The sequence below is a fragment of the Electrona antarctica genome (genome assembly GCF_951216825.1).
Source record: "Electrona antarctica genome assembly, chromosome: 5".
Lineage (NCBI taxonomy): Eukaryota > Metazoa > Chordata > Actinopteri > Myctophiformes > Myctophidae > Electrona > Electrona antarctica.
The window spans coordinates 42,222,311-42,294,399 of NC_136810.1; the positions used below are offsets into that span (position 1 = coordinate 42,222,311).

At 43.1% G+C, this 72,089-nt stretch overlaps 3 protein-coding genes across 5 annotated transcripts in view; 1 reads left to right on the forward strand and 2 right to left on the reverse strand.

The window, feature by feature from the left end:
- Window positions 1-16,863: 16,863 nt before the first annotated feature.
- Window positions 16,864-27,064, forward strand: psma1 (proteasome 20S subunit alpha 1). Its single transcript, XM_079502184.1, has 10 exons — window positions 16,864-17,018; window positions 20,301-20,345; window positions 20,469-20,570; window positions 21,414-21,517; window positions 21,769-21,857; window positions 22,369-22,439; window positions 23,058-23,187; window positions 24,642-24,721; window positions 25,761-25,865; window positions 26,782-27,064. Exons 1-10 carry the CDS (start codon window positions 17,016-17,018, stop codon window positions 26,848-26,850), a joined length of 798 nt encoding a protein of 265 aa, XP_079358310.1. The 5' UTR covers window positions 16,864-17,015; the 3' UTR covers window positions 26,851-27,064.
- Window positions 27,065-42,777: 15,713 nt separating this feature from the next.
- LOC306922865 (LIM domain only protein 3-like) lies at window positions 42,778-54,971 on the reverse strand (the record flags this gene model as incomplete). The annotated part of the gene is made up of 4 exons (XM_079500743.1): window positions 42,778-42,883; window positions 48,133-48,258; window positions 53,670-53,886; window positions 54,950-54,971. 4 exons carry the CDS (start codon window positions 54,969-54,971, stop codon window positions 42,778-42,780), a joined length of 471 nt encoding a protein of 156 aa, XP_079356869.1.
- A 14,096-nt stretch (window positions 54,972-69,067) lies between these two features.
- Window positions 69,068-72,089, reverse strand: part of rerglb (RERG/RAS-like b) — an 11,363-nt gene continuing 8,341 nt past the window's right edge. For all 3 annotated transcript variants that reach the window (XM_079501374.1, XM_079501376.1, XM_079501375.1), the window contains exon 5: window positions 69,068-70,089. In XM_079501374.1, the coding sequence (XP_079357500.1) occupies window positions 69,798-70,089 (292 nt within the window). In that variant the 3' untranslated portion in view covers window positions 69,068-69,797. The remainder of the gene's footprint in view (window positions 70,090-72,089) is intronic.

The window sequence follows — 72,089 nt, forward strand, 5'->3', positions numbered from 1 at the left end:
ATTAAGTATGTGGTGATCCACCTGTTGGACACACCCACCAGTTCATTAAGTATATGTGGTGATCCACCTGTTGGACACACCCACCAGTTCATTAAGTATGTGATGATCCACCTGTTGGACACACCCACCAGTTCATTAAGTATGTGGTGATCCACCTGTTGGACACACCCACCAGTTCATTAAGTATGTGGTGATCCACCTGTTGGACACACCCACCAGTTCATTAAGTATGTGGTGATCCACCTGTTGGACACACCCACCAGTTCATTAAGTATGTGGTGATCCACCTGTTGGACACACCCACCAGTTCATTAAGTATGTGGTGATCCACCTGAACTGAAGCTGTTATAGACCAATTATTTGTTTACAAACATTGAGACTGTTTCATGTAATCAATTCCCAACAGATCTGTTTTGGGGAGCGCTGGTTTCAGTTCATTCAACCTCCTGTTGTTGTCTAGTGAGGTGCACCTTAGGAGACATTTATACTTCATTGCGCAACAGTATTGCACGCAGAGAACAACTGATATACAAGCTCACATTGCGTCACGGACGTGACTCTGAGCATCGAGGTCTGCGTGCACGACACCATCGACCATCGACCACGACGAAGCATAAATTATACTTGATGGGCTGCAGGTCCGCGTGCAGCCGTGCACAAATAGGCTCTGCTGCCATGATCATGAGCGCACCTCCCGTTCTTGTGACAGCGAATATAGGTGTGGTTTTGAGGACAACTGCTTTGAATTGCTATTATTGTTCACACACAACAGAAACCAATGGATTATATATTTCAAGAGTGAGAGATCACAATAAAAATCCTAATCATTCTTCCTCTACACTGTGAGAAAAACAGCATCTGAAAGTTTGATGGTGCATTTTTACACGTGAATGCAGTTAGAACTTTTCCATTGATGAGAGACAATCCGCGCGCAATCCGCGCATGCTGGTACTTATCAGTGTGAAGTCTTCTGATAAGGCGTCTATTAGTTAAATACATTTGTTTTGCCCCTTTAATTACATGTTAGTCTCATGTAGCCAGACAACTATTCCACAAACTCCGAATGCTATGGAACTACACCACATGTAATTCTTAAAAATAGCCGTACACTATTGTTCATGGCGCCTTTCCTCTGATCTTGCACATTCTATAGTCGCTCAGGAAAAGAGCATAAGTGCATACATTGTAAATAGGTTGTAGATCGCTCACATACACATGCAATAGTATGTGAGCTTATACGAACACACTATTCACAGTCTCCCCCTCATGACAACAGAAGGCAAGGAGCTGAAAGTGTAGCCACTCAATTTGGGGGATAGGCAGTGGCATACTGTAAATCATGTAGGCGGGGGTTCAGAGTGTGACGTCTGCACCCGGACACATGGTGGATGGATGGGGCACCGTTTAACAACATATTCTTTACTGTATGTTTATGGAATACCGCTATGTGTTTTATGTATCACTATGCAAGTTGAAAGGTCACAAATAATATATATATTTTTTTAGGTTCCTTGTCCCCATTATTATTTAATGAACCATGTGAGGTGACATGTCACATGTAAGGGGCTTGCTGCCTTTGCTGTTGTTGGTCACTTCTTGGTCCTGAAACATTAGGGAGATTACATTTAACCACTGAAACGGAGAGCCATCAATCAGCATTGCAGCATGGGGGGGGGGGGGGGGGGGGCAGTTGGATTAAAAGCTCTGACATCATTGTCTGAATGGGCCCATGCGGGCTCTGTTGTACTGTAGCTACTCCACTTTCATTCAAGAAAAAAAGGAGAGACTGAATAAAGAGACCTTTCAGAAATCGATGAGCAGACACTTACAAATGGTGTGGCTGGAGCCGGGAGCAACACTAAGGAGAGTTTGTGCTTCCGAAAAGTGCCTGGTGGATAGCCTATTTGTCATGATTACACAAGACTGAATGAATCAACCTGACTGCTAAACATTATAAAGGAATTGGATTTGAACTGTGCAATGGTTTGAAATGATATTCAATTCTAAGAGTAAAGAAGAGTTATTGTACTGACTGATTTGTGGCTTCAGCATACAATTAAGTTTAGAATACACATGGTTTCCAAATGTTATAATTTATATATATACCAGTAAGACGCCTGAGGGCGAGTATTAAGCGACCTCACCCTCTAGGGATGTCCCAATTACGTTTTTGCCCCCGATCCGTTTCCGATTATTTGAAAATGACGTGATCGGCCCTGATTTTTTATCGCATGATCGGATCGGGACAACCCTAGTCGTTATTCATATATCAGCCTAGTAGTATTTGTAGTTCCAAAGACTGGTGCTCATACTGCAATGATTCTGCTGGTGGTGCTTCAGTGATTGGTATTGGGTGTGTCATCATCACCTTTGTTACTGTGATACACACATGTTATTTATTACACCAATGCCGCCGCCATGTTTATACTTAAATTACCCCCCCAGAGTGCATTGCATCTGAACACAAGTTACTCAGATGAGAGACCTATCAGAAGCTGGGCAGAGGGAAGCATTTCCCCTCTAAACTGCCTTAAAAGAAACTTGGCTCTAGTGTTTGGAGTCTGTTCAGATTCAATCACACTTGATCAACTTGGACCATACCCGGTGGTATTTATAGAAAGTTAAACGGTATGCGGTTATGAAACCTGGCCAATGGCCAAGAGCTAGCCATAATTTCTGCCTCTGCAGCAAAGATGAGTTTTCTTTTCTTTTTCTTTCTTTCTTTCTTTCTTGTCGGTGCAAGGTGCAGTTCAAGACACTCATGTTCCGCTGAGTGAAATAATACAGTTAATAACATAAAACCTTAATGAAAGAACGTACAGAACAAAAACAAACACGTAATAATAATAAAAAGAACAAAAACAAAAAACTGTGTCTGTCCGTCCGTCCGTCTGTCTGTCTGTCTGTCTGTCTTTCTTTGGTCAGTATGTACAGTACACTGTACAGTATTCCATGCTGCCAGAGAAAAGATCACCCGGAAAAGCCATAATCTTCAAATCACGGACCATCAATATCCTGACCCCCGAAGCCCCTTCTCATGTTATGAGCCCACCATTGACGTAATTGAGTCTTTCAGTTAATGGGTCGATTGGCAATGCGTGGTGATGAAAGTAATACACCGTGCTCTGACGTGCCCATTGCATTCTCTCCATGCTGAATGGTTTTATCTAATCAGTCCAACGCAGTTTAAAAAATGCCTCTAAATTGCAAAATCCATTATTGTGACATGATGGATCCTAAGGCACATTAAAATGCTTTAATGAATAGATTATAGCCCAAGCAGAGACAGGTGTCCACAGGACAACATTTGATCATTTGCCCAGACGAAACATCTCCATCCTGAGTGGGCGTCATGGTCCTAAAGTGCCAAATCGCACAGGTTCCAAACCACTACATTGATCTAATCTTGCCAGCCAGGCAGTGTTGTCAAGTAACTAAAGTAATATTTTCCAGTAACTAGTAACGTAACTAGTTACTTTAATTTCATTTTGAGTAATACTATTACATTTACTTTTTTCCAAATGTAACTAGTTACTATTTTCACAAGCCTTGGTGGTACTTTGGGCTTGAGTGTTTATTTATAATTGTAGACTGGGTTAATTCAAATGCACTATAAAGAACACTTTTCAGAGTTAAATAAACACTGCAGAAAAGGGGGAGAAATAACTGCTAATGTTGAAAATGCAAAGTAAGACTTTTGGGGACAAAAGATGGAATTACTGAGGGCGAGGACAAAAAGTAATAAGTAAAGTAATAAGTAACTAGTTACTTTTGGCATGGAGTAATAAGTAGAGTACTTATTACTTTTTTTAAAGTAATAAGTAATAATATTACTGTTTTAGGGTGCACTCACACGGTTAATGCAATTCTCTGTGCTCGTTGGGTGTTGTGTCATGGCCGCCCAGCGGCCCAATGCATTTCCAATGGAGGTCACATGGTTTGACCCAACATTGTGTTGTGTGAGGGGGAGGGGCGCAGTCGTGCGCCCCTCCCCCTCACACAACACAATGTTGGGTCAAACCATGTGACCTCCATTGGCAATGCATTGGGCGGCCATGACACAACACAACATGCATCCAACGAGCACCCAACGAGCACAGAATTGCATGAAAGGTGTGAGCTCAGCCTAAGGGTGCACTCACACGGTTCATGCAATTCTCTGTGCTCGTTGGGTGTTGTGTCATGGCCGCCCAGCGGCCCAATGCATTTCCAATGGAGGTCACATGGTTTGACCCAACATTGTGTTGTGTGAGGGGGAGGGGCGCAGTCGTCCGCCCCTCCCCCTCACACAACACAATGTTGGGTCAAACCATGTGACCTCCATTGGAAAAGCATTGGGCGGCCATGACACTACCCAACGAGCACCCAACGAGCACCAGAATTGCATGAAAGGTGTGAGCTCAGCCTAAGGCTGAGCTCACACCTTTCATGCAATTCTCTGCTCGTTGGATGCTCGTTGGATGCTCGTTGGGTAGTGTCATGGCCGCCCAATGTATTACCAATGGGAGTCACGTGCTTTGACCCAACATTGTGTTGTGTGAGGGGGAGGGGGGGCAGTCAACACACAGCCGAAAGCCATACAACCATATATCTATGCATACAACAGCTTGTAGGCGCAACATCCACCCAACGTCCACCCAACACAGAGGGTGGGGTTAACCACCAACCAATAGGAGAGAAGGGCTGTTTTGTATCCCAATGGGCGGAGTTTAGTTGTAGTCTCCTGAGCCCCGCAGAAAAGTCCGACTGGAGAGTGACAGAGCTTTTGAGAAATGATGATGTCACCGCTTATTAGCGCATATCATTTTTACTATAATTAGGTGAGAAATGCAGCTTGTGCCTGCATGGAAACTACACAGATATCTATCCAAGTGTTCATGTTTATATATCACTGTTAACAACTTTAAAACGTATTATGTTGCATCAACTGCAGTGAGCAAAGGCTCTGCTCTGCTGCATCCAATAATAAATATATCAGCCTACTAGTCCAGTGCGGACTATTTCATTTGCATTGGTGCCGAGTGCTAAGCACAACCGATTGTTTTAATTCAAAGTGGTATATATTCTGTGAAATGTTTATCGTCATTCCGTGTATCTACAAGCTCCAAGTGTTGCGTCCACATGCAGCGCGTTCCAAGCAGAGGTCCTCAAGTATAGGTAAAACACTGCCAGTCCTCAGCGCAATGGCCCGTTGCGCAAAAAAGTTGAGATTTTACTTGTGTGATATTCAGATAATCTTCAACCGATTGTTATAATTCGAAGTGGTATATATTCTGTGAAGTTTATATTTTCATTGGGTGTACAAGTCATGTTTTTAATATGCCTTTATCAAATGATATAGAGAGATGGGTAGTGCCCAAGTCCTGTTAGCCATGCAGCCTATATGATCTGTGGTGCAGGCCTATACACTCTAATTTGTATTGGAGTGCGAAGCTTGAACAATAGGTTAATTGCGGACCGCTACGGATAAACTGTGGATATTAACCTACCAATAAGGACCCAGGCCAAATGCCATTGCGCAGTAGCCTACACCAACAAGTCTATGCGTCACATGCGTGGTGTGTGCATAGCCGCATGTGAAACTATATCGTGCTGTATTTTGCTCTCCATTTCATGGTCATGGTCATGCGAGGAGAGAGAGAGAGAGAGGGTGCAGAGAGAGAGAGAGGTGTGAATGGAATCGCATCGTGCGTATATGGCACATCTCTCTCATGTTTAGGTAATTAAGGGCGCACCATTGAATGCATGTCACTGTGCCTACATGCTGACAATGTGCGCGCGTGAACTTGTATTAGCCAGCCTACACATTATAACGTGACATTTATTATACAGCTCGAAAATATAGCCACTCTACAAGCTCACAACTTGTTACTTCTATAGGTCTGACTCTGCTATTAATTTATGTGCAGGACTTGCCAAGTCGCCAGAGCAATGGTAAAGTGTCTATCATTTTTAAATTGAGAAAAGTCGAGAGTCGGGATTTTGCACATAGTGTGACATGCTGACAGACAATGAAAGAAACATGTTCCACTTCCACTCACAATTTAGGTGGCTTTTAAAATGCGGTACTTATTCCTTCATTAAAAAATATGATTGGCACCTCATAAGTGTAAATATAAAAGCAAGTATAATATAGCCTACAATATTGAAACCTGCTACTGCAGTGATTTTATCCTGTGTTCAATGCGTTTCTGCGTTTGGGTGTGGACATGATGATGATGATGAAATGACGCACGGCTGTCTCCAGTCATTTCAACAATCAGTACCAGATTTAAAGGCACTGATTCTGTGTGTTGGCTTGTTCAGAAGAGGATGACGTCTTTCGAAGAAAGTTTGATTCATTTAGCAAGCCAGTGCCCCATTCTGTATGTAAAAAGCCATCCGTTTTATTATGACAGTGTACAACTCCACATATCGCCGTATTGGTCACCGAAAACTACACGCAGATAAACGTGGGTCTGTTGTTTTCCGCATTCCGCTCTAGCGCACCGCCCACTTCCCGCAAAACCTTGTGGGAAATGGATGCATCTAGGGAGGGACGGCCATGACACTACCCAACGAGCATCCAACGAGCATCCAACGAGCAGAGAATTGCATGAAAGGTGTGAGCTCAGCCTAAGAGTAACTTTGACAACACTGCAGCCAGCCAGGTTGCCAGGTGATTGAAATTAATTCTGGTTATAGCTGGCTGAAATGGTGCCTCGTAGAAAAAGTAATTGCTATTGTGTCCCTCTATCCTTAAGAGATAAACTGAAGGGGCTAAATGTCCAAATAGGTGAAATCCTCTGTGCAAAGTTTATCCCAACTTTCTGAGTGGCCACAACTCAAAACAACAACCTCAAAATGCAAATTTGATCTTTATAGACCCCCGAAGTCCTGAGGTCACTCGCTCATCCCCTCGATCGATTTCCCTGCTTCACGGAAGTCATTTCTCTATGGAGAATAACATGGGGTGATCTTAATATCGTCTACTATAAGCATTGTGGTCCAAAAATATACAAGCTGTCTCGGCGTTATTGTCAGGGAGGTGTCTCTGTATCGTTTGCGACAGTCAGTCACTCATATATGATACAGTCTGTTTCTAGCGAAAATGTAAATTCAGTAGCAATAACAATAGCGTTTTCTCTCAGTCAGTTGATTCTTCATATCCATATGAGTGAAGCGGCCTGGATGATTTGTTTATTTTTCAAACACAGTTCTTATATGAGGCAATCTAAAATCCCCCTATGTGGATTACAATAAAAAGTACATGAACCCGTGGATTTGCGCCCTACCGATATTGACGTCAGACTTCGGTGCTCTATTGGAAGGATAAGCTCCTTGAGATGAATCGTCTTGTTTTAGAGGGGGTCCTTAACTCAAATATACAGAAAATACAAACACAAAACACAAACACAAAAATGTAATTTCATTAATTTAATGGAAAGATGGCCGCTGTGTGATATGGTCTATTATGGAGGCTCGTCAGATGAGCATACTATGGAGGATGAGCTGAAAACTTTCTGAAATATTCACTTAAGACCATAGCTGAGAAAAAACAGTAATGATTCCCTGTTTAATATCTCGTGGATTTACAGTGACAACTTCTCTCTCTGGGGTTGAGTGAATGTGGACTGACGACTGGGATCAACTCCTCCTGTGCCTCAGCTCACCTTATTCAATTAAAAGTGGTTCAGGATTCATTACACTTTAGTCCAGTAATAATGTAATTTGACCTCAATCTAATTGCAAAAAAACAATGTGATGATGTCAGCACATTTGAGCAAGTTGCTATGGCAAAATCTAGCCCAATGAGTGTTTTTGTGCAAAACTAATGCTTGGAATGGCTTCAGCACCATGAAAACCCCCTAGTTTGATATGTCACATGCTACTTAAAGCATAAGGAAATTTAAAAAATATTGCCTTATAATACTGTACAGGCCATCTTCAACACTTTCCCCTCAGACAATTCAAGGCAACTTTTTTTCTGTTATTCAGGATATATTGAAGATGCAAAATCAGCTGAGTTTGTTTTTTTTGCAATTAGATTGAGGTTGACCCTGTATTTTCCATAGATTTCCTGTACCACTTTAGGGCTAACCCTTGATGGCATTAAACAAACATTAAAAATGCCATTGACAATGAAGGGAAATTTACGTCATCTTGTCCCTAACACAAACATTAAATGCAATTTACTATAAAGAGAGTCTAATGTTTGTTTTGTCCGTGTTTGTTTTACATCACCATTACATCACCTAATCATAGCAACATGAGTTAGACTTTAATATATTAGCGCCCTCACTTCACATGGGTGTGATTTTTTTTCAGATTATGCAGAATGTGTACATTTCAAACAAAACCACAAGTCAATGCAAAAACTGTTACTTTGTGGAGCTCACAACGTGCCGCGAAGCCGTGTTGTGAGCTTGTAGATCGTAGATTTGTATTTGATTTCTTCATGAAATTACTGAAAATAAATCATTGAATGTTGTTTTTAATTCATGGAAAGGTTTTGCTTTTGTGTTTTGAAAATGTTTTGAAATAGGCCTAATCATAACTAAAATCCAAATGTAGGAAACAAAAAATAAGGGGACCCATAACAATGTGTCCACGACCCGCAAACTGTTTGGGAAACAATGCTGTAGATCACTGGTATATTTTACATTTTCAAAATACATTTGTACAGGCAGGCACTTGTGCCTCTACAAAACCTTATTTTAATAAATACATGGACTATGTATGAAATGTTCTTAGCATTGATCCCGAAAGCAACATGTAGCCTAATCTTTCTGTCTTTCTTTCTTTCTGTAGGCTATTATCTTCCTAATCTGTATACTGTCTTGTGCTAATTGTGCAGCACAAGGGCTCAGATTTAAGACAACATCCACTATAATGTCTATTACACCATACATCACTGTCTCCAAAAACATCTGATCAGGGACTATGCCAAAATGGAAGGCTCATAAAGGTGAGTCAAGATTCTCTCAACTGTGCTCTCTTCCAAACGGTTGGAATTAGTCTTGCTTTCACAGTGTATAACCAGAGCAATCATTAAATACTTTTTTTTGTTTGTGGAATCCAATTGGGTAACATTTATTGTAGTATGTCTAACTAACAGGGAGGGATCAATCATGGAATTACAGACAGACGGATGGACGGAGGCCTGCCGGAGACAAAAAGAGTGCAATGGCAAATGAACGAATGCAATTACTGTTTAAGCATTTGCCTGAGCACTAAAATAATGACTGGATGTCTCTGTTTAGCACAGACTTGGCATCACCGTGCTGCAGTCTGACACCGGCAATAACAAATGAACTAATGGTGCTAATGCACTGGTTTTAGTGCATGCCTCTTATCTGAAGGATTAAAACCTTTTGGGGTTATTGTGCTATTTACAGTGTAGCACTGAAGAGAAGGGGCCAGCCCGGCCCAAAACAGTATGCTAGTGGTGATGGCTAATTTAAGTTGTCGACTCACACCTGACCTAAGTTAAACTAATTTGACTGTAACAAAGATCCTCGTCAATCCAAGTCTCGCCAATGGTATGAAAGGGTACACACTTCTGGTCTCTAGTAGGCGCAGTCAGCCCACACCAATGCCATTTATTGCCAGATCCCAGTAGCATCCACTGCCGACTCATAGACCATGCTCATGGTGTACGATCGTGTTGCTAATACAGTGATCTCGAACAAAGCTCATTTCCTTCTGGTTTTGGCCGTCTGAAAAATACAATTTTAAAGTGTGTGAATGTTCTGAAGATATAGATTGTGAAATATGGGAATGAATATTTACTTCTGTTACCAGGGGCAAACAAATTGACCATGAACCATAATCTATGCTCAAGGTCACTTCTCCCACTGCCATAGACTCACAACCTGCTGCTGTTCTCCTAATACGGTGGGTGGCACCCACGTATAACACAGATACCCATGTATAACACAGATACCCACGTATAACACAGATACCCACGTATAACACAGATACCCACGTATAACACAGATACCCACGTATAACACAGATACCCACGTATAACACAGATACCCACATATAACACAGATACCCACGTATAACACAGATGCACGTATAACACAGATACCCACGTATAACACAGATACCCACGTATAACACAGATACCCACGTATAACACAGATACCCACGTATAACACAGATACCACGTATAACACAGATACCCACGTATAACACAGATACCCATGTATAACACAGATACCCACCAACGTATAACACAGATACCGCCGTACTGAGTCTCTCTTCATCTGCCATTGCTGACACCGAGCTGGGCGAGACAACACATATTATTGTGCTTCAAGCTAATCTATGCACACAAACACAGACACGCACGCGCGCACACACACACACACACACGCACGCACACACACACAGGGAGGGACTGCTCTTGTTTGGATCTAATTTCTGGTGGCAACTAGTGATTATAATATACAGTATAATAAGGCATTTGTCCGCTCACAGCTGGCAACAACAAACAAATGCTGCCTCCCTTCGAAGTGGTCAGAAAATGTATTCATATACGTCATTCTGAATAAAATAAATAATCTTATTACATGTTGTGATTATTTAATTCATGTGGGGAAAAACATTATTGGTACGGGACCAGAGGGGGGCGCGGGTGGTGAACTCGAAGAATACGAGCACACCTTCTTCAATCTGACTGATTGTTCAATCGTACTGTAACATAGTAGGCAGGCTAGTATATTGTTTTTATTTTTATAGCATCGCTGAAGCACTCTCAAGCTTTTCACTTTATCTCTCTTCTCTTAATTGCACTCAAAGGGCTGCTTGCTCTGGCATTTCATGTATGAATGTAGTCAGTGAAGCCGTAAACCCACTTTTTAAAATGTTATTGAAGGGGAGGGGTTCAGATAGGCTGCCAATAGATGGCCCCCGTTCATTCGGTGTTCAGCTAGAGACCTTTGAACTGCTGCGTGATAGGATGACTGCCAGCTTAATTTAATGCATCTTTGGCACATCCATGATCATTGGCAGAGAGAGGGGCTGCCACGTCCTGCCCATTAGCCCTGTCGGTTTCCAGGCTAAAAACACATCACTGACCTATTTAAAGCAATGCAGGGGCGAGGAGTTGGTGTATATTGCATGTAAATATTAAACTGATTTGTCAAAATATCACAGATGTCTCTGGGCCTAATGTCTTCCTTGTGCTAAGAGACATATCTGTGATATTGGAGCTATGGAGCAGCTATGGAGCAGTGCTCCATAGCCTAATGCAAGTACAAGTAGTAATGAAGTCAACTCCACCAATAAGGAATGCAACGCTAGCAGGCGCAATCTATAGTTCTTAAAAGTGATGTCACAAGTCAAGACCATATAGGCGCCGCAGAAGGGGACATTTGGGTCTGAATGTCCCCCACACTAATTGGGGAATGACTGGGCTATTTATTTATTTTTCCCGACCGGTGCTGGTGGTCTCTCTCTCTAGCACCGATCCCATTTTGTTGTGCAATCGTCGTTGTGTATTGGCTGCTGCTGCATGCTTGCCTCTCGCCGCAATGACCATTCTGGCTATTCTGGCAGTTACTGGCCTACGTGCAGTAACTGCAGTTGCTCTCTAGTCTCAACTCTCGATCTCGAATATTGTCCCCCCACTTTTTACGTCCCGAAGGCGCCACTGCACAAGACACTCTATTATACTTTTTTATTTTTTATTATTTTTCAATCACAGGGTACAGACAAAAATCTACATTACAGATAACTTGAAGAAGAAAGGAAGAGCAAGCACTCAGTTCAGAGTAATTCCACGTTCAAGTACAGTTCATATAATAGTCTGCTCAGTTTACAATTAGACAGTGCCTCCAGTGTGCGCCTCCCACTTATCCCATTTCAACAAATAGTTGTCTACTTTGTTAAGAAGTCTGAAAGACCACGTTCAAGTTGACTAAACCAAACATTCACAGAGGGGGCAGAGGGAGCCCTCCACTCACACATAAGACGTTTACGACCCAGCATTAACGCTGTTTGAGCCCATTCAGCATCATAAGGTGTCAGGTCTTCAAGAGAACTGGGATCCCCTAGTATGCACAAACTTGGGGAGAATGGGATCTCATATCCCAAGACACGCTCAATGTGATCACGAATTTCCCCCCAATAATCGCGCATTAAAGGGCAGTCCCACAGCATGTGCATGAGAGTGCCCTCCTCCTCACTTCCAGCATGTGGAGCAGTCTCGCAATTTTGCTTTATATAACTTGGAAGGGGTCCAATAGACCCTATTTAGGATCTTGAATTGGATAAGTCTGGTTTTAAGTTCTCTGGATATTTTTCAAAAAAATCTTAAAAGCAGAGTCCACTCCCCCTCTGTGTAAAAGACACCCAGATCAACCTCCCATATCTGTCTGAGAGCAGAGGCGTTTTTTTATTAGAGTGCTCTAAAATAAATGTGTAATAATGAGAGGCTTCATGTCCCTTTCCTAAAATCTCCAGTATTACGTCAGAATATCAGCCCTCGGAGGAGGAGTAGAAGGTGACCCAAATGTTTGTACCAATAAATGTTTCATTTGCAGGTATTTCCAGCACTGCACTGAGGAAGGTCAAATGTTGTTCTTAAGCTATTATTATACTTTATGAATGTAACGCCTAAAACACACCCATGAATAATGACGTGCCTCCCTCGCCGAGCGCCTGGTGCTACTGCATTTTAGCTTTAACATATCTGGACTCAGCCCCACGGCACAAGTCAAGAACATGTGACATGGCAGTAATTAAGTTTTGCTGATCTCAGACTGCAGTGTAGGCCTATACTGACACTGCCACAATAGAACTTTAACTTGTACATAGTGGTAATCAGTTCCCCAACAAAAAGAAGCTCAAGCAAACATACACACATATGGTAATCCGGCAGCCGCAGGGTGGTGGAGTGGGAAATTTGGTGTATAGTCTATTTTATTGGCCTAAAATATTGTCTATATACATTCATGAATCCACTTGCGGACCGGCTGTCAGAATTTGTTTTATAGGGGTTTATATGTGGCCATATACCATTAACATCTTATATAAGGCAAGATTTTCAAATTTTCATTATGCTTTAAGTAGCATGTCAAACTAGGGGGTTTTCATGATTCTGAATCCATTCCAAGTATTATTTTGCACAAAAACACTCCTTGGGCTTAAAACGGCCATAGCCACTTGCCCAAATGTGCTGACCATCACATTTGGGATAACGGCTAATGCTCCGTTAGGGCCCACCACGCTCTTCCCTCGAACACCACAGCTTCCTCAACGTGCGTGCAGCTAGTTGTCCGCACGGTCTAGCTTGGACCGAGAGACACAGAGTGACTCAGGCCGCTTTTCCATTTGAAAAATTAAACCGGGGGCCGTTTGGCAGAGTTAAATGAGGCACCGGGGTGAAACGTGCTGAGCTCAGCAACAGCTCCCTATACCATCTCAATCACAAAGGCAAGAGGCGGAGGAGGAGGCCTGGCATGCTGATGTAATGGTCACACACACGCCGTGCGTGCGCCGGCCGCTGCCTTGGCAGAAGAGGCAAGCTCGTCAGCACGGCCCTATTAATTCATCTCCTCCCGGATCAAGGGTACATCAGATATCATTAACAGAGCGAGAGAGGGAAAAAGGGATGGCTAGCCACGCACGGGCCAAGCCTTTTCAACCTAAAAACCAGACATGAAGTCATACGGACTGGGCCATTAATGGCTATTTTCTGTGACTGCATAGCAATTTATCTATAGGCTACTGTAAAATCCTTTATTTAACTCAGTGAGTGTACAAATGGAACCAAATGGAGGTCCATTTTTTTGTTCTATTTGTACACTCGGATTTCACTGAAGGACAGATCCCATTTGACGAAAGGAATTAATTTGTAATCCTAGCATTCACCTGTTACTTTCCATTCACCTACATAACTATAACGCACATACCGTTACAATAGGAATGAACACACAAATGTTTATTTGTTAGCTTAACATTTACAATTACAATTTAGGCATTTAGCAGACGCTCTTAATCCAGAGCGATTTACATTAACCCATTTAGGCCTGAGGCCGATTCTAAAACGGACTTCTAAAGCCTGACCTAAGTTTTCTGAAAAACTTCAAATATTGATATAGCAGCATCAAAGTTTTTATTATTTGAAATACTGTACATACTGTACAGAACCCCAAAATGGGTTCCCGGCCTAAGGGGGTAAAACACCAAAAGGGGTTCCAGCCCAGAATTGGTGGCAATACATCACATACATAAAAAGTAGTTTTCATGAAACATGCGTAAGCTAAGAACATATTGGAATATCTATATAATGAAACTATACATGTATACTGTACTATAAAGTGCTGTCTACATAAAATGCTATTCTAGTGCTGTCCACATAAAATGCTATAAGTCTGTATAAAATGTTATCTAAGTCTACATAAAGTACTATCTAAGTTACATAGGTTGAGGCTTTGCATATGCCTGTAAGGTCATCGGGGCTAGGGCAGGTGCTATGGACCATGATGGAGTCTAGGGCGGAAGATTGGGAGTGAGGCTGCGGTTCTGATTGTGATGTGTGCATTCCATAGTTTTGGAGCCAGAAGGGAGAAGAGTTAGGGACGTGTGGAGCGTTGCCCCGGTGTTTTTAGAAGGTACTTCCAGCTTCCCTGCATTGGCTGATCTGAGTGTGCGGGAGGGTTTGTATAGGGTTCGATTATACTTGCAAGATATGGGGGAGCCATACCTTTGGTTGCTTTGAATGCCAGAATCAGAGTTTTGTATTATGTGCGGGCAGCGACTGGGAGCCAATGGAGGGAGCGGAGAAGGGGGGAGACATGTGAGAATTTTGGCTGGTGGAAGACCAAGCGAGCTGCGGCATTTTGGATCAGTTGGAGAGGCTTAAGTGCACATGCCGGTAGGCCAGTAAGGAGGGAGTTGCAATAGTCAAGTTTTGACTCCTGGGTGAGGAACGGTCTAATTCGTCGTATGTTATAGAGTGCAAACCTACAGGATCGAGTGACAGCTGTGATGTGTGTTTTGAATGAGAGCTGGCTGTCCAGGACAACACCAAGGTTCCTGGCTGTTGGGCGTTGTCTACGGAAATACAGTAGTTAGCTCCCGCATAGGGCAGGACTTAGCTGGGAAGAAGAGAGTCTTATAGGAGATTAGTTAAATATTTCCATAGTGGATTTTGGGATATCATTTATTTTATCATTTCAATTTTATGTTCATTTTTATTGGTTCCATTAAATCACTTTATTGAGCAGAATTTGACAAAGGCCCCTTTCGCAGCAATACACTATACCCTGCATGCAATGTCTGATAACATTTTCAAAAATTCTCCAATGCTGCCTGTTCTTTCTTGAGGGGTGGCCTATAGGCCTACATTTTAATTAGGCTAGTTAGAAAAGTTCTTCAAGACTGTCGTATACAGTAGGTAACCTTTCCAATTGCCCACTGCTATTATACCCAGAAAATGTGTGAATCATCAACTTTTCAATGTCTTTCAACAAATTGAACAAATTAATTAATTTGAATCACTTCAATCCTTGGGTCTACAAGCTCACAACGCGTCGCAGTAGATCGGCTATTTTCAGCAAGCGTAAAATCAGATACCAATCCCATCCAGTCATGAGAGACTGTTTGTATTTGTGTACTGCATGTTTTGTGTATTTGTGTACAGTATGCTTTTCTGTATTTTGTATGTTTATGGGTCCCTCTTGAAAATGAGATGACGCATCTCAAGGGGCTCCTTCAATAAAAATCTGAAATAACTCGTATACACTATACAGTATAGCAGGATAAACAAGTGGAAGCAGAAGTTATGAAATACAGAGAGCAGGAAACTTGGGAAAAAAATGGAATTGGGCGTTTTGAATACTGTAAAATGAGTTAATATATCCTGATTGAATGAATGAAAACTTTATTAAGATGTGTAGAATAAGCACAGGAAAGTACAGAATGTACAAGGGCTGCTAAGAGGATTCATGTCAATTTATTGGTCCTTGACATGAAAATGTTTGGGAACCACTGGCCTATAGGCTACGTGTTTTACATCCCTGACTGCGTGTGTGTGCGTGAAATCAGTTTTTGTTTTGTTATTTCAAGTTCAATGATAATGTGTTTATCACTGCGTCGAACAAGTTTGTTTGTGTTGACAATTAACCCCAAAGCACACCCATTACTGACTTTCAATTAGCTGCTGCCACCTAGTGCCCATGCAGTGGTGTGTGTGTGTGTGTGTGTGTGTGTGTGTGTGTGTGTGTGTGTGTGTGTGTGTGTGTGTGTGTGTGTGTGTGTTACTTAAGCTCTTAATAGCTTCATTGGTTACAAATACACATTTATAAAACCACAGAGTCAGACACATTTACCACTTTTAAAATGTTTCTAATAGCAGCTATATAGCTGATTGATTCAATCATTCAATTTGATTGATTGATTGATTGATTGAAAATTGTATTCACAGTTTGTAGACTAGAATAGGTACATTTCAACGAAACTTAAAGTAGCCTACAGGTCAATACAAAATCTGCTACGAGGATAACAACCAGAAAAACCACTAGACTTGTTTACATCACTCAGGGTCCTCCTATACATACCAGTGGTCCGGGGACCGTCCAGGCGTCCAACAGTGGTCCTTGGGGTGGTGGACCCTTAGAGTATAGGTAGGGTGGTCCCCAGCTAAATGATGGAGAGTTGGTAACCAAAATGGACCCTACTATAGATATTTAACTCTTGAGAGCGTAAAAAGAAACCAAATGGACCCGTCCAATGTCCATTTGGTTTCTTTTTACGCTCTCAAGAGTTAGATTATTGTTAAACATCTGGATTACTTAATTTACAAGAAGTCTACACAATTAGAGAATGCAGAAGAATTGTTATTTTGATGATCAACGTTGGAAAAGGGCTGATCAATCAGCTGTTTGACATCGATCGGAGATCTGCTGCTCTTCCAATCCTGGCTGTGACGCAGAACTCAGGAAAATAAATCAAACCGGAGTCACAGCTCAGAGCCTCGGGCTGCTTCAGAAGCTCTTGTTGGTTATAGAAACAAACTAAACATGGTAAGATTGAATGAAACATTTTACACAATTTTTCTTATATGATATTACCGGAAGGGCTTCTCGGTCTCATGATGAGTCGCATCATCATGTAATGTTTCTATAATGTTTATTATAAAGCATAAAGAGCTCACACTAAAGCTAACGAGTTAGCCATGAACTGTTCACTGCACTGTGAGTAAGCAAAACGTCCACAGCCTCCATTCATTCTGCGCTCAGTGAGGCTGCAGAAATAATTTAATTTTTTTTTTTAATGTAACCGTTCCAACATTAAACAAATAAAAATATATTTCTGAATTAATGAAGGTCGTCGTTTTTATTGTTGATGATCTTGCACGTTGTCATTTTATCTAGCTAACGAAAGCTAACGTGCTAAATTAGCTCAACTATTTGCCCTTTTAATTATTATTTCGCTACCGCTTTTTACAATAATTTGTCCAGCAGCAAGCCTGCCTACAATAAAAGAGTATCTAATGTTAGCGTTTGAAATGAGAATAGGGCTAGGGTTTCTTTAGCCCCAGTATATTCCCTCAGCACTACGCTCATTCGGAGCTACAGCATGAGCGTAGGGAGAGGGCACATAAACCACATATGGGGCTAGGGTTTCTTTATATGATGATTTACTGGGTTTTTTTTGTATATTGTAGTCTAATGTAAACTCTCGTAGATGTATTTATCGTCGATAAATACATCTACTTGAGTCTAGGCTAATAGAAGTGTATGAGGGAGAACATCCCACTCCAGGGAGAACATCCCACTCCACTGACACATGCCTTCTCTATTTGAGCGACCACATCAAACAAGAGGTGGACGCTGGCAAATACTGCGGCATGGTCATGCTGGACCTCCAAAAGGCTTTTGACACCGTGAACCACTCCATACTGGTTAACAAGCTAAAAGCAATTGGTTTCGATAGCACATCAGTGAGCTGGATGCAATCCTACCTGGAGGGGAGAGAACAGATGGTGGAAGTGAACGGAACACTGTCCCCCCCCCCTCCCAGTGAGCTGTGGCGTTCCACAAGGAAGCATACTAGGGCCTCTACTGTTCCTAATATATGTAAACGACATGACTTCAGCTTGTGACTGCAACTTGTTCCTGTTCGCAGATGACTCAGCACTGCTGGTCTCGGACAGGGACAAACTGCAGGTTGAAAATGCCCTCAGCTCTGAACTCGGTAGAATCTGCACCTGGCTCGCTGATAACAAACTATCTTTACACCTGGGAAAAACTGAATCCATTCTCTTTGGCTCTATTAGTAATCTCAGCAAGGCAAATGGCTTCTTGGTTAGAGTGGGTGACAATGTTATCACACGTAAAGATGAAATTACCTACCTAGGTTCCATCCTGGAGGCTAATCTTTCCGGTGATAAAATGGCCACCAACGTAATCAAAAAAGTCAACCATAGAACAAGATTCCTCTACAGGATCTCCTCACTGGTCAACAAAAACACCTTGAAGACCTTAACAGGAGCCCTTGTACAGGGTTTCTTTGACTATGCATGCACCTCCTGGTACCACAGCACCTCAAAGGCCCTTAAAACCAGGCTCCAGACTTCCCAAAACAAACTGGTCAGGCTCCTACTTGATCTAGCCCCCCGAACCCACCTCACCCCTGCCCACTTCGACAGGCTGGAATGGCTTAGGGTCGACGACAGAGTACAGCATCTTGCAATGGGTCTGGTCCACAAGATTCGATACACCACCAAGATACCCATGTACCTGTCTAGATACTTCCTTAATGTTAACGAAGTCCACACCCACAACACCAGAGGGAGTGCAACGAACCATGTACAACCCAGATTCGGCACAAACAAGGGACTAAATTCTTTTCGCTCCTATGCCACCAAAATGTGGAACGCCCTACCAACTGTCATTAAGACATGCGAATCCCTTGACTCCTTCAAAACCGCTCTCAAAGGGCACCTACGGATGGCTGCAATTCGAAACTGGCCCCCGTAAAATCTGAATCCCCCCCCACCACCCCCCCCCTTTTTCCCCTCACTGTATATATTTCTTTTCCCTTTTTACCTCCTTTATGATGAATTCCTGTTCTGTCTATAGAAGTGTCTATTTGTACGTCTCTAAATGTTTTGATGATTTGAACATGGTGGACCCTATTGGAAACAAGTGTAATGCTTAATTGGGTCGTCCACTCGCAGTTAACAGCCTTTGTATTGAGTTTGTGCTTGAAATGTACTGTAATTCTGCAAACTGTTAATAAATTCTTCAATCAATCAATCAATCAATGATGAATTGAAAATGGTGGACCCTGTTGTAAACAAGTGTTGCTTTATCATGGTTCGTCCACAAGTAACAGTTTTTGTATTAACTTGTGCTTTCGTTTGAAATGTGCCCATTCTGCATACTGTGAAATATATATACAGGTGTATATATATATATTTGTTTTTTCAATCAATCAATCAACATTACCCCTTACATGATTTTTTTGGGGGGCCACATGACAGTGAAGTGACAATTTAAAGACTTAAGACCATTTTCTTAATACAAATAAAGATCATTATTGCATCAGAAGTAATCAACAAACTATACTATAAAAATGTCAAACATTGGCCAAGGTATCATATAATATCAGAATGGTTAAAGTCCTATTTGTTGCATACATTGCTGTATGCAAAATTTGGTCTCCGCATTTGACCCATCTCTTGGAGCGGTTAGCCGAAGCCGTGCCGCACTCGGGAATCATTTGTAGTTGATCTCATCTAACCCCCCCAATCCAACCCTTGATGCTGAGTGTCAAGCAGGGAGGCATTGGGTCCCATTTTTACAAAGAGGCAAAATTTGTGAAAATAGCCGATCTACAAGCTCACAACCTCTCGCAACAATATTTGTGTGGAACCGAGTCAAACAAAATGTACAACTCCTACCCAAGTGCTTATCAGGGTGTGTGTTGGGGGGTTCGCACTCGCAGCCTGAAAAGGTTGAGAGCCACTGCATTACCATGATGAATGATGACACGGATTCCTGGTGCCATGGAGAAGTTGCAAACAAAGCTTGCACCTGCTTTGCTGTCCCAGCTGGCTTCCTTATTATTTATTTATTTGGTAATCTAATGCCTGAGTGTAGAAAAGCCCATGTCACAGAATGTCTTTAATCTCTTGTGGAGCTCAGCCGTGTTTGGTTGAGTTTGCGGAATCTTAACAGAAATGCAAGACAATTACGTGAGCTCAGTAAAATGTGTTACATTTTAATATGCTAGAAATTGCTTTTAATGTCTTATTCAAAACATGATCCGTTTTACAATCTCTCTCTCTCTCTCTCTAGTTCCGCAACCAGTACGACAATGACGTCACAGTATGGAGCCCGCAAGTGAGTGACAGTTCCTAGCCCTCGCAGGCTTTCAAAAACGTATCGAATGGAACAATGTATTGTAATTCAATTATATCCCACAGAATGTTGTTGCATTAACATAGGCATTTGCTTCTGATCCAGGGTCGTATCCACCAGATTGAGTATGCGATGGAGGCAGTGAAGCAGGGCTCAGCTACTGTAGGACTCAAAAACAAAACCCACGCAGTCTTGGTGGCACTTAAGGTAATATAACATCTTCACTTTTAATTGTACTCTCTTTTCACTAGGCTGTTATTTCAAACTAGTATAGCATACTTTTAGGTTTTTCACTGGCTGTCACACAGGTTTCTTTTTATCATTTGTTTATCTTTTTTGTATCAACAAATTGACACAATGTATTCTTTTATAATCGACAATTGATTAGTCCTGTTTTATACTTCGCTTTACAACAGTGTCACACACAACTACTGAAACTATCACATGACAACGTGCAGTCTGAGCTTGTAGATCTGGAAAATGTTGATTTATTTTATTAAATTTGATATTTTACATTACTTACTTACTGTATGATATCAAAGTCTGTATATTAATTATAATACAGCCAGATATGTATGCTATACAGTTGTCTAAGATTATGAAGCTTATGTTTTGCGAATATAAATTAGTTGACAATCCAACTCCCTGTGGACTGTTTGGAAGCATCTAGAATCTAGATGGGTAGTTAAGTATTTTGGTCTAAATGTTCCGTTACTCCTTTTTCTTTTCGTTTCTGTTACCTTGTAGGTAACTTGAACAATACCCCTTAAATCGCATGAAATATTGTGATAATATCATGTATCGTGATACTGCTTGAACAAATATTGTGACATTATATTTTTCCATATCGCCCACCCCTACCGATAAGGGAAATTACTTTTCTTCACCTCCAGTCTCTAATTGTTGTTTGAAAATCTGCAAGAGTGGAGCTACCAAAGAGTCCACTGTATTGGATTGAACATTGAAATAGATGTGATTATTATTATTTGGCCTGCTGAGGTTTATCAGTGTCGTACTTAATGTGTGGATGTGGTTGTTGTGTCTCTACAGAGAGCTCAGTCTGAACTGGCTGCCCACCAGAAAAAGATCCTCCATGTTGATAACCATATCGGTATCTCCATTGCGGGACTGACTGCTGACGCCAGATTGCTCTGGTAGGAATCATACACACACACACACACACACACACACTGTCACACAGACGTGTGTTATGTGTGTATCAAGTCAAGCTGTGAATACATACCTGATGATACCTGCTGAAGGTTGTTTAGACCGAAACGTTGTTAGCTGCAAGTGAAGACAGTGTGGCATTTCCCTTCCTTTATTTCCCCTTCAAGCTGTGAAATGTGAATAAATAGAATGTTTTGTCATCTAACCAACATTTTCCAATTAATTTCTCCTGCAGTAACTTCATGCGCCAGGAGTGTTTGGACTCCCACTTTGTATTCGATAAGCCCCTCCCAACATCACGTCTCGTCACTCTGATCGGAAGCAGTATCCTTTCAATTGCTGTTGTTTCATCCATGGAGTAAAGTTCTCAGTCGCCATGACTGATTTCTGTCATTTGAATTCCATAGAAGACATGCCGACTTCATTTGGTGTCATGATTAATATTAAATTATAAATTAATACTTTGTTGTTGTTACTGCCGACGAAATGAGGCAATCTTTGCGTTTTACTTTTATTGTTTAATGGGTGAAGCAATGTTCCAAGTTTGTCAGAAATTGGCACAAAAACTAAACGTATAACTGTAAATGAAAAGCTTCAAATACTACTGAAAATAACCAACAGGAACTAATAAAGGAGTCAAACAACTTGAATTAATACAGCCGCGAAAGAGGTTAACTATCCAGTGACTGGTTGTACTGTCCACTTCTCTGGTATAAGAGAGTAATGTATTGGTTATACTTATATCTTAAATTTAGCAACTATTATGCACAGTCGGCATAGCTTTTGACGTACTGTATAAGGTCAAAATATGTGTTCTCCTTAAACACGTGTTTAGAAACCCAAATCCCAACGCAGAGATATGGAAGAAGGCCTTATGGCGTGGGACTCCTCATTGCTGGATATGATGTACGTTTGCTTTGTCATGATTATGAGTTTTATTATATTTTAGTGAATGGCATTATGGCAAGAATGCTCTGGGCAGCAACAATCCTCCAGGGTGCTGATGAAAGTAGGAATCGATAGTTAAATCATTAGATGAAAGTAGGAATCAATAGTTAAATCATTAATCCAAAAGGTTCACAGCACACAAGGAGGCTTCCATTTTATGTAATGTTTTTGAGATATGGGCCAACATTTCAATAACGGTGCATCTCTAGTTTTGGACTAAAGAGGCATTGCTTTTTTTCATAAATGGGTGTTTATAAGCCTTTTTTCAGAATGGACAAAATTATATATTTCTTTTAAATACAGAATGAGATCGGTTATCGGCCATAACGGCAATTAATTATATCGGATATTGATATCGGGCAAAATGTCTCATCGGTACATCCCTACAAACGACATGTCCATGGTTCATCAGTGTTAAAACAATTCTAAACTATTTGAGTATTTGAGAGGCTATGGTTCTGCAAGAATAAGTATTTGCTAATGGAAGGTCATGGAGCATAAACCTGTATGTCAATGTGCACCAGACTTTATTTTTTATCCATCACACATAATTATCTATGTATTGTTTTCCATTAGGATATGGGACCTCATATCTTCCAGACATGCCCCTCAGCGAACTACTTTGACTGCAAAGCCATGTCCATCGGAGCACGCTCGCAGTCTGCACGCACCTACCTAGAGAGAAGCATGGACAAGTTCATGGACTGTAAGCATGCACAAGTATTTAACTTACAGTGTATTCATTGAGCACTGCTGTGGCCCGACTGTTATGATGGTTATAGAGGTGCAGAAAGTAAAGAACCACTCATTCACCTACATGAGTGCATTCAGACACATTCAGCCCTGGTAGACGGAGCAGGATTCATTTCACCCGTTAACACATCTTGTGCCCAAGACGTCTGTGGACGTCCTGGGTATTGCGCAACGTGCATAGCCCAAGACGTCTGTGGACGTCTTGGGAAAAAAAAAAAAAAAAAAAAGTTTTTTTTTTTTTTTTTTTTTATATATTTTTTTTTAGTAAAAAAAATCAGAAAAATCAAAACACTTTTTTTTTTTTTTTTTTAACACATGGTGCCAAAGTTTGTTTTTTTCGCCATTGAGAATGCATTTGGCGTTTAAATTAAATAACTCAGAAACTATAAAACATTTCAAAGTAAAAAGTTCCAGCATGTGTCTCCACAGTCAGCTGAATTATAAAAAATGTGAATGGATTTTCTAGGTGAAAGTGATTTTGGGCAGTTAAGCGTGGGCTCTCAATGTGTTAATATATTACAGCTGCTCATGTGCTTTTGAAAGAGACACACAAGAGTGAAAAGTGTAATTGATTTCATGCATAAGGCCAGACATTAGAACTGATCTGGAGTGTCTTAAAACGAGAACAACCAGTACAGATCATTGGGAGGAACCAGCAGCCACTCGGCAGCATCCATAAAAAACAGACAGTAAAGAAGGTCTCTGAAATAGTTGAGGACAACACACACCCTCCATACCCACTACGAACTAATGCCCACAGGCCGGCGATACAGAGTGTCAAAACTCACTAAAAGGGCCTCAGCTAGCTTTGTGCCCACCTCCATCTGACAGGCTTTTGAATGCCTAAAATGAACCCCCCCCTCTCGTTGGACTATCTAATCCCTCATTCCCACCTGACGGACTATAGTGAACACATAGGCAGGTTGCATACAGTATATCGGATTATTAGCACTACATAGAATTGATTTGAATATATTATGCATTTAAAGCCCTAACCACACCAAAGGGTCAAGACGGTTTTAGCGTTGTCCCTGAGGTGTGATGTCTTGTTGCACGTTGACCCACGTTGACCCTAATGATTCAACGCATGGAATTCAATGGCCCAAACCACACCGAAGGGTCGAGACGGTTATAGCGTTAACTCCTTGCAACCGTTTTGACCCAAGGAGTTGCATGGTGACCCTTTGGTGTGGTTAGGGCTTAGTTTTTTTTAATGCCATTTTTATAGTCTTTTTATATAGTCTCTGTTTATATAGTATTGTGTGTCACACTTTGACCTTGTGTGGGTAGTGTTTTGCCCGAAAGGCAAACTATTTCTCGTTGTCTTTTAACCACTGCAAAATAAGTTTCTGAATGGAAAAATAAAGTTATTTGAAGTTGAAGTACGGACCTGTCTATGTTTTCCAGGTAATCTCAATGAGCTGGTGCAGCATGGCCTCCGTGCTCTCAGAGAAACACTGCCCGCAGAGCAGGATCTGACCATCAAGGTACCATTACACACATCTACACAGTAGAGCAGGATCTGACCATCAAGGTACCATTACATACATCTACACAGTAGAGCAGGATCTGACCACCAAGGTACCATTACACACATCTACACAGCAGAGGCGTATCTACAATAAGGCGAGGGCAGGCGTCCGCCTGTCCAAATCCATTTCTGGCCTGGCCAAAATCCATACAATGAGAAAAAATCACACCCGTGTGAACTGAGTGGTGTAAGGTCTTATATAGCCTGATCAGCTGTGGTCTGACGTAATGTCTGACGTAATGAAATCACACCCGGGTGAACTGGGTGACCGTAGCAACCATGCTCATTTTTTGGTACGAACAGACAGACAGACAGACACGTAAACTAACAAAGCCAGTCAAAAAAAGAGGACAAAAACAAGACCTGAGAACTATTAAAATGGACAGCTGATTGGCCGTCGCGGTAGAGCGCGCCCCTCAATCACCCATTGGAATGTAAATGCATGCCTTTCAGCCTTTGTATCCTACTCGTCTGGCAGGTATATCTCTTTGAAAACCTTTAGTGCTACGATTGTGCGCGGGGAGACGACAATTAACATATCTTGCCTGGCCAAAACGTAATTCCTGGATACGCCACTGCTACACAGTAGAGCAAAGGTAACATTACACAGTCAAATCAGTCAACCGGTCATCCTGGTTTGGGCCCAACCACATGTATGTATGATACAGTATGTTTGTACAGTATATGTACGTAAGTATGTATGCAATACTGTGTGCATAATAATGAAGTCTATGATGTCAATATTTAATGTTAAGCGTTCGTTTATAACGAACAATGTAAGTAGTCTTGAATGTAAAAATGTATAATTTTGTGTGAATGGTTGTAAATATTATAGGGTAAACTGACATTAATACGTTTTGAGCTTCAGCCTATGCCTTTGTGATCAACAAAAACAAAAGAGTAAATGTTGGATGAAATGTTAAACGTAATGACTTGCTATAGTGATGATGATGGAAATAAACTAAACGGTGTTGGTATATTTTGTTTTGTTTCAGAACGTGTCCATTGGCATTGTGGGTAAGGACATGGAGTTTGTCATCTATGATGACGAGGCCGTGGCTCCCTACCTGGAGGGACTGGAGGAGAGGCCTCAGAGAAAGGTACAGTAATAACTAGAAATGCACTCTGTCGAGCTTCACATATGATTGAGTTTCACGTCTTTGATTTAGTCTACGTCAAATTGTTATCATCATTTGGACTAGAACCCACTAACCCAGCCATTCGGGAGGTATGGCGACGCCACCAAAGACAATACACAATCCCTGATTGGCCAAGCGTGTCACCGAAAATTCACAATTCCCGATTGGCCCGAAGGAGTCACGGACATACCCAGCCGAAAACAGTACTTGCACTCTGCTCGTGCATGTGCAGTACTTAGTTCAGACTAGTCATTGGTCTGGCAAACGACACCCTTTCCCCCCCATTATCCTATCAATGCTCACGCTAGAGGTCTAGTGAAGTACATAACCATCTGCCTATCTCTTAGCTCCTTTTGACTTTATTCCATGTACGCTCACCTTCCCATTCTCCAAAGACTCAGATAGTAGTTTCCTTATTCTCCCATTTAGACCTGAGGAAGCGTGTGTCACCTTATAGCTTTTAACCATTTTTTTAACTTTAGCTGTTGAAAAATAGCAGACCCGAGTGCCGCGCTATGGGCTTGTAGATCTGCTATTTTTGAAAAATCGTGAAATTGTGTGTGCAAATCTTTGAATATATATTCTGTCCCAGCGAACGTTTTTAACTCAAATCTTTGCTTCTGTGGGGTCGCTGGAACAACATATTTTCAGATGGGGGTGTTGGCGGCCAAATGCATTACATTTTTGGGGTCCTTGACATGAAATAATTTGAGAACCACTGACACAGAAACAGTTTTTTTCAGAAAACCGTCATGATTTGGAAGACATTTGTAGAATCTGGTCTAATTAATGACGATCAAGAATCTCAAACTAGTGATCACAAAATGGTCTCCAATGTTCTACTCATAATCAACTACTGTTCTTCTTTGTGTTGAAGGTCGCCCAGCCAGCAGACGAGCCTGCAGCGGCAGACCCCGCCCCCGGCGACGAGCCAATGGAACAGTGAGACAGACCTGTCACTCAATGATAGAGCCAGTCAGTTTCCCGGCGGCTGGAAACGGGCACCAATATACACGTCAAATACACAGACCAAGCGAAAAGCAACTTGTAGTGTGCCACTTGTTGAATTGTTTCTCGTTATGCTCTCGGCTAACATCAGGTGATGTTGCTTTTGTATGGGTATACTATTTCCATTTTACAAATAAACTCCTTTTTCTGAACTGCAGTGTCATTGTCCATACATGAAAGCAACGGATGAAACTTGTATGTTGAAACTGGACATATTGTATTTATTAAATCATTCACAGTATTTTCTCTCAAACACTGATATGCAAAGATGGGTGCATTTATGAATAATTAAGTGTATAAAAGTGACCCTTAAATACTTAAAACCGCTATTTTATATAATTATAAAGTTATTGGTATAGAAGACAAACCGAAAACATCACTGATGCTGGGGGAAAAGCTCACATATTCTGCATAATTAAACATTTGTAACCCATTCAGGATGGGAACCCTTTTTGTTGTTTTAAGTATTTATGTTATACTTTAGCTATTGAAAAATGGCAGATCTACAAGCTCATAGATCATACATAGAGCTTGTACATCTGCTATTTTTGAAAAATCGTGAAAATGTGTGCAAATCTTTGAATATATATTCACTCAAATATTCACACACGCTTTTCACTCAAATCTTTGCTTCTGGGGGGGCCCTGGAACAACATATTTTCAGATGGGGGGGGGGGGGGGTCTGTGGCCAAATGCATACTGTATAATTTTTGGGGTCCTTGACATGAAATAGTTTGAGAACCATTGATATAGAAACAGGGTTTTCACAAAACTCATGATTTAGAAGACATTTGCGGCAAATGTCTTCCATTTGCCTTCTAAATGGTCAGTCCCAAATGGGTTAAAGGTGTTGAATGTTTACATGGTCATTGATACGTTTTAAGTTGGTATTGAAACCAGTTCAATAAATGTTATGTAGTTTTATGACAGTTTTCTTTATTTCCTCTTAAAATAAAACTATTCATCTATAAAGTGATATGGCCAAGTTGCCAACCATATTACCCAGTCACTATCAGCAAGCCTCCTATTGAATCCCACCTCCAAGTTAAAATATATAAATGTACAGCAGGCAGTGTTGATTTTGTCGACTAATACTATGACAAAAAATGTTCGGCTACCTTTTTTCACTAAGGAAAACTCAACAAATAAAAACTAGACTGAAATGTTAGGAAGGGACTAGTGGACAAGAGATCCAGTATAAGTCATTTTACACTTGGTTGCATGCTGAAAATAGCCGATCTACAAGCTCACAACGAGCTTGTAGATCAGCTATTTTCAGCGCGTGTAAAATCAGTCATTATGACGGCATCAATGCCCGCCAAAATACATTTTAGTCGACTAAAACAACTAGATTTAGTCGCCTAAAATCTTATATTTAGTTGACTAAAACTACACATTCCAGGTGACTAAAATGTGACTAAACTAAAACTAAAATCAAAATTTGCTGTTAAAATCAACACTGACTGCAGGTCTATACATTTCTATTGAAACTTCATGTGTTGCCGAGAACAATCCAACCAGCCCCGTGTGTTGATTCAGTATCAACCTTGCTGAGAGGAAAAAACATTGATCCAATCCCTCGTGTCCCTTTTTGTTGATCAATAAATGAAGTCAATAAATAAATAGCTACAATACAGTTGTCATTTCTACTATACAGCTGAGCTTCATCTGTAGAAATACCTGATCTCTGAAGATTAGCACACTGATGCACACAAGGAAATCTGTGCTCATAAAATTGGCCATCCTCTCAATGCATATTGCCCCAGGCAGATTGAGTCTGGCCCCTCTGAATGCATATTGAAGTGGTGACGAGCCAACCACATTCGTCTGAAACCAGGCTATAACCAACCAGGGCCCAGTATGCAAATATGGGGCAGGACATGAAAATAATCTAATACAGAGAGGGACAAGACTAATATCCACGCAGTGATATTAGTATCGCTACGCAAGGCAATGGCAGACAATGGCCTTAGGATGGAAGGTACAAAGGACTTAAAATTGTCACTACACTGTGAAGTAGTGGACAGCAAATTCCATACTGAGGCCAGCAACCCCAGAATTTGCAATATTGGGGGTTTTGATTGTTTAGTGTCAAGTAAGAGATCATTATTAGTATGATCCAATTTGATTGTATGATCTTTCTACAAAGGAGGCTCTGTGTTTTCCAAAAAGCCTTTGTGCCAAGATCATTGGTTTGCTGCTGTCTTCTGCTAATTTTGTCACATCTTTAGCCCATGTATAGCAAAAATAGATGGTTGTGACGCTTCCTTGGCTACAGAACATGTGTTCCCATATTCAGTGACTGCTGCCATCCTTCATGCTACGAGCCTTCGTGAGGAATAGTCATATAACAATTTCAAAATCAAGATGGAGGCTTTTAGGTCTCTTTTCACTCTCTCTTTTTTGGTCAGTGACAGTCGCGCTTCTTGTTCCTCCTCCTGTTCCTGCGTCGGACCACCTGGGTACAGGAACTCGTGGCGTCTCCATCTGCCGTTTGGAGTTGGCTTGAGTTGAGGTCCTCCATCTTCTCCTGCTCCATCGCAGAGGTCATCTTCAGGGTCAGCTCCAGCTCTTCCAAAACCCCCACCAGGTCCTCCTTGGGGACACCCAAATTGATGTCACCCTCAACCCCACCCTCCTCCTGACCCACCACCGCCTCCGGTTCATACAGCTTCTCCTCGTTCCTGCAGCCCGGACCACCCTCAGGCCCTGTATCCTCTTCCTCACCTTCTGTCACCTTTTCATCGCCTGCTGTAGTGAGAGGAGCTTCTCTCAAATCTTTGAGCAGCTTCTCCTCGTTGCTGCAGCCCGGACCACCCTCAGGCCCTGTATCCTCTTCCTCACCTTCTGTCACCTTTTCATCGCCTGCTGTAGTGAGAGGAGCTTCTCTCAAATCTTTGAGCAGCGTCTCCTCGTTGCTGCAGCCCGGACCACCCTCAGGCCCTGTATCCTCTTCCTCACCTTCTGTCACCTTTTCATCGCCTGCTGTAGTGAGAGGAGCTTCTCTCAAATCTTTGAGCAGCTTCTCCTCGTTGCTGCAGCCCGGACCACCCTCAGGCCCTGTATCCTCTTCCTCACCTTCTGTCACCTTTTCATCGCCTGCTGTAGTGAGAGGAGCTTCTCTCAAATCTTTGAGCAGCTTCTCCTCGTTGCTGCAGCCCGGACCACCCTCAGGCCCTGTATCCTCTTCCTCACCTTCTGTCACCTTTTCATCGCCTGCTGTAGTGAGAGGAGCTTCTCTCAAATCTTTGAGCAAATCCTCTGATTTCTCAGCTTCTTCTGAGTCTGGGTGGTCCTCAGGGTGGTTCTCCCTCAAGTCCTCCTCAGCCTCGTCGTCTGCTCCATCACCCAGCGTCCTCTCAGCGTGTGACTGTGTCTCAGCGTGTGACTGTGTCTCAGCGTGTGACTGCGTCTCAGCGTGTGACTGCGTCTCAGCGTGTGACTGCGTCTCAGCGTGTGACTGCGTCTGTGGGTTATTGTGCTGCTCATGGTGCTCATGGTGATGAGGACAGTGGGAGTGTTCCCAGTGTTGATGTGGCTCTTCGGGAAAATCTGAAACACAGTTTGACAATGCACACTGGTGTTCAAAGGGAAAATACTACATGATGGCAATACAGCATGGGGAGTCAGTCACTTCACACACACAGTACAATTTATAGCAGTGGATCCTAATCTTTTTTTTTAGCCAGGTGCAACCTACTGGACCAGCGTGATCTAGTATGAGAGTGACAACACTAGCGTTGACTCCCAATAATGGAATGCCGAAGTGCTCATTCTGTCTCAATGGGAAGTTACTATGTTTGGAACTATAGCCCATAGCACCCCGCTTTGCGGCAAGATCAAAGCGTGTCGCGACTCTTCTTCTTCTACAGCTCTGGTGAGGACCTAGTGGACACTTTTTCATGATTGGCTGCCTCTAGCGCCTCTAAGCCAATGGGAGATAAAACCCATAGTGAGCTTGCTGCACCTGGCAGTTATGACGTGAGTCATTCTTGTTTCCTTGGAGCAGTTCCGTACGCCGAATAGTGAAAATGGCCGATACAACCAATGGACATGGGCAAAAAAAGATGTGAATCTGTCTTTAGACAGACAAGGACTCCCGCCCCCCAATGGGGCCATTGGTTTATAGTTTACAGAAATAAATGCTCTTTGTGTATCCACGTCCAAGTGTATTGGTAGATTTGGTAATGCTGAACAAAGATAAAGTCATTTGATGTAGGCAGGAACTGAACACACCTTTACTGAATGATTTTTGACAGAACTTATTTCCACCCCATTTTGTTCTTATTTTGCGAGTCGGTCCTTTCCAATTACGTACATGTCAGGTCAACACATTTTTCGTAGACAATACATGACACATTATGTCATGTTTTCTGGCTGCGTGTTGTAAGTGTTTACCTTCCCACTGTGGTTGGGCTTTGTTCTCTGGGGCCATTCCTTCCATCAGCCGGCCCTCCTGCATCACTCTAGTGATCTCTCTGAGCTGCATTAGAAGGCTCTCCTCCTGGTCAGAAGTTACTCCCTTCACCCTGGAGCACACACACAGGAGGAGACATACTGTATAGCTCTGCTGTTGGGAAGAAACCACCTAACTCCAAAAATGTATATTTTTCAGGAAATTAAAAATATACATTTTTCAAGAACGATATACTCCCGGGCTGTTCTCTGACCAAACAATGACATCCTACATAGATAGATGTCCAGTGATTTCCCTGAGCGCGATATGAAAGAAATGTGAATGTGAATTCAGAATGGGGGAAAACAAATATGCAAACCCGGTAGGATGTGAAATTACGTCAGTCTTTGGCGCTCTATTTTATTCATGATCCATCAATAGCACAATCTGTATCAGGGTTTCACAACATGATGTGTGGCCACCTTTGTGGGACCATAATGGTGTGGGGATCTATCACAAATGAGCTAGTGAAATTGTATTTGAATTGGGTTAAAGCAAAAGCAAGACAAAATGTAAGTATATTCAGATGCATATCTGTACTTGGACGAAACAATGAAAAGTCTCGAGAAGATTATCTCTAATATGTGCCATTGAGGAGAAACAACGCAATCACTACAGAACATTCCGGGATATAATTTAGGTACTTATTTGGTACTTATTTGTTATCAAATTAGCAAACACAGTTAAACAACGTGGAGACATTGGAAAACTGAGGGAGGATGCCGGTTGAGGAAATGATGGGTGGGCTCTTAACGCAGGCTCACACACCCACCTCTCAGGACTGAAATTTTGGGTGGACTGACTCTACCACGCACGCACGCACGCACGCACGCACGCACGCACGCACGCACACACACACACACACACACACACACACACACACACACACACACACACACACACACGTCTCAGGACTGAAATGATGGATGGACTGACTCTAACGCACACACTGTAGCACTGCCACATATTATTCATTAAGGATTTATTTTAAAATGTCATTTAAAAGAGCATGGCTCAAAATATTCCTTTAACACTATATCCATCCTTATGTGTAATGTCCTATTTTCTTTGAGAGGTATCTGTTTTGTTTTTGTTTATGTTTTGGAGGGTCAATGTCGGGAAGGAGATTGATTGATTGACAGGCCGTGACGCTTCCGTCATTAAACACACGGAAGTCACCGGTTCTAGAGACTTGTGGGGACAGACACAAACGAGCAGGGAGACCTGATCGCGTTCGTATAAACTTTGTCTGTATGCTATACGGTGGAAGATAGCCAAGGCCACCAACTCACCGCTGACAGGAGTGTACCCGGCCGGGAACCGTCATCTGCTTCGGTGAGAGTTTTGTTTGTCTGTTTGGGTCCAGCGAGGAGTACCGTTTGTTTTCCGGTTCGAGGGATAGTGGATCTTCTCCGTTGGATTGGTTTACATTCGGGGATCACCTTTACGTTTATTATTTCGTGTTTGAGCGTCAGGGAGACGCGTGAGTAATCAAGGAACGATACAAACAATAAGAGCGAGCGTGCGTGCGTGAGAGGCACGGAACGGTGCGTGCGTTCGGACATTATACGATCAACATTTAACCTGTCATCACGAACACTGTTGTAACTTAATTGTCATTGCTGATGTATTGCATATACAGTAGATAAACTATTTATCTGAACCTATTTCTGTGTTGGTGTCAGTGGTTTATAAGTAAAGCATTCAGAGTATACATTTTTGAAACATAGGAGGATCATTACTACCCCGTGAAATTTTAGTAACTGTGATAGAAATATCTGACCGTTACAACACACCCACCTCTCAGGACTGTGGTTGGCCTTGGACACGATGTTCTCCATCACCAACTCCGTCTCCCTCAGCTTCTCCTGCAGCTGGACCAACTCAAAGTCCGCTAGAGAGAAGGTCATGAAACTGGTGAGGGAGGCCTCTTCTGTTGACCAAACTCACTTTCATGATGGCCATGTTTTAAATAAATATTAAAATATACAATTTGTACTATTACAACTACTAATAACAATATTACTACATAACTACTACTACCTACAATAATGATAATACATGCTCAAAGTGAACTCCATTTTGTAATGGTGTGACAGATAGGACTGGGTGAAATGAATGATACTCACTGATCTTCCTCTTCTTGTTCTCTGATCGGATAGAATGAAACTTGTTTTCTGTTGGCTTGGTGCTGCCCCTGGATGTTAGCTGAGAGAGATTAAGAAATAAAGATTTTTATCTAAATCTTTATTCCACGATTTGTTTTTCACCCAGTGTCAATTATCTAATGTAATTCTGGGCGCTACACTTCCTCTGCCAACCTGGGAACCTGGGGGGTGGAGCAGCGGACTGACCTCATGCTTCCTTCTATGCATGAGGAGTCCAAGCTGCTTCTGACTTTCAAATGTACATCATTTTTGTTTTGATTGTATTGCTGTATTGTTGTATTGTGCTTTCTGCTTTGGCAATGTAAACGTATGTTTTCTCATGCCAATAAAGCCCTTTGAATTGAATTGAATTGTTTGTGTTTTTAAACCAGTATATTGTTAGATTTTTCATGCTAACCTTAGTTTGCTTATAATTGTGCTTTTATTGTCTGTAATTTTCTTTTTGAATAATGTTGTTCGTTGTGAACTGAAATCGTACCACTGTGTTTATTAGCAAACTGTAAATGAAAGTACCGAACCAAAAAAAAACAAAAAAAAACTGTGTGTGTGTGTGTGTGTGTGTGTGTGTGTGTGTGTGTGTGTGTGTGTGTGCCTGCGTGCGAGTATTGTGCGTACTAGCTAAAATTCTGGTTATGTGATTTCCTTATTCCATTGTGCCAACCAGCCAACCACATAAGAATTTGAATGCAACTAAACTGCTTATTTGTTTATGCTTAGTGATTTGTTTCCCCCCTAAAACATGATCATCGGGTATTGTGATTATACTACGAGAAAAAGAAAAGTGTACAGAAAGTGTTAGGATGATGTCTTTATGTGGAGGTTTGCCTGGTTGGTGATCCACCTGAACTGAAGCCACACCCACAGCTGTTGTTAGGAAAGGGGGAGGGGTTAGGGGAGGGCATGATATTGTGATGTCACTATATCACTGTCATTTCGATTGGGCCTTTTGACCAGGGCCTCGATTGGGCCTTTTGAGAAACAAAAAATACACGGGGAAGACATATTTGAATATTCTAATTTCTAACCACACCTGGGGGTCTATTAGAGTAATGTTAACTCCATAGACATATGAAAAAACTCCATCTTTAAATGAAGATGTGCAATTGTGCATGTAGAACATTGAGGTACAGTATGGTGTGCATCATCTCACCTTGAACAGGATGTAGAGGATGTACACCAGGATCCCGAAGCCATAAATGGGTATGATCTGCCCGGCCAGATTGGATTTGCTAACGCCGGTGCCGGCCCCCGTCCCAGCGCCCTTGGCTCTGGCTATGGCCTCCGGGTTGTGGGCCCTGGACCGGGACCCTACGGCTCTCTGGCCATCCGGGGCCTTCTTGGCCACGGGCGTGAAGCGCCCAGGACCTCCTACAGGATGGGACGAGGCAGAGCCATATGAGTAAGACAGAGTTATGACATTGAGGGGGCAGAAAACTGAGCGCTCGAGCGCTGTTCGTGCAGCCTGGAGAGTGACAAGCTGAAGTTTGAAATACATAGTTTTCAATGAAGGCGGTGGAAAATCGGAAATATCAACAATTTTAGGCATGTATGCAACATGCCAACTGTTTTAAAGTATTGTACAATGACAACTAAAGTCTCTGTAATGTTTATGTCGTACTATTACTAAAACACGATCTAAAATAAAGGGATTTAAGATCATTAAAGATGGGCCGTTGCCTGAGTGCAGTGCATTCTGTCAACTTGCGGTCCAGGACTTTGTCATACTTTGATTGATTGATTGATTGAAATATTTATTTATTACATTTCAAGCACAAACTCAATACAAAGACTGTTAACTGTGGACGACCCAATTAAGCATTACACTTGTTTACAAGAGGGTCCACCTTGTTCAATTCATCAAAACATTTAGAGGCGTACAAAAAGACACTTCTATATAGTCAAAGAACAGAACAGGAATTCATCATACGGGAGGTAAAAAGGGAAAAGAAACATATACAGTGAGGGGGAAAAGGGGTGGGCGGTGGGGGGGGATAGCAAGAAACAAAACTATACATATGCAAATATAAATACAAACATAAAATCTAATTAAGTTTTAGCTTAAAGAAATACGGAAAGCATATGTATCGCAAAATAAGTAAACTGATGGAAAACAAAATACAAATAAAATGGGGTGCGAATAATTAATTCAGCTGCAAAGAAGAAGCTGTTTGTGCGCACCGGTGCTGCATGTTGCGAGCGCCCTCATCTGGGAGGATACTGTTACTACAGTACACAAGGCCGATGATTGACAATAAATAAAATAAAATATATAACAACATAGCATTAGTTTATATTAGAAAGCAGTGGTTTCACCCAGTGGTCCTTGAGGGGGTTCCAGGTGGTCCCCCCAGTTAAATGATGGAGAGTTGGTATTAGTAACCTAATGGACCCTTCAACTGTTGAGAGTGTAAAATGAAACCAAATGGACCGGTCATTTTACGGGTCTCAAGAGTTAAATTATTGTTAAACTCATCTACATTACTTAATTTACGAGAAGTCTACACAATTATAGAATGTAGAAGAATTGTTATTTTGATCAACATCTGCCTGTATTAGCCTATCTCTCCTAATGGTACCAACATCAACAGCATGGAATTGTGGACAAAACACAACAAAATATTCTTTCGTTTTGCCTCCGAGAAGCTGAAAGTCATCAAATGGTGGTCCGTGGCTCAAATGCAGAATAAATAATGGACCTTGCTTTGAAAAGGGTTGGAAAACCACTGTTATAAAGTGTTAATGCCACCTCAGGACAGGTTACTGTAAATCCCACTAGGGTGGAGGCCATGATGGAAATGCAATGATGATCAATCTTCATCTTATCTTTGAATAACGGTCAGAAACCTTTACCATCTGGCCGCTCAGCATCCCCCTCCGCGGGACAACCTCATTTTATTTTTTATTTTATTTTATTTCATCTTATCTTTGAATAACGGTCAGAATAAAGTAAACGTTACCTTACCATCTGGAGGACGGTCAGCATCCTTCTTCCCCCCTTTGGACAACAGCATTTTAGGAAGCAGCAAAGCGACGCAGAGAACAATGCATGTGGCGAGAGTCACCTTCTGAAATGTTGACATCGTCATTTTGACGTGTGAGATAGATAGATAGATAGGTTGCTCGGTTGGTTACAGTAATGTTAGTTACGAATTGCAGTGTGAAAAAGATCGCCGATGCTTTCACACTGGGATGATGATGCGTCTCTCATTCATTTGTTGTATATCGCGTACAGTGTTAATTGTTGCCAGGTTTTGTGACAGAAATAAGCGAACAGGTCTATGAAAACAAGGAAGCCATGCACGTATAACCTGACTCCGCCAGATGGCACGTAGGCCTACTCCACAAAATTTGCAATTTAGATCTAACTAGAGCGGTGCCCGTTGGGCACTGGCCTACTTGGAACAATGCAAGCTGGAAATGCATGCCCCACCCAGTTATTATGTCTGTGTCCCTACTCCCTTTTATGCACATATATGGAGTTCTTTATCAGGCATGCATGCCCAAATGTGGAGTCGATGCGGAATGATGTCAGAACATCATTGTAATGTCAGAAACAGGCCAGCTCCATATATGGAGATCTATGGGTGATCAGGTGTGATCAATTGGCTAATTTGGGCCCTGTCCAGAGCGTGGGCAGGGGCCCTGTCCAAAGCCTCCTGTGGTGCCCGTTGAGCAGCTGGCCAACTTGGAACGATGGAAGTTGGAACTTGGAAATACATGCCCCATCCAGTTATTATGTCTGTGTCCCTTTTATAAGGGACACTAACCCTAACCCTTTTATGCCCATATATGGAGTTATTTGTCAGGCATGCCCAAATATAGAATCTATGCAGATGTCAGAGGCTTTTGTGCTGGTTCTGTACAACCGACTATCCGACGGACTCGTGTGGGGGTGTGGGTGTGTCGAATTTGAAGTTGTTGGGGACCAAAAAAATGGAGTTACGTGGATTACAGATGTACACACGTACGTACGTACGTACGTACGTACGTATACATACAGAGACTTGGTGCATTTATAGATAGATATATTAAAGAAAAAAAATTGAACACAAATTTGGAATGGGGATCCCTGGCACAATTTAGGCCTATGGGTCCGCGGACACATACATATGGCGGTCCTTGACATGAACTTTGGTATAAATAACTACACTTATTTACTTTAGAAACAAACCCCCCCAAAACAGCAACCACCATTATTTACATGCAACATTACAGAAAATCAAGTCCAAACTCGCTTATAATAACTTAATATTAGCAGACATGGCAACACTGATCGTCTACTTCCTTGTTCAAAGAAAGGGCCTATGTGAGGAGAGCAGTTAGTCTGTTTCACCACTCGATGGCGACAAAGTTCTCCTGATGCCTCAATGTACTCAGAATAAAGTATAACAGGTCAGTGCGAGGTGGGATCTGTAATGGCTGCTGGTTTTCTATCTTAAAATGTATGGGAAAGTTGGCACTAGAAACAAAATGTCTAAGAAAAGCCATTTCAGGTGAGTGGAAATAGTTTGCATGCATAAGACATTCATGGGCTCCTTGATTAATTGACGAGAATTTGATAATATTTTCAAGTTTCTGTTCTAATGCTTACAGTGCTCTGCTCTGCTGGGCCATAGGGCTCTCCACTGTTCTCTGCTGGGCCATGGGGCTCTCCACTCATGCTCTGCTGGGCCATAGGGCTCTCCCACTGTGCTCTGCTGGGCCATGGAGCTCTCCACTGTGCTCTGCTGGGGAGTGGATCCGACAAGACCCGTAGAGTCTGCACTCTGCTCTGCTGGGCAATGGGACTCTCCACTCTGCTCCTGGAGATCCATCTGATAGCTTTCTCTCTGTCCCAGATCTAAATGAGCCTTTCATTACAATGCTTTAATGGGAAGCCAGCCAAGAACCACACATCTAAGCAGTACTTAGTGTTATATAATAATCTGGGGAGGTAGCCTAAGTCATCACTAGAAACAAAATTTCTAATAAAATGTACTGTGTGCCTGTAGCTCGCCAAGTCTGTGCAACCTTGTGTTCGGGAGGTGGTTGGAGTTGGTTGGTTGGTTGATTGCAGTTATAGTTTGTTGTTGCGTGTGGGGGTCCCCGGAACATCCAGGCCTACAGGAACGCGCCCAGGGGGGTCCCCGGAACATCCAGGCCTACAGGAACGCGCCCAGGGGGGTCCCCGGAACATCCAGGCCCACAGGAACTCGGCCAGGGGGGTCCCCGGAACATCCAGGCCCACAGGAACGCGGCCAGGGGGGTCCCCGGAACATCCAGGCCTACAGGAACGCACCCAGGGGGGTCCCCGGAACATCCAGGCCCACAGGAACGCGCCCAGGGGGGTCCCCGGAACATCCAGGCCTACAGGAACTCGCCCAGGGGGGTCCCCGGAACATCCAGGCCCACAGGAACGCGGCCAGGGGGGTCCCCGGAACATCCAGGCCTACAGGAACGCACCCAGGGGGGTCCCCGGAACATCCAGGCCCACAGGAACGCGCCCAGGGGGGTCCCCGGAACATCCAGGCCTACAGGAACTCGCCCAGGGGGGTCCCCGGAACATCCAGGCCCACAGGATCGCGCCCCAGGGGGGCGGCCCGGTTTCGGTGAGCCTTCCACCCAAAACGGTTGAGAAATGTAAAAGTACAATATTTGCCTCTGAAATGTAGTGGAGTAGAAGTAAAAGTATTGGAAATTGGAAATAAGTACAAATACCTCAAAATTGTACTTAAGTACAGTACTTAAGTAAATGTATTTAGTTACTTTCCACCACTAGTCTACTGTGAATATAATAATAATAGCCTATTCACATTCCAATCATTTTTATACCACGTTTATTTATTCAGGAGGAGAAAGGGGAAAACAAAGTTACAACAGTGCATGAGATACCCACGGCTCAGTAATGTCTCCAGAGTCCAGAGTTGAAAAGCAGGCATATGAGTATTAGCAAACCGTTTGATGCTTTGTTTTATTCCTGATTTGTTGCCAGAGGGGCGAGGTTTGCCCCATATAGAGCCATGCACAAAGTATCTGTGGGTTTACACAATCAGTACAGCATTTGAAAGTCATTGTAGTACATTCTCTAATAATAATGTGGCACTCAAGTGGTATTGCACTGGAATCTGGATTTTGCATTGGCAACAAAGTTAAGGTCTACCATATTAAATATAGGTCTGGCAATATTCCTCTATTAAAATAGCTTATTTGTTTATGAGCCCCACATTGATTATGAAACTATTTCAATGAAGGGTGTGTGTGTGTGTGTGTGACTGTGTGTGTGTGTGTGCGTGCATGCGTGCGAGAGAGCGTGCGCGTGTGTGTTGTCAGTCTGTCACTATATCATTAGCCTCGGTACCCAGGCTTTGATTTTCGGTCGCATTCGGCTCAAACTATATCATTGTCAAATAAAAAACAAGGCCATGAAACATCCATTTGATCTATAACTCAATCTGGGATATGGTGCGATTTGGAGGGCACGTACAGGACAGGGTCAAGCGGGTTCATTATTATTAAAGCCATAGAATGTAACTTAAACCTGTGTTTACATAACAAAACAATAAATACAAATGTTTAGCCATCATTTCCCTCTATGCATACCAACCAGTGTTGATTTTGACAACAGATTTTGATTTTAGTTTTAGTCATAGTATCTTGAATAGTTTTCATTTAGTTTTTGTTTTATATATATATTTTTTATCCCACGATTTTGTAACCCATTTTTCACCCCTGTGTCAATTATCTAATGTGATCCTGGGCTCTACACACCCTCCGCCAACCTAGTCCCCATCATTTAGTTTTTTTTTTTTTTTTATGTTTTTTTTTGTGGCTTTCGCCTTTATTTTATATATTTTATGGAGGGACAGACAGTAGGCTGACAGGAAATGGGGAGAGATATGGGGGGGAAGACATGCAGTAAAGGCCGTCGGGATCGGGAGTCGAACCCGCGGCACACTGCCAGACTGGATTACCAGCCAAGGTGCCTGGACCACTGAGCCATGGCCCAGGCGCATCATTTAGTTTTAGTCACATTTTAGTCACCTGGAATGTTTTAGTGTTTGCTGTTAGTCTAGTTTTAGTCGACTAAATATAAGATTTTAGTCGACTAAATCTAGTTGATTTATTTGACTAAAATGTATTTTGGCGGGCCTTGATACCGTTGTAATTGTAATGACTGATTTTACACTTGCGATCTACAAGCTCACAACGTGTCGCGCTGTGATGTGCTGTGAGCTTGTAGATCGGCTATTTTCAGAATGCAACCAAGTGTAAAATGACTTACCATATACTGGATCTCTTGTCCACTAGTCCCTTCCTAACATTTTATTCTAGTTTGTATTTGTTTCATGAAATTGTCAATATAGTTAGTCTTAGTTTTAGTCATCGTAGCTTACCGGTAGTTTTCATTTAGTTTTCGTTAGTGACAAAACGGTAGTCGACGAACACTTTTCGTCATAGTTTTAGTCTACGAAATCAACAATGTTTACCTGCAGAAACACACTGCCCTCTTCCTGTATTTTGGTATTTTCACCCTGTTTTTTTGTTTTTGTGCAAACACACAGTTTGGTTGTACAGATTATGAATTTATCAGAGAACAAGGTGACTCAAGGACCGGATCTACCATATGGGCACTTTGGGCACGTGTCCAAGGGCCCTTGGGCACCAGGGGGCCCTAAAACAAATTTTCCCCACTAATCAGAATGAAATAAATGGTGTCTAAAGAAAATTGTGTTTTATTGTTGGTGAGAATGCAGCTGAAAAGTGCAAAACAGTGTGTAAAGCAGCAACAATGCACTAGATTGGCTGTTCAAGGGGGGTGGGCCCACTGGGCCGTGTGAGGTCAGGTGGAGAGGTGATTCTGGTGGAATAAAAGATGTGAGTCCGCCATCCAGCATTGCTTTGTTTTCATTCTGCACGCATTGCGCGTCAAGTGGCTCGACAAAAAAAGGTACAAGCACTGAAATACACTAGCACTCATGGCGGATTCTCTCACCCATTTGCTTACTATGTGGGTCAAATAAAAATAATGTGCTTGTTACTGCCTGACTGTCCCTCTGGGGCGGGTAGGCGGCCAGGAATATAGGCCAATATAACGGCATAAATCCGCCCAAAAATGCCCCAAAACAGCCAAAATTGTGCGCGTGCAAAGTTTTGCACATGCATGTGCAGGGGGGCCCTTCAAGCTTCAGTGCCCAGGGGCCCCCAGAGGTGTTAATCCAGCCCTGGTACCGTGACTGGCATCATTAGAAAGCTCGTCTCAAGCAAGTTCAGTTCCTCGCTTTAGCTTGCATTATGAGCTTGTAGGTCTACTATTTTGCGGCGTGCAGCGGTGCTGTGCGACAACGTAACAAGCCATGTACACCTCTAGGTTGCCCTTGTTTGTCAGAACATCTCATGACCCCCCTGACCCACTCACTGATGGAGAACTATAGGGCATAGCTGTGGGCGTGGTTTTCTGACACCACTGAAAAATCGGCCATTCATTTTTCCCCATAGAGATTTACAAAAATATTTATATCAATTATTCTAAGCCTAGAATCAAGCTATCCAGGATCCTTTTGAATCATGACCATAAAAAAATATGAATGACTTTGATATTGTGAAAAAAATAGGATAGGAAAAGGATATTCATTAAATGTAGTATATTATATAATTAAATATTCTTTGTTTTTAGTTTTTTTCCAGAGAATAAAAGGTTTTATGGTAATGAATCAGTCACCAGGATCGTGGATGGATGGTTCTAGGCTTAGAATAATTTATATAAATATGTTTGTTAATCTCTATGGGGAAAAATGAATGGCAGATTTTTCAGTGGGTACAGCAAATCACGTCCACTGCTATGCCCTATATGAACTGTCTATGTGGTAAATGTCACACGACTGGTACTCCAAGATTGGTAAACCAAACACTACAAATACTTTCTCTTCCCGATCTGGTCCTCTGCGTCACCTTAAACTTTGTGAAAACTGCCTGCTTTAGGGAATATCTCCATGTGAATTTACTCCATCTTCTACTGTAAGTATTATCGATTCAAGGGTCCATTCGATCGGGAATAGCAGTCAGAGATCACTAGCAAACATTATCCCGAGAGCTCAGCATGCACATGATGCAAGAGTCCAAACTTGTCATTGAGAAACTTGAAACAATGACCATCGCTGTCTCCATTCATAGCAGTAGTCCAAATCGTCCAGCCAGTCAGGTGACGAGGCATTGTACGGCATTGTCACATGAAATCCTGCCACCAAAAGAGGACATCTCTGCTTTACTGAGGCTGTCGCTCTGTGCCGTTAACATCCAGGCCTCCTTCGTAGTCCAGCTGGCACAGAATCATGTTGTTCTTGAGGAAGAACTTGTCTCCCACACAAAATCTGCAGAGGTAAGAGAGAGAAATGTAAAATATGTAACATTTGTCGGAGCAAAACATTCCAACCCACTGTGAAAGAGCATGTATCTTCAACTTTGTAGTCATTAACCCATTCAAATCGGGAGAGCATCTACTGTATGTAATTTTAGATTATAGCTATATTATGTATAGCTTATGTTTTTCAAAAAACTCTTAGGATTTATAACTGTTGTTTAGAACAGTGCCTCTCAAAAATAGCAGATTTACAAGCGCACAGCTTGCTATTTATGAACATTTTTGAAAAATCTTTTTTGCACAAATCTTCGTTTCTCTGGGGGTCCCTGGCACAAATCATTTTCAGATGGGGGGGTCTGCGGCCGAATTCATATACTTTGGGGGGTTCTTCCTTGGCACGGAAACGTTTTAGAACTGGTTTAGAAGGCATTTGTAGAATCGGCCTCAGGTCTTAATGGCTTAAATGGACATTTCTCCTGGGGTGGAATGGTCAGCTACCATGCGTAGCTTGCGAGCTAGTTCAGGCAGAATAACTCGAGACGAGAGGTTAAACACATGCGCATTACTATGTGGGTGTATTCAGCATTCTGCAAGTCCCATACACCAAGTAACGTCATATGCTGACAATCAGCTGACAATTGGACGGGTTATTTAAGCTCACCCAAGTCTGTGTATGCGTTCCTGGTTTGTTGTTATGCACTGTTTGCTCCCACCGCCACCCCAGCACCACCGGTGGGCTCTGCTATTAGTTCTGCTCCCCATGGGGGGTTGTTATTGTCTCCACCAGGCCGAAGGCATGGGGAGAGAGTATGTTTTGCACTCCGTCCGTGTGTCCGTGTGTCCGTCCTTCCGTCTGTGAACAGCTAATCTCCGGCACCGTTAACCCGGTCGATGCCAAATTTTGCACACACACTCCCTGGATGCCAACGATGAACCTCTGCCCCAAAATTTCCAGAACGGCCCGTTATAGCGCCACCAGGAGGCCGCTTTGTGCAAAACAAGTTTTTGGACAGTACACCTACAGATTTGGTCCAAACATCACGCAAATTGGTACAGTCTCTCTAGAGCCATTCAACGAAACTGGTCTTTCAGATTTCTCAGACTCCATCCTGATTGGCTAAGATTGGCTTCCAAAGTTCGCAGGAGTGCTCAGTTTCAAACAAAATGCTGCAAATCATGAACACATCGTGTGATTTCCGTGAAATTGTGCACGCACATCCCCACTAGGCCGAGGAAGAAATGCCACATGAACATTTTCAACTCAGCCTCATGGTGGCGCTATAACTGGCCGAAAAGTGTTTTACCTCTAACTGCACGGATCTGTGGATAACTTTGTATGCCAACTCCCTAGAGGCCAAGGAAAAACCTTTGCCTGGAATTTTTCACATATGCTCTTTATAGCGCCACCAGGAGGCCGACATATGTAAAACACATTTTCTAATATTACTCCTTCAGATTTTATCCAAATTTCACGCAAATCGGTACACATGCTTTCCATAGTCATGTGATCAAGACGGGTTTGTTTGATTTCTCATAATCCACCCTCATTGGCTACAATTGGCTTCTAAACTTTTCAGGAGTAGCCCGCTTTGTACCCGTTTTGTACAAATCGCCACAACTACTCAACGCAGCGTCCAATTGTGGTGAAACTGTGCATGCATATTTCCACTAGGCTTTGGAAGAAATGCCACTTGACAGTTTTCAAATCAGCCTCATGGTGGCGCTACAACAGGCCAAGCCGCGTCTCACACACACACACACACACACACACACACACACACACACACACACACACACACACACACACACACACACACACACACACACACACACACACACACACACACACTAAACATTTTGCCAAACATCACACACACACTCCTATCCTCCTAGTGGAGACCTGTGACCAGAAGGGGCACTTTTTCTAGTCGTATATCTATCTCCCTGCTCTTAATGGTTAATGATGGTTGTCTAATGCCGAGCAGGGAGAAAAATGTAGCAGAGCCAGAGCCAAGATAAAATATTATATCCACACTTATATCACATTCTATAATAACATATTGGGTCATTCTATTCGTGAGTTATGTGGCTGAACTACAGTAGGAGAGTGTGAGTCACGACGAGTACATGGATTTGAATCTTACTCCCACCATGTCCTCCGCTCACTCTGTCTCTCGCTGTTTCTGGCTCTTCATTCTCTCCTAACTAATGCAAAAATGCAAGTAAATAATATTAAATTAAGTAAATGTTGTCCTGTAAGATTTAGCAACAAAAAAAAATACATGGACAATGGACATTATATTTTAACACATATGGACAAACCTGTAGCTTGACATGAACACAGAGAATACACACATTTATCAATATCAAGTGTAGCGATATCGAATGGAAAAGTAATGAACCCCCTCTTTTCCCTTTTTCTTCTTTTTGCTATTGCTAAATACAACACACAAGTATGAAAAGATCAAAAAGGGGTCCAAGGCACTCTGTTCCAGTCAAGTGAAAAAGCCTTTATTTTATGGCATGGCAAAGAGCATTAAAAATGGACCAAAGCGTTTCGGCTACAAGCCTTCGTCAGGGTCCCCAAGTGCTTAGTATTGATTCAATCGATTATTTGCATTGCAAAACGATTCAATACCGATTATTTTCATTGCAAAACGATACGATACAATACAAAGACAAACGATACGCTATATGTCTGGAGATATCAAATGTTATGTTTTGTAGATATCCTGCTCAATGTCAGTCAAACGAAACGGACAGACAGGATGGGACGGACCATAACCCTTGCCCAATAATTAGCAAATGCATGAATTGGTTTAGCCAGAAGGTGATCATATTTAAACTGTGTTTACCCTGGGATAGAATTTGCTAAGCTTGCTCTGCATGCGTTTACACAAAACCCTGTTTAACATTTATACAGTCACATAACACAGCTGGGACCCGCCCAATAAACCACAGTCTTCTACCATTGGCTACTGAGCAACGCAACTCGACTCCACCATGGGGCAGAGGGTTACATTGCATGTGCCTTGCTTAATTAGTTATGTATTCAGGGCCTTGAAGAACAGGTCTGTTTTGTTTTCTGTTTGCTGAAGGTCTACTTGGAATGTTACACACTGTTACTTTAACTCTCAGAGTTACAATTGAGGATTTATACTGTGTAGTGTTATTGTGTTGAAATGTGTTTTAATAGCTTTATCGGTTAGGGTGTGTAATATGGCTATATAACTCGCAATTACCAGGCATTACAGTTGTATAGTTTGTCATGTGCCATTTGAGAGCATACTGACCTGACGAAGATCCATTAGGATCGAAACGTTGTAGTTTTTTTTCTCAATAAAGGAATCCTTTACCAAAAGAATGGTGTGCGAGCCCTACCTCCTTCCATGTGCCATTTGACACATTATAATGATAGGTTAGGCAGCTTAAAATAATAATTTGAATGAGGCTGCAGGCTTTTTAAACCATCGTAATTCTGATTCTGTGGTATTTGCTGCACTTGCTTTCAACTCTCTCCCAGCCGCCCCCATATCGGCCCACTTTACCCCACTCTGACAGTCAGAGTGTAAACTACGGTACACTGGAGTCAGAGTCTAACTCCAGTGTACCGTAGTTTACACTCTGACAGTCAGAGTGTAAACTACGGTACACTGGAGTCAGAGTCTAACTCCAGTGTACCTCTGGAGTCAGAGTCTAACTCCAGTGTACCGTAGTTTACATGCCCCCGGACAGGCTCAATGAAAGGCAGTGCTCACACAGGGTTCATTTGCCTTCTATCCTGCGTTTCAATGTTGCTGTGGAAGTCACGTTCGACTAATGTATCAAAGAAGGACCTACACTACATACCAGCTTGCAATTTTTGACATTTTGACACCCTGTTTATCAAGACTTTCACAATGACCACTTTTTTGGTGTGTGTCATCGTTAACTCAATTATTTCTTGATCTTTTTCTTATTGGACACACAAGGCCAGAAAATAAATAGTGTAAGTTTTAAATTACATGAAACCATGCATCTAGTCGGTTATGTTGACGTTGGAGGTCAAAATCAGTGTTGTATTTATGGTTTTTTATTGTTCATACCAGCAGCAGTTGGTCACAACATACAATATCTCGCCTATATACAGGGAGAAAATAGAAATTAGGGGGTACAAACATTTTTTGTTTTTTCCCTAGAGGACGACCTCCCTGCCTCAGTACAGCTATACCTCATGACACAGTGAGCCACTTCACCGCTGGACACATGCCATGATGCTTAATTCCTTTAGCTGCGGCCATGCTGTCTGAATGCATAGTGATAGAAACACATGCCATGATGCTTCCTTCATGCGGCCATGCTGTGCCATGCTGCCTGAATGCATAGTGATTGAAAGCTGAATGCAGAATTTGTAGAGTGATAATTATAGTCTGCTGTCCACTAATGTTCTTGCACAGCCCTCTTTGTGTAGTGTCTTGGTACTGTAAATGTGTAATGTGTAGTGTTTGTAGTGTGTATAGTGTAGTGTGTTGTGTAGTGTTTTGGTACTGTAATGAGATGCCTGATTTATAATAATAATAATACAACTTTATTTGTATAGCACCTTTCATGACATGAAATGCAGCTCAAAGTGCTTTACAGAGCAATGAAAAGAGAAAAAAAGAAAAGAAAAGCAAGGCATAAACATCAAGGCTACATATTCCGCGCAGCGGTGTCTTGCAACGAAAATATCCGATCTACAGTACAAGGCAAGCACTGGTGTAAATGTAGATTTTTAACTTATTTGTAGTTTATTGAGTACTTTTCTGTCACCATATTTCCATTTTTCTGCCACCATATGATCACTGTCAGTAGGTATGCAAGTTCGCAACATTCCTTTGCATCAATGACAGCAAGACAAGTACTTGTTTAGTAATGAGGGGTTATTTTATAACTGTTGTGGAGAACAGAGGCTCTGTCCTGGCAGACAGATCAGTAAGCAGATTTAACCTGGCTCTGGAACGGTGCTAGAGAGAGAGAGACCACCAGCGCCGGTCGGGAAAAATAAATACATACATACTGTAAATACACCAGTCATTCCCTAATTAGTGCGGGGACATTCAGACCCAGATGACCCCCTCTCCAGCGCTGTTTAGGGTCCATACAAGTAACACACAGGCTTATTTTGGGGGGGGGGAACCAAGCAAGCCTGCTGGTGCAGGTGTAGTAGTGTATAGCTTCCAGATAACTCAACTGAATTTGATCCCTCAGCCCACCCCCCCGGCCTTTCCCCATTCTTACCTCTGGCGGCAGAGCTGACAAGCGAAGCAGTCTAAATGGTAGACGTTGTCTCTGGCTCTCATCACCATCTCAAAGGCTGGGATCAGTTTACTGCAGGCTGCACAGTTCCCTGTCACCCCAAAGAGCCTGCAGAGGACAGGAAGGAGAGCATTACTGCAGGCTGCACAGTTCCCTGTCACCCCAAAGAGCCTGCAGAGGACAGGAAGGAGAGCATTACTGCAGGCTGCACAGTTCCCTGTCACCCCAAAGAGCCTGCAGAGGACAGGAAGGAGAGCATTACTGCAGGCTGCACAGTTCCCTGTCACCCCAAAGAGCCTGCAGAGGACAGGAAGGAGAGCATTACTGCAGGCTGCACAGTTCCCTGTCACCCCAAAGAGCCTGCAGAGGACAGGAAGGAGAGCATTACTGCAGGCTGCACAGTTCCCTGTCACCCCAAAGAGCCTGCAGAGGACAGGAAGGAGAGCATTACTGCAGGCTGCACAGTTCCCTGTCACCCCAAAGAGCCTGCAGAGGACAGGAAGGAGAGCAAATTACTGCAGGCTGCACAGTTCCCTGTCGCGTGAATCTATTCTACGTCCGATCATAGACATGGTAACGCCCCGCCTGCCTCTGATTGGCCTACCGACACTGCCGGCCTTACCAGACCTTCCTCCGAGGTGGATAGCTGTTATGCTGGATAGTCTCATGCGAGGTTACTCTGTGGTGGAATAATACAAGTATGATATAATACAAGAAAATGACAGCTTGGCACGCGCAACAGTAACTTCTATTTTTGTTCACCTTTATCCTTTTTAGTATAATAGTATTAGAACACAGAACGTACGTGTTCAATCAATTATTCAATCAAAGCAAACGGCATAAACAATATTAGTTTGCCTCTTCTACAAAAATAAAAGTTACAAGTTACAAGGCTCCATTCTGGTGCATCATCTGTCAGAGGAGGAGGAGAGCAGAGCACAGGAAGGAGAGCATGGAAGACGACACAGTGAAAGTTAGATTAAAAAGAGAAAGAAGAAAGGAGGGATAGAGAAGGAAAGCAATAAGACAAGAGAGAAGACAAGTGGGGGGGGGGGACAGAAGAGAGGGGAAAGCAAAATTACAAGGAGATCAAAGCTTGTAAAGAAAGAAAAGAAACAGAAGGAAGTACAGAAAGAAAGAAAGAAAGAAAGAAAGAAAGAAAGATGGAAGAAGCATAGAGGGAGAGATGAAAGAATGAAAGGGATGAGTGAGGATCTGTATTAGTATGTGGATTTGAGTAATAATGAAGTGAAAACTAATGGAAATGTTACTCAAAACAGCAGGTCCTTGTTTCTGAGCGTTTTCAACTGTTTCTGTCTTTGTTCTACTCTACTTGAAGCACAGAAACTACCGTAATTCAAGTTTGGCACGTGGGACAAAATCAGCACTAGAGTTTAGTTTAGCCAATCATGGAAATCAATGTAGCATGCCTGTCATTGACAACCTGTGTGACAAAATCCAGATGGTCTTTACGGCAGTAAAGCCACTCATCTGGTGGGCCCAAGCAGATTAAAACAATCGCTGCAGAGAATTCGCTAATACTCTTTGGCTGCTGGTCTAATGAACATGAACCAGGGTGAGCAGTGTTTCTCTCCATCCACCTGGAGAGAAAAGGTCTTGGAAGAGCCATTAAAGAGGAAGTACATCCCCAGATGGAGGCAGTGATGTCTCGAACAAGACGGCTCGCTGAGAGAACTTCAGAAGACAAATGAAAATGTCATCGAACAAGTGGCCAGTGTGAGAACAAAAGCAAGGCTCTAATTAACAGAATGTTCTGATCTAACGAGGAGCCTTAGTCCTTCGGTAGGCACCTGGTGAGGGTCCGCCCCCCCCCTCCTTAACGAGGGTACGAAGCTTGATGCTAATTCTCTACTAATGGTCCAATTAAAATAAATCACATGGTTTTAATCCTGGTCTTCAAAGGGGTTTTGGCCTGTGCCGTTGCAATGATGAGGAAAACAGGAGGCAATCTAGCCAATTTAACTGTCAAAAGGGGTTTTGGTCTGTATAAGAGCGGCGCGGCTAATGAGAGACTTAGCCCCAACCAAATCCAGCTGGATCCTACACGAGACTAACACATGAGCTCAGCAATGTGGCGGAGATATCAGGAGTTCTCCCACAGACCTGACGCCAATCCGTCTTTACTCCTGGGAAGCACATAGAGCCTGACCGATATATCGCTTTGGACGATATTTCGGCCATTATTTGACTGCATCGGTCTTGGCAATTAATTATGCAGCCAAATGTGTCCCAGTTTTTAACCTTTAAAATGTTTACTTTGCAAAAATAGCAAATATTCAAGTGCACGTGCCATGACACACTGGCTTTTTTTTTTTTTTTAAATGGGCCTTAAGGCCCCAGCCTTATTCATCTGCGAAGAGAAAAGCCCCTTTAGTGGTTAAATAAAATAATGATTAGTTGTTTATGTACATTTTATATTAACTTTTTGGATTGTTCGTTTTATTATTAAAGCTGCTCTAATTGATATTTGTTTGGTTAAAACAATATGTTTATGCTTATGAAGTTAAATCTCTATATTGATAGTAATCAAATTATTGCTATAATTGCTAATAATTATACGTTATATGTTTCTTTTGTAACTGGGGTCTCACCATCTCTCCAACACAAAACAAATGGGTCAAAAATCAGGATCGGACCCACAAATGTGGCATCGATCAGGCTCTGGGAAACACTTGGGACTGTAACACTGACTGTATAATGAAAGATTCCATTATCATATCCCATTCAGTGGACTCCTTCAGCACATTATTAGCATGGCTGATCTCATTGCAGACTGACACGGTTCATGCAATGCTCAGGGGTCATCGCCATGTTGGCTTGTGGTGGACATTTTTGTCAATATCATTTTGTTTTGCCACAGACATACAAAATGAGTGGACAATAATAATACCAGAAACACATGAATAGATATCCCTGAATAACAGGTCTGTAACATGGAGTGTTCAAATGGAGCCTTAAACGGTTTGGTTCCATTTGAACAAGTTAAGGGGGTCTTTGCAAATAAAACATTTGAGAACCACTAGTTAGTAGTACTAGTAGGCTACCACTAGTAGTGGACTCCTAATTTGCCATAGTGTCATGATAAATAACTCCTAATGTGCCATAGTGTCATGATAAATAATTGCCAAACTTATTCTGGAGAAAACCTGGAGACTTGACATTCAGTAAGAACATTATAATGGTGTGTAAAAATCTAATATTTGCCACAGACAAGGCCAAGTGTTTGCCACGGACACATTTGTCCGTGTATACTATACGGACATGTTGGTGATCCCATGCCATGCTCCATCATTTGAGAAACACAACCCTTAACCACGTAATAAACCCTGTATACTTTGTTGTACAACGAATAGTAAAAATAGCCAATCTCCAAGCTCATGATACGTTGTTTGTGAACTTGTAGATCAGCTATCACTATTTTGGAAACACTTTTACAAAAGTGTGAAATTGGAATATTTTGGAAACATTAGTTGACAAAACTAGGGCTGTTAATGTAGTCTATCAATATGCACAGTTTTGAAAATTAAACCCATCTCAAGTAATAGATGGGTTACTAAGTGCCCTTAGTGGTGTGTGGGTCACATCATGCTATTCAGCCACCCTCAACCGCTCAATGCCGTGACATTAACCCCTGTCGGGGGCTGGTGCATTAAAACAGTGCTTCTCAAACATTTTCAAGTCAAGGACCCCCACAATTGACATGTTTGGCCAAGGACCCACATCTGAAAAGATGTTGATATTGTTAAAATCACAACTTTTCGAGATAAAAAAAAAGCTGTGTGATGAGTCGTGAGATTGTAGAATGTCTATTTTCAAATAGCCAAAGTATAAAATAGGATGTGTGGTTCAACTGACATTTATGCTATATTAACTAACTTTCCTAGGGTCCCTGGAACCCTGTCAAGGGCCCCTGGGGGTCCCTGGACCCCACTTTGAGGACCACTGCATTAAAGTACAATTCACTGTGACTATTGGTATAATTGCCAATCTTCAGTTCACTAGTCCTTTACTTGAAAAGCTCTAAAACGTATGTAGCAGTATAGTCCTTCCTGAAGACCAGAAGCTTATACCATCTTCCTTGGCCAAGGGGTGATTCCCCCCCTGGACTAGCCTCGGCCCCAGCCTTACTCATCTGTGAAAAGCCTGGTCACTCACAACCTAGGGCAGAGAGTGTATCGGCGGAAGCGTCGGCCTGAACATCCGTCAGATGTATTTCCCCTGGATGCGATATGTTTTCGACCAATCACAACACTTGTTTCATTCACATAGAATGTAAACTGATTTGTAAAGCGTCAACGTAATTTCCTTGAGCGGTATTCTTCCACCAAATTTCCGCAACTTCCGCCCCCAAAAAACGATACACTCTACAGCCTATAGGTCTTGCCCAGCGTGCCTTTGGGCTCAGCAGTAGTAGACGTTTGGTTTCCCATGAGGGTGACCCAGGTTTAAATCCAGGTGGTGGGAACATTGGGGACTCATCTGGATCGGGTTTCCTACTGGAGGGAGGTCAAAGGGGGGTGAGTGTGTAGCAGAGTAACCCTGCCATGGAGAACAGAAACCTAAACATCTCCCATCATGGCCACGCGGGATTCCCTTTTGGACGAGCAGTAAATCAGATCAGTGTTGGAAATCCAGGTGGTTGTATTTAAATATGTCATCTTTAAATATGAAATAAAAAAAGATTAGGCTGCAATATAACCGCAATTCGCTTTGGGACAATAAACACCTGGCAGTGAACTGCTGGGTAGAGATGTTTTTTATGATCAAAGATTAATTTAGATTTGGGACCCCCATGCAGGAAAATGTACCTGGATGGAAAAGAAAGTCTGGGGGTCCCCGGCCCAGGACCGGAGCTGGGGGTCCCCGGCCCAGGACCGGAGCTGGGGGTCCCCGGCCCAGGACCGGAGCTGGGGTCCCAGCCCAGGACCGGAGCTGGAGGTCCCCGGCCCAGGACCGGAGCTGGGGTCCCAGCCCAGGACCGGAGCTGGAGGTCCCCGGCCCAGGACCGGAGCTGGGGGCCCCCGGCCCAGGACCGGAGCTGGGGGTCTCTGGCCCAGGACCGGAGCTAGAGGTCCCCGGCCCAGGACCGGAGCTGACAACTACCAAAGCTATAGGCCTAGTTTACTTATTACTAGCCTACTTTACCCATTAAAACAGCATCTGTCCTTTTAGATATTAGCGTTGACTTTTCAAATAAAATAGTAGATGTACAAGCTCACAGCGGGTCACTTACTGCTGCGCTGCAAGCTTGTGCTATTTTTGCTGCTAACATGTTTGGAAAAATCACACCCGTGTGAAGTGAGGGGCGCTCTCTACTGATTTAAAATCTGCCTCATGAGGTCTTAAATGGGTTAAGATGTAATTGGTTGTGACCATGGCACTGAACAGCATACCAGAATATATAAGGATTAATTACTGTCAGACATTTCAATACTCAATACTCAACACATGCCTGTGGAAGCATGACCTCAGGGGACCTCGGGTCATCCTGACCTTACCTCAGGTAATCCCTGCGACAGAGAATGAGGTTGGCGCGGGTGTAGAGGGTGGAGCCCGGCGTCTGGCCCAGGCGACAGTCACAGCAGGCACATTTCAGACAGTCCTCGTGCCAGTACCTGTCCAGAGCCTGCAGCAGGAAGCGGTCCCGGATCCTCCCGTTGCACCCGGCGCAGCCTCTCGGCTTCTCCCTGGACTGGAGGGACACCAGAGAGACACCTAGACAGAGACATATGAGACAGACATGAGTAACACATGACAGACATGAGTAGAACGACAAACATAGACACCGAGAGACACCTGACAGCAAGACAGACATATGAGACAGACATGAGTAGAAAGACAAACATAGACACCGAGAGACACCTGACAGCAAGACAGAGACATATGAGACAGACATGAGTAACACATGACAGACATGAGTAGAAAGACAAACATAGACACCGAGAGTCACCTGACAGCAAGACAGAGACATATGAGACAGACACATGAGTAGAAAGACAAACACAGACACAGAAAAGACTCTTGCTGGCAGGTGTCTTTCTGTGCAGAAAGACCAGAAACGGATAGAGTAGCCCAGTGGTTCTCAAACTCTTTCATATCAAGGACCCCCAAATTGACATTTATTAGCCCGCGGACCCCCATTTGAAAAGATTTGCAAGGGACCCAAATAACTTCCATAAGAGAAGATTTTTATGGCTCTATAGCAGTGATTCTCAACCATTTTACCCTGCAGTTTGACAAAAAAATGATCTGCTAGCTAGCTAGAGTCCATTTGGTTCCATTTGTATACACTCTCAGAGTTACGGTGATTTGGTTCCTAACTATCATTTAGCTGGGGACCCCCTGGAACTCCCTCAAGGACCCCTGGGGGTCCCCAGACCCCACTTTAATTGAGAACCACTGGAGTAGCCTATCAGAAAAGAAGAATGCAGAGAAGGAGTCAGACAGACAGATACAGAATTATAGTTATAGACCAATTGCAATAAATGGCACAATGAAAGCAGCAGTATGACGAAAAGCTACAAATATTGTCAAAAATCTGCATTAAATCACTATAAGGTTGTTGTTAACCTATACACAATAACAGGCAGGCTATTAGTTCTAAGTAAAACTATAGAGGAAAATATATATTTGTAGCTGCTATGCCTAGCTATCTCTGAAGCAATTTTGCTTTGCAGGTGGCCCTCACTTAATGAAGTGATAGGTAAACCCAAAGTTACTTCTCAACAGAATCATTGAAGTGCAGGATTCAGGAATGATAATTAATTTGTACACTCACTGTCTTCCTTGTCCAAAACCATAGTTTTTATATATTAATTGACAGCAATTCCTGCTAGAAAATAAATCGCTTTCTCTGCAGTCAGTCAGTCAGGGATTTACGGTATCTTGACAGTTTTCAGTGGGCTATCAAACTTCAGCAAAGCGCGTTTATTAGGCCTATCATCTCGGATCAAATCGAGGAAAACGCCAAACGGTCATCATGGTCGATTGGTCGTGGACTCCAGTCCGGACGGAGTGAAGAAAGAAAAAAACGTGCGCGTAAAAACCTAATAAGGATGCCTGGATGCGAGTAGTGAAAGCACCGATTAGATCATAAGAATTGCGGCTGCTCCCTCCTCTCCATGTCAGCTCGCTTGGAAGAATGAATGTCCTCAAGAGAGAGAGAGACTCCAGCGTTATCTTGCAGTCGATGGCGGACCACTGGTGTTTAATCTTTCTTATAAGCTTTAAACACTTCAAACAATCTCAATCCTCTCTCGGTGCCTTTATTTCCCTCTCTCTCGCTCGACAACCCGGTCTCACTCTAGCTAGCCCATGTAAAAAAAACTCCCACAGTCAGTCCAATAGCTGCCCAATGCTAATTATATGAAGTCATTATGCTTAGATCTGATAGTCCCCCCCCCCCCCCCCCCCCCCCTCTTTAAATCAATTATTCAATACACAGTCGCACCACCACACCAGGAGTCAGGACAGGACAGCCCAGAGCCTGAGGTGGTTTACAATGAGCTTATATTCAAGTCCAAGGACACCAATTATCTCCAGGGCGCTCTATAGTTTTCTTTTTCAACCGAACAGATCAGATGCATTGCTATTGTGCGTGCCCCCGCCCCCCCTCTCGCCCTGTGTACGTGTGCGTGTGTGTGTGTGTGTGTGTGTGTGCGTGTGTGCGTGCGTGCGTGCGCGCGTGCGTGCGTGCGTACGCGCGTGTGTGTGCATGGGTGTGTGAGAAGAGGGACCCCCATCAAAAAGATCTAAGACCCAGGTGTGTGTGTGTGTGTGTGTGGGGGGGGGGGGGGGGCATAATAGTAGATGTTATATTCTTACATTAGATTATTATTATTATTATTATTTATTATTATATTCTTACATTAGATTTAGGATACCTGATATCTTGTCAAAGTATGTCATTTGTATTGTTCAACATGGGTATTTTCTTCTTTTTGAGGGGCCAATATATATCCAGCTTTTGGTATGTGTCCACAAACCTTGTCCTACACAAACATTAAACTCCCATTGACAATGAATGGAGAATTTTACGTCATAGTCTCTGAGCAAATAGAGACGTCATGATGATGTACGATGAGGAGAGGAGCGCCGTCTGGAGCAGAACGTTGCGAAATGCAAAGTCTGCTTCAGCTGACTTAGCGCGTTAGTGCTGTTCCGAGTTACGTCCCAATAGGGACAGAATCATAATCATCGATCCCCCCCTAGATTCAGTATACCTCCAAGACGCCAACACCGGCAATCAGAAGCCGCATTTCGCCTCCTACGAACACTAATAAAGGCTATACGTGTGACATCATCATCATCATCATACCTGGAAGGTATGCGGGAACACCTACTGACTACTGAGTGACAAAAAACTACTTTCTGGCCTTGACAGCCCATACATCCAAACAGAAAAGTCCTATCTGATTGACAGCCCATACATCCAAACAGAAAAGTCCTATCTGATTGACATCCCATACATCCAAACAGAATATTTGATTGACAGCCCATACATCCAAACAGAAGTCCTATCTGATTGACAGCCCATACATCCAAACAGAATATCTGATTGACAGCCCATACATCCAAACAGAAGTCCTATCTGATTGACAGCCCATACATCCAAACAGAATATCTGATTGACAGCCCATACATCCAAACAGAAGTCCTATCTGATTGCATTAAACAACGTAAAACTCACGTTGCCGGGTGTGTTTGGTCCGACGTACTAACAGTCATGAGTCCGACACCCTATACTCAAAACAAAACCCAACCCTAAACCTAACCTGCAGGAAGCCAGGGGTTAGTCTTAACCTGCCACAGGTTAGTTGTAACCTGCCACGCATGTTGGAGCCACGGGTGAGTTTTAACTCGCAGCACGGGTTAGTTGTAACCGGCAGTGCGGGAGCGAACTGATGCCTGTCGGACTGTTAGTATGTCTAACCAACGTATGCACCCCCACTTGGCCACTCACTTGGCCACTCGATTTGCCACCCACTTTATTCATGCACATACCCTCTATATCAGCCCCTGTTTGACGTTGACGGGCCCTGTGGCGTTGTAGGTTGACGAAGACGGATGATTTACCTTCTCTGCCTATTGATATGCAACTCCAATGAACGGGGCTGAGTCAGCAGAGGCGGACTTCGCACCGTGTGGCGCGGCCACTCCCTCGCCCATGGCGGCTCGCTCTCCTCTGGGTTGCCTCACGGCGGGTTCAAGTCTATACTGTATACTGTACTGTAAGTACTGTACTATACTACTGTCTGTACTTCATCAGACGTTCAAGTCTATACTGTACTTCACGTGTGTGTGTATGTGTGTGTGTGTGTGTGTGTGTGTGTGTGTGTGTGTGTGTGTGTGTGAGTGAGAGAGAGAGAGTGCTGGAAAAAGAAGAAAATAGAGATAGGTTTGATATCCCTGATATAGGCCTACCCCCTTTTAGAAATTACCATTAACCTGTCTGTTTTATAGGACCATCCTCCATTCACAAATCCTGTGCGTGCCTGTGAGTGTGCATGCATATGTTATTTTTATGTTTGTACTGTTCATTTCTATGTTTGTTTTAGTGGTCTTTTGAAGTAGACAAACAGGCCTATATACAGTTCTACCATATTCTATACTAGTACTTATACCATACTTCTATTCTAGTCAGCAATATCGATATGTCAGACTCGACCATATAGCTTCAACACAGTGGACAAGGAGCTATATTATAGCTCCTTGTCCACTGTGTTTTAAAACCAGGGCCATCTCCTTCCTCTTCCAAACAGATCATCAAGCCTAAATCCTGCTCATTAGAGCCAGGCACAAACAACTGTTCCAGCATGGCCTCTAGAGCGGGTCACACTAATTAACCAGCCCTATTGACAGCCTACACCCTCATTATCCTCCCTCTCATCCGATCGTTGGGACGTCAAGACAGCTAACGATCAACACACTAATTAATCAGTGGATACGGCTCCGGGTTTTGCCGTTCATTTGTGAGACACATGGGAGCTAATTACTTCAATTATGAATGCGTCTAATTAAATAGCTTTGTTAGGTAACCATTGTTGCAGCCCCACCATCCTCTCTCCGTGCCTGTAGTGAGGGAGAACAGTGCATTAGTGACATATTGTCTTTATTTTGACATATAGGCCCTGCTACATCAATGCCAAATACTACGGTAAGCCTGGAATGAACGTAACACACTATTCACAGCCAGGGTCCATTAGGCTAATTGCGCTAAAAGGGAGTTTTCTCGTTGACATTAAAGGTGAGTGGGGGTAGATGGCTGCTACAGCTCTAATTAGCAGTCTGGGGAAATAGGAACCCTTTTTGGGCCATCTGCTGTTGCTGCCTGCAGTGCCTGGTTGTCATGCCCTTGGTGAAAGGAGCAGGAAGACATTTGGATGGTGTTTTTGTTCAGTGTAAACTAAAGGCTTGTTTATCATTCACGATGCCTTTGCAGTTTGGGTCAGAGGAGCCTGATCTCATTCAGTCTGCCTAACAGTTGGATTTGTGACCTTTGTGGCAGGCAGTGGTGGTTTCAAATATGGACTGGTGAGCCTCCTCTCGTCAGATTATTTTTACCCCCAGTGACCGCAGAAACAAGAACCGTGTGTTTTCACAAATAAATTATTTCATAGCACGCTTGGCAAGACCTATACGTAGAGTGTATCGGCGGAAGTACCAGGAATTTGGCGGAAGTACCGCTCAAGGAAATTGAGCGGTTTACAAATCTGTGTTGTGATTGGTCGAAAAATATCGTATCCGGGGGGGCGGATGTTCCGGCCCGACACTTCACACTGAGTCCGTTTGATTCAAACTGTTTCCGAATACGATTGCCTGGTCCTCTTCCGCACGCGAGTACACTTCAACGGTATTCAATGCTTTCACATTGCATCAATCCATATCCGAGTACACTTCAATGGTATTCAATGCTTTCACATTGCATCAATCCATATCCGAGTACACTTCAATCGGTCCCGATGCGGTCCCGGGAACGGTTGGGTGATCCGCTCCGGGGAACGGTACGCACAACATAGATGCCAAGTGGTCCTGAGTGCGCGTGAATCTGCCCTTAAAGCTGCTATAAACAATAATATGTCCAAATCTTAATGACCTTTTTGTTTCTTTTTCTTTTTTGTATTCGGACAGCCAGCAATGGGTAAAACGCTCCAAATGTAGTCTACTTCCTGATTGGTTAATCATTTCGACCAGGTTTCTTTTGACCAATGACAAAGCTTCTAGGAACATCTTTGAATGCAGATTGTGGCCCCTATATGTGTCACAGAGACTAATTCTTGTTGGGAGCGTTTTATTCATTGCTGGCTGTCTGAATACCTGAAATGGGACCATTTCTGAAATGGGACTCTGAATCCTACCACATCATTTTTTCATCATTTTTTCATCATTTTTTCATCATTTTTTCATCATTTTTTCAAAAATAGCAGACCTACAAGCCCTATCTCCAGGACTGCTTGCCCCGGTATGTCCCAAACCGCCTCCTTAGGTCCTGGCCTGCTTGAAAAGCCACAAAGAATGGCAGGTCTGGGCCATGAGGCTGCGGTAGCGCTTGCCATGGTTGGGGTGGATCATAGATGCTTCCCATGGTTGGGGTGGATCATAGATGAGGTCCTTGATGATAATCCAGGATCAGAAACCGTTAGGAGGATCGAAGCTCGCTCTACTCAGGGGGAGTCTTGAGGAGTGGTCTCAATAGCTGGGTGCAGATTCATGAAGATACATAGAAGAAGGAATATCCGCACTCTCTTGAGTATTTTCTTATGAACTTGTTTATTTTCAGAATACACACACAGCCGGTCTATCTTCTAGACTAGAGAAACGGACGCGTTTCGGCCCAGACGGAGGGCAACTCTACGGCATTGGTTCCCAACCGTTTTATACTGAAAATATTTGGCTCTCCAAGTACCACCATAATAAATGAATGTATTATTTATTTAGTTATTTAAATACAGGAGCTTATACCTGCCCTTTTTGTTCCATTCCTAAGCCACTAATCAGCACAATAACTGATGATATTTCTAACATGATTAATCCATTCTCTAATCTTCTATTAACGGCTAGGTGTGCTGTCATGCTCATTTCAGCACCGCTGGATAGTCTATATTTCAACCAATTGCTTGGTCAGAAGAACTACCTGTAGTAATATAAATAGTTCATTCCACTTTTGTCTTTTTTCTCCTTTTTTGGGCGACTTCTCTGTGTACCACAAGAGGTTCAAGTACCACCAGTGGTACAAGTACTAGTGGTTGGGAACCTCTGCTCTACGGGGCAGTGCAGTTGCAGCCATGCCAGGCAGTGATGCACCCAGTCAGGATGCTCTCAGTCGGTGCTTCTGTAGAAGTACTCCATAGGATCTTGGGCGAATACGAGACGGCTCGCCCCTTTTCCAACTCGCCCCAAGCAGCGAAGATCGGTCGCCCCCAGCGGGAAGATCGGTCGCCCCCAAAGCCCGGAGAAGTCGCCCCCAAAAGTCGGGAGAAGTCGCCCCCAAAAGTCCGGACAAGTCGCCCCGTAAAACCGTTGTATTTTCGAGGTAACAGCAGAGAGAGAGATATTTTTATCTGTGCTTTTAAACAGAGAGAGAGAGAGAGATTTTTACTTACTTACTTTACTTGGAATTTCAACTGTACTTTTAGGCAGACATAGCAGAATAGTACAACAACAACAACTAATTTCAGTAACAATGGAGGAATGGAACACCTTTCCAGAATGGAATTTCCAGAACAATGGAGGGGGTGAGCCATTCATTATCCATGCATCATTTTCATTTGACCAACAACAACAACAACAACAAACTGGTTCTAAATGTTCTCCTTTGACAAACAACATTGATTCTAAATGTTCTAATATGAGAAATAAGGTAAAATAAACATGAAATAAACATGGGGCGAGATATCCGTGCTTTGGGCGAGATATCCACGCTGTGGGGCGAGATATCCACACTGTGGGGCGAGATATCCACGCTTTGGGGGCGAGCTATCCACGGCTTGGGGCGAGCCGTCTTCACTTTTCGAAATTCCGGGGCGAGCCGTGTTCACTTTTCGCGGGGGCGAGTTGGCAAAGGGGTGAGATGACCTGTTACCTCTTGGGCCCCATGCCATGAAGTTGCCTGAGGTGAAAGAGGCATTGCTGTGCCATTTTCACCAAGTGTCACCGGTGTGCTCATCCCAGCGGAGGTCCTTTGGTGGTGTTGTGGGTGTCATTAAGGAACTTGAAGCATGACTCTCTCTCGGTAGCATGCAGAGACCCTGTGATGTAGAGTAGACGGATCGAGCATCTCTCCTCTTTGTAGCAGACCCTGTGGTGTAGATGGGGTCTACCATCTCTCCATAGCAGACTCTGATGTAGACAGGGTCGAGCATCTCTCCTCTTTCTGGATTGCACGATCAGCTCCTTTTGGTTTCGTCGATGTTGAGTAGAGGGGTTGTTAATTCTCCTGCCATTGTTTCACGTTATTGACCTCTCCTCCCGTATAGGCCATCTCACTGTTGTCAGTGATCAGGCCTATCACTGACATGTTATCGGCAAAACTTAATCATTAAATTGGATATGTGTGATGCCATGCAGTCATCGGTGTACGGAGATTATATAGTCTGAATTAGTCCCTGAATAGATTGCTATACTACTGTAGAATGAAAGTACTGCAGTACTCTGGGACCACAACACACAGCTAGGAGTTAAGGACAGTCACTGCTGTAGGGCATCGTGCTTGACTTGTGCTCTACCACCACACATTGATGCTCCAGAGAGGAGGTATGAGCAGGAAAAAGGGAGGACGTGTGATTTAGCGGGAAACGTTATTAGTATTTAGTATCAGAGATGCTTCACAGAAAAGGTTCCTGTATTCTCGCCAGAGTGTCAAGTGTCTGGAGGAGAGCCAATGTCCCCATGCACGACTCTAGCTGGTGGACTTTTTCCAGAGTGTCGGACGCTATCCAGCTGTGAGATTAAGGGGAACTGATCGATGGCCCCTCTGATTGGCCCTCCCCCCGTGTGTCCCAGCGGCATCCAATCCCCTTTGTTGGACGGCTGTCTTCAACTGAGCCAAAACCAATTCCTCCTCCAGGCCAGGGCCGAATAAGATCGCTGACCTGAAGCTGAGAGGCCACGCTTGGAGGCTCTGCTGTCATCCGTCTCTCCGCCCCTGGAAATGAGAAACACAAGCAGGGAGGAAAGAGAAGGGTAATGGAGAGATGCTGGAGAGGAAGAGAGAAAGAGTCCGCACAGAATCAAGTTCAAGTTTAGTCCATGTTATATATGGTGCACAATAGTTACTTTTACAGAGACCTGAGATTTAAACTATGATTTTAATATACCTGTCAAGATATAATTCTCAAATTAATACAAACAAGCTTTGATGTAACCTATTTAAACAGGCAGGCCATCTGCACCTGCATGGTTGTGTGTTTGTGTGTGTGTGTGTGTGTGCGTGCGTGCGTGCGTGCGTGCGTGCGTGCGTGCGTGCGTGCGTGCGTGCGTGCGTGCGTGCGTGCGTGAGTGCGTGCGTGCGTGCGTGCGTGAGTGCGTGCGTGCACACGTCAGTGTTTGCATGAGTGTGTGTGGGATGCATTCAAGTCATTGAAGCAGGGTTGCTGCATGGACTGACATAACGTGTGTCTGAGTGGGGAAAAGGCCTGTGTGTCTGAGTGGGGAAAAGGCCTGTGTGTCTGAGTGGGGAAAAGGCCTGTGTGTCTGAGTGGGGAAAAGGCCTGTATGTCTGAGTTAGCCTGGCTAATAAGCCAGACGCCATGTGTGTCTGAGTGGGAAAAAGGTCTGTGTGTCTGAGTGGGGAAAAGGCCTGTGTCTCTGAGTGGGGAAAAGGTCTGTGTGTCTGAGTGGGGAAAAGGCCTGTGTGTCTGAGTGGGGAAAAGGTCTGTGTGTCTGAGTGGGGAAAAGGCCTGTGTGTCTGAGTGGAGAAAAGGCCTGTGTGTCTGAGTGGGGAAAGGCATGTGTGTCTGAGTGGGGAAAAGGCCTGTGTGTCTGAGTGGGGAAAGGCATGTGTGTCTGAGTGGGGAAAAGGTCTGTGTGTCTGAGTGGGGAAAAGGCCTGTGTGTCTGAGTGGGGAAAAGGCCTGTGTGTCTGAGTGGGGAAAGGCATGTGTGTCTGAGTGGGGAAAAGGTCTGTGTGTCTGAGTGGGGAAAAGGCCTGTGTGTCTGAGTGGGGAAAGGCATGTGTGTCTGAGTGGGGAAAAGGTCTGTGTGTCTGAGTGGGAAAAGGCATGTGTGTCTGAGTGGGGAAAAGGCCTGTGTGTCTGAGTGGGGAAAAGGCCTGTGTGTCTGAGTGGGGAAAAGGCATGTGTGTCTGAGTGGGGAAAAGGCCTGTGTGTCTGAGTGGGGAAAAGGCATGTGTGTCTGAGTGGGGAAAAGGTCTGTGTGTCTGAGTGTGGAAAAGGGAAAGTTGCTGCTGAGTTCATTAAAATTGTTTAACATAAGCTATAGCCTATATTATTGCTATAGAGATGCATGGCCCAGTGGCCCACTGCAATTATTAATGTCAATGAGATTCAAAAATAAGAATTCAACAGAGAGGATTTGACAAAAAGGCGAGTAGCCTAAATGGTATAATGGTGCTTGTTAGAATGTAACATTAGTGTTCCGTAGGTTTAGTGACAAATTTGACAATAATTCCATAAACTGCTTATATAGCATAACCGTACGTAGTTGATGCTGTAAGTAGGCTATGCTGTATGTATAAGTTTAGTATACTTTGGTGGGACACTATAACTGCAAGGGTAAGCAGATTGATTTCCACTGGGCACTATAAATGTACCTCCCTCCTAGAGCATGCTGTTTGCAGCAAGCAAGTGGTAACAGAAGTCTAATGCCATCTAGTGGTTACAAATGGGAAATATCCCTGTTTTGTACACCTTCCCTGGCTGCAAGCTTGCAGAAAAGGGTTTAAAGGACACAACCAACTAACAAAAGTTAAATTTGTTCAGGGTGTTTTAAGGTTACTTATACTGTACTTTAGTTTAGTGAGTCCAGCATTGGAATGTTTCCTTGCTAAAAATCATACCTGTATGAAATGAGTGGTGCAACTATACATTTATTGTTATAGTTAGGCCTACTGTACTGTACTGTGCTCTGTACTGTACTCTGTACTGTGCTGTATAGAGAGTATGCGCATGCTTAAAGTGAATGGCACATCGAGTGGCAAATCGAGTGGCAAAGCAACAGGCAAAGTGAGTCAGATATGACTTTTCTGTGTAGATGTATGGGCTGTCAAGGCCAGAAAGTAGTTTTTTGACACTCAGTAGGCGTTCCTGCATAACTTCCTGGTTTGATGATGATGTCACACGTATACCCTCTATTGTAGTGTACTGTGCGGGGGTCGCCGGGACATCCAGACCCAGGGGGCCAGCCCGGTTCCGGCGAGCTGCCCCGCATCCAAAACGTAGAGAAATGACAGAGTTACCATGCAGTGAATGTGAAAATGTGAAAGTACCCCAGGAACGCACCCAGGGCTCGTACTGTAGTACTCTGTGCCACTTTACTCTGTGCTGTACTCTACTGGCCACTTTAGGTGTTGCAGCTGTCTGTGCTCAGACATACTGTACATACAGACACAGACAGACATACTGTACATACACACATTGCTGTGTAATGGTGCGGTTAGGCACCACTCAAAACAGATTGATTGAATACTTTATTAAGAATTTGCAGAAAAAAAGACACAGGAAAGTACAGTTCATAACTAAAAATACATCGCATGGATGCACCTGGGACGTATCCTCAGTGATGTAACAGGGTTTCGGGTCTACCAACATCATACCCCTCACTCAGGCGACCCAGCCAGGGTTGATCAAATCCCGACTTACGTCCCAGTAGCTACCCTCGATCAGTCCATCAGGGAATGAGCAAGGCCACACAATCCGTTGCTCCGGAACTACTCTGCTGGGACTGGAAGAACCACATTCTGGCGCGTGGAAGGACTAGGCTCTGTGGGTTGACTCCTGTCCGGGCCCCTCCTACGTCTCACCAGGTCCACTCCTGCTCTCACCAGGCCCAGGACCAGTGCGTTGCACCAGACTCCCAGCACCAGGCACTTCATTCAGGAGTGGTGGATTATAATGGCCCTCCTAAAGGCCTCACGAGGTGTGTTGGGCTTCCTCCTCACGGAGGACACAGGCTGGGGCGCTAACCCATACTTCAAATACAAGGTCTACTAAGAGGATCTAAAACCCAAGAAGGCATATGACTTCATTGTTTCCATTGGGGTCCGACTCCTTCATATTCAAACAATGCGTCGCATCGCTACGCATTATGAGCTTGTAGATCAGCTATTTTCAAATGGCCGAAATGTATATAGGCTGAAATGGTTAATGTATATGTGTTGTGGTAATAATCAAAATCTACAAAGTAATCAATAACTACAGTTTTCAAATACATGTTGTGGAGTAAAAGTACAATATTTGCCACTGAAATGTAGTGGAGTAGGCCTAAAAGTAAAAGTAAAGTAGCCTACTGAAAATGTGACATACTCAAGTACTGTACTTAAGTAAATGTACTTTACACCACTGGTGGGTAGACATCCCTCCCTGCCTGGCGGAGAACTGTGCTCCGAGCAGCACACTTTTATAGTTGTGTGTGTGTGTGTGTGTGTGTGTGTGTGTGTGTGTGTGTGTGTGTGTGTGTGTGTGTGTGTGTGTGTGTGTGTGTGTGTGTGTGTGTGTGTGTGTGTGTGTGTGTGTGCGTGCGTGCGTGCGTGCGTGCGTGCGTGCGTGCGTGCGTGCGTGCGTGCGTGCGTGCGTGCGTGCGTGCGTGCGTGCGTGCGTGCGTGTGTGCGACATGCGCCTGTGCGTGCGCGTGTGCCATTTCCCCAAATACATTCAACAAGCATGGCCCAGCCACATGCAGGAAAACAGGAGTCTTATTAAGTAATGTTTTACTTTCATTTCCTCTCAAACTGAAAATGTTTTGACAGTATAAAGGCCTACAGTAATAACAATGACCAAACACTGTAAAACAAAAAAAAGAAAGAAAAAAGAAAGAAAGAAAGAAAGACATACTTGGCATACCTGGGGTTGATGTAATATATATCTTTCAAGCTTATATAATTATTTCTTATTTCATTTACCTTTTATGACATGCAAATGACTGCAAATGGAGACATTAAAGGTTAAGACCACTTTTGTAGAGGTTTGGGTTGTGTAGTTACCTTGCCATGATGTGGCACGAGGACGACCTAGATGATGTAACTCCAAATGTGGACAAGAAATAAAAAAAGAAATTGCTCCAGTGATTAGAAATTGATAATTGAAAATATGCTTGACTTACATTGTATGCTGAAACAGCACTCAAAGTCACTCTTTTATTACGTAAACACCACAAAGTTGATTCAGACAATATAGAGTATCACCAAAACTCATGCCGTTTTATTAAAAAAAAATTATAAAAATGTTAACTTCCTGTTGATTTTGCCATTTTTATTAGGAAGAAAACCGGGACTGTAAAATCAACCGGAAGTTAAGATTTTTATTAAAAGAAATAAAACAGCATGAAACGTTTGTTTACGTACTAAGAGTGACTTTAATTGAGAGCTGTTTGCGTACAATATGTAAGTCAATGAGGAGCATATTTTGAATTATGAATTTCTAATCACTGGAGCAATTATTTTTGATTTCTTGTCCACATTTGGAGTTACATCATGGCAAAGTAACTAACACAACCCAAACCTCTACAAAAGTGATCTTACCCTTTAAGAGTGAGTTAGTGTCCTCTCAAAACCTTTCTGTTGTTTTAACTTATTTAGAAATGCTAAATTGGTAAAGTGAAGGGAAGTATATTTATACTAGGCCTACTCGTAAAATTGTGTTAGCAGTACATTGCTTATCTAATGGAACGTTAGCATGCTGTCTTGTGGGGGAGCTTTTAATGCATGTAAACAAGTGGGACCTAGCCTGGCTCCAGCCCTGAATCGCTAGCCATGCCCATTAAGAAAATATGTTCTGGCGATTGAATCATTAATTAAAATTAATTGTATTAAATAAAATAATTCAGACTGAGTGTCAGGCTAAGTGGGACCTACTACTGTATGTAAAACCCATGGATCTATTTTTTTCTTTTTTTTTTAGATATATTTTTGGGGCTTTTTCTGCCTTTATGGATAGGTTGAAAGTAGATTGACAGGAAATGGGGAGCGAGATGGGGGAAGACACGCAGCAAAGGCCGTTGGGATCAGGAGTCGAACCCGCAGCACGCCGTCAGGCTGGCTTAGCAGCCTAGGTGCCCAGACAGTTGAGCCGTCCGGGAACCCATGGATCTATTAGCATCATAGCTCCATGTGCTACATACTTTCTCAAACGTGAAGAGAAATTGTCTGCATCCAAAAAATGTGTAATATCTGCTGATCAGTCAGTTAGCTGCATGGTGCAGTACTAAGTTCCGACCAGTCATTGGTCCGACAACGACAACCTACCTCAAACCTAGCCCCTCTCGGGACCCCCGTAAAGGTTTCTGACATTTTGTTTATGTGACGAAAAGAGAGTTGAGCCAGAAGGCAAAGCTCTCTGTCTACCGAGCAATCTTCGTTCCTACTCTCACCTATGGTCATGAAGTGTGGGTCATGACTGAAAGAATAAGGTCGCGAATACAAGCGGCCGAAATGAGTTTTCTTCAACGGGTGGCTGGCATCTCCCTTAGAGATAGGGTGAGAAGTTCAGTCACACGAGAGAGACTCGGAGTAGAACCGCTGCTCCTTCGCCTGGAAAGGAGTCAGCTGAGGTGGTTCAGGCATCTGGTTAGGATGCCTCTTGAACGCCTCCCTAGGGAGGTCCTCGACGCACGTCCCACTGGGAGGAGACCCCGGGGCAGACCAAGGCGCAGTTGGAGGAAACACATCGACTCACTGGCCTTGGAACGTCTCGGAATCCCCCAGGAGGAAGTCACTAATGTTGCTCTGGAGAGGGAAGTCTGGAGCACTCTGGTGGAGCTGTTGCCCCCGTGACCCGACTACGGATAAGCGGTTGAAGATGGATGGATGGATGGATGTCTTTACGGAGGGTCCCTCCCCATCTCTCCCACGCTAAATGGAAGACTTGCCTTCGGAAACGTCCGTGCTGCGCTTTTTTGATGGGGGTTAGATGTTTCAAAAGAAGCATATGGGAGCTATAGGAGACAACGGAAACGTAAGAGAATTTTCCTTTGGCGCAGAAGCCGTTAAGAAGCCTCCAGCACAGACACTGGCTAGCTGCGCGTCCCTACGTTCCTGCCTCTGATCTGCTCTGTCACAGCTAGCCAGTGTCGGTGCTGGAGGCGGTACAATGGGATGTCAATAAGGAAGTCAAGGAAGGAAGGAAGAGAGAAAAACATCCAAATGTCAGAAACCTTTACAGGGGTCCCGAGAGGGGCTACCTCAAACCCTAACCTAACCATAACTGCAAGCACGGAGCAGCGCATGTTCGCCAACCTTAATCTGGTCGCCAACCTTAACGCATGTTCGCCAACCTTAATCTGGTCGCCAACCTTAACGCATGTTCAACAACCTTAATCCGGTCGCCAACCTTAATGCATGTTTAATCCGGTCGCCAACCTTAATCCGGTCGTTTTCCGCATGCCGGGCCAATGACTGGTCGGAAAAGCGTACGGACCCCCTTTTTTTGTTAAGAATGGTTTTAGTAGCCTTAGCCTATATAAACAAATATGTTTCAAAAATCTACATACAGTATAATAATACCGTATCTTGCTTTTCTGCATGACATGGTAGTGAGTGAAATTCCTGAAGTGAAGTAGGCCTACTATGTGTTTCATTATTGTGTGACAGACTGGCAGGAGGCCTATGTGGTTTTTAGAGCAGTGGTTTTCAACCTTGTTCGTCTCAAGGTCCATTATTTATTCATAATTTGATCCACGGACACGCACGATGACATTTAGCCTCTCAGACCCAAAACTAACGGATATTTTGTTATTGTTTTTATAAGATTTTGTCCACAATTTCATGCTGTATTGATGTGTGGTGCCATATAGGAGAGATAACAGGCAAATGTTGATAAAGATAACAATAATTTGACAATTGTGTGACTTCTTATAAATTAAGTAATGCTGATGTTTAACAAAAATTTAACTCCTGAGAGCATAAAATGAAACCAAATGGAACCGTACATTTGGTTTCATTTTACAATTTTGGTCTGGTTTCTGAGAACCACTGGTATCGTGCTTAGTTACTGATAGGAAATACCATATCTCTGCTGTCGGGAAGAAACCATCTCCAAACATTTTCAGGAAATGAAGAAAACCATATATTTTGAAAACAAAGCAACTGCTTTAGCAGACAGTTTGGAGTTAAGAGGTTCTGTCCGAAGTGCTTTTTAGGCTACTACTTTTCATTGGTTCAATATTTTCGAAACAACACACAGACGTAAAGGGTGTTCAATATAGTAGCCTACTGATTTATGCAAAAATAAAAAATAAAAGAAATATCAAAAACCTAAAAAATGGAGTTAAGTGGTCTCCTCCCGACAGCAACATATTTTTAATGTACCGCAGCGGTTTTCAGACACATTACTTCTTGTTCAAATGCCCATGCATTTCCCTCTTATTTTGATTTCAGAGACCCAAGAGACAAACACTCAGTCCAGCCAGCGCCTCAAGAGAAGCCGCTAAAATAACACTATATATTAACTCAAACCATCACACAGACTTCCTCCTTTTCCCGAAGACGTTGTTGATGAGCTTGGCCATGGACTTGGAGCCACTGTAGCGGCGGCGCCGGCTGTCAGCGCGGTATTTCAGGTGCTCCATCACATGACGGATGAGCTGCGTGAAGAGGTTGGCAATGTCCTGGTAGCTCTCTGCCGCTGACACCTCCTGGAAGTGGCAGTGGCTCTCCTGAGCCACACAGCGAGCCTCCTCCTCGCAAACCTGCCGCGCATGGCACAGGTCCTGCTTGTTGCCCACCAGACACACGGGCACCTCCATCTCCCTGCATGGGAGAGAGTGATTGATTGATTGATTGATTGATTGATTGATGCAGAATGGGTACATTTAAAAACGAAAGCACAACTCAATTCAGAAACTGGTACTTTGTGGACTATCCATGATTAAGCATTGCACTTGTTTACAACAGGGTCCACCATTTTCAATTCATCAGAACATTATTTAGAGACGTACAAATATACACTGGTCACAGTGGTGGAAAATGTACTCAAGTCTTTTACTTATGTAAATGTATATTAAAAAAAGTATAAAAGTATAATATTTGCACCCCAGATGTAGTGGAGTAGAAGTAAAAGTATTGGAAATTGGAAACACTACAAGTAAAGCACAAAAATAAAGCTCAAGTACAATTGTACTTGAGTACTGCGGCTGGGAACAGCGAGTAACGTTTATTTGAAGTCAGTTATGAGGACAGTTATTTGAAGCCAGGGCTGGGTCAGGACATAGCCTGTGATACGAGACCTGAACTGAAATGTATTAAAAAAAAAATGGTTCAGGTCACGAATCAGATTTCAGACCCAAGACTAGTCTGTACCTTGGTAATTAATGAAGAAGCCATTAATTGGGACTTTTGGGTTGGAATTGAACTACAAATGTTAACATCAACAAGTTAACTGCTAGTGCATCAGTCAATCAACCCTTACTTGTCACATCACAATACAGGTAATATGGGTGAAATTCTTGATTGTGCAGACCCATCATTGCAGTGAGAGGATAGAGAATAAGAGCATAAAGTGAATAAGGAGAGGGGGAGAGGACACAAATGTGCATATGCTACAGTATGTAACTAATCTGCATGATAAGTTATGCATCTAAAGTGCATAGCCTACTAGTAAAATAAGAGACATCATGTATGTGTGCAGAGAGACCATGTGTATTATTATATTATATACCCCTGGTAGCTTTGGTTAAATTGAGTAATGGGACCAGACATGGAATAAAAGCTGTTGCTTTTGCCACCTGACATTAATTCATGATAGTCTCTCATCCCAAAAACAAGTTCCTTGTACAGAATGTACAAGTGGACTTTATCGTCTTTGCCAACAGGTCACAAAGATTATTTTTAATGGCCTAACTAATACTTTTAACTATACCCCTGGACTTAAACCTATTTTATTTTTCCAATCTGTGCAGACATTCATGAGCAAAAAACGGATTAGGCTTACATACCAACAGTAAATCTCTTCCTGTTACATGATTGATCTTTTTGGAATAATGTGGTATGTTGGATATGGCCACGTTGTGGTCTTTTTTAGACTGCATCTCCATCATGTTTCTGGCTCTGAGGTGATGAATCCCTCCATCTATCATCAGGTCAGGTCTCGTCAAAATTTCCAGCATACCTCACACTGCAGCCCATGCTAGTGTATTTGGCAACATAGAGTGTTTGTAGAATAAAGTGGTAGAGATTGTTTGCCTGGAAGTTATGAAGATGACTAAAGATGAGAAGCCTGCTATTTTCTGTTTACTAAAGAGCTGGAAAGACTCCTGTTACTGAACAAACACTCTAGCAATGGTTACTAGCAAAATAATTATAGAGCTTTAACTAGTTTTTACCAGCTGCTATGTAATAGCAAGCTGAGTCTATCATCAATGTGCAAGCGTGCAGAGTAATATACAGTAGTAAGAGAGTGGTAACACTAGCGTTAACTCCCATTGTAACAATGGCATGCGGAAGTGCTCATTCTATCTCAATGGGATAGTTCCAATGTTTGGAAATATAGCCCGCAACTATAGCCTGTGGCGAGATCAAAGCGTGTCGCCACTCTCTTACTAGATTACTCTGGTGCAAGCCATATAGAGTATGGTGCAAGCTAGTCCTCTAGTCCAGCTGGTTTTCTCATTGGCTGATGTATGTGCGCACCACAAATATGTCCGGGTGGAAACGGACGACTCGGAACACAATAGTTTCGCCTTAGAGAATTTTGGTCAGAGTTTATGAACTCGCCCATTACCATGTTTTCCCAATGCAATCTTATGGAAGCA

What these genes read in the sequence shown, in the direction of transcription:
- psma1 (XM_079502184.1), top strand. An exon ending in TCACAGTATGGAGCCCGCAA is followed by an intron (nt 20,346 to 20,468) that starts GTGAGTGACAGT and finishes CTTCTGATCCAG; the next exon opens with GGTCGTATCCACCAGATTGA. An exon ending in TCCTCATTGCTGGATATGAT is followed by an intron (nt 22,440 to 23,057) that starts GTACGTTTGCTT and finishes GTTTTCCATTAG; the next exon opens with GATATGGGACCTCATATCTT.